The sequence below is a fragment of the Terrapene carolina genome, unplaced genomic scaffold (assembly GCF_002925995.2).
Source record: "Terrapene carolina triunguis isolate 2854851 unplaced genomic scaffold, T_m_triunguis-2.0 Scaffold66, whole genome shotgun sequence".
Classification (NCBI taxonomy): Eukaryota; Metazoa; Chordata; order Testudines; family Emydidae; genus Terrapene; species Terrapene triunguis.
The window spans coordinates 53,230,340-53,302,428 of record NW_020664417.1 but is presented as its reverse complement, the minus strand read 5'-3'; the positions used below and the strand labels follow the sequence as shown (position 1 = coordinate 53,302,428).

Below are 72,089 nucleotides of genomic sequence, written 5' to 3'. Positions count from 1 at the left end.
CTGTCCCAGGGCCGTCCTTGGGATTTATGGGGCCCTAGGCAGTACTATTAAACTGGTGCCCCTGTGCCCGGCTTGCTGTTAGCAACACAAACATAAGCTTACAGTATTGGAAAACTTGCCATATGCACTTTATTAAAACAAGTTTAAACAAATTAAGCACAAATTAAGTATTATTATGATACAGAGAATAATCAATAATAAAAGGAATAAATAATAAGTCAAAAGAATCCTTGGAATCCCCATTAGTGCAGCATTCCAGCTGCTTTGCACTGCCTCAGACCTAGGATCCTGATTTCTCATTGGCTTGAACTTTGTCTAGTCATTTACACAAGTGCAAAATGGATGTGAAATATTATTCTGATTTGGTAGTGTTTTCTATCCAAGTTGGACAGGTGCAAACAAACCTTGTCACGTGTTGGAGAATCAGACCAAAATCCTTCTCAATAGACAGCTTTTAGATTTCAGAGTACTCTGCTAGCAGCACAACTGCTTGACGATCCACTCTTTTCCATCACAAGCGCTTATTCAGGAAAAAATATTCTTTGAGATATTTCTGTGTTGCACCCACACCTCTAAGCTCTGCCTGTTCATACGTCTGACCTTAAAATTGTCCAGTCCTTAAATTGTGCCTTTCTTCGTTAGCAGCACATTTTGGGCACTGCCAGAAATACATGATAAATCATTGCCTCTAAAGTTCCATCGAAAACTGACATTTTCACAGCTCTAGCAGGATCTGCTGCACAGATTCTTCACAAAGAAGTGTCCCTGGCCTTTTTAACTCATGTTAACCATGTATTTACTTTATGAAAGTTGGACAAAACATTGTGAAAACTTAAGACATTGGCTGCCCAACCTCTGGGCTGGCAAAAATGATACTGACTCACAGAAAAGCAAGAGAATCTTAGTACGACCTATGGTCACTCTATACACTAGTAAGGAGATAAGCATATTACAGTTGTTGGAGGGCTCTATTTAGCAGTAACAGGGTTATAGGAAAGCCTGTCAACATTTTTTGTTTCTCTGATGAAAACTGGCCCACTCCCTCCCCCAAACCAACCTTGTCACAAATAATTGTCAACAACTTAATTTTCTATTTTTGGTTAAGATAATGATTTTTTTTTAAAAAAAAAATATTGAAATTAGATTCAGGATTGTTAGCAAGCAATATTTGGCAAACAAAGTTGTTAAATGACGATCTAACATGATTCTGATAAAGGTATTTAAAATGTCACTAAGACTCTGGCAAAAAAGGGAAAACTGGTCCATTTTGAACCCTGCGCAAAACATAAGGTTGAAAAACAAATGTAAAGAGAAAATAATCTGTAATAAAAAAATAGCCCTGATTATAATAAGTCAAAAGAATCCTTGGAATCCCCATTAGGGCAGCATTCCAGCTGCTTTACACTGCACTCTGGGGAGGGATAGCTCAGTGGTTTGAGCATTGGCCTGCTAAACTCAGGGTTGTGAGTTCAATCCTTGAGGTGGCCATTTAGGGAACTGGGGTAAAAAACTGTCTGGGGATTGGTTCTGCTTTGAGCAGGGGGGTTGGACTAGATGACCTCCTGAGGTCCCTTCCAACCCTGATATTCTATGATCTGATAATAATGTAATGGTCTATTGCTAACAACATCATGCTCAAAGCTTCATCAATGGCAACACTCACTGCTTTCATGCTTGGCTCACCTCCAGCCTGCTGGTCCAACAGCTGCAGTAGGTAGATAGGTAGGAAAGCTGTGGAACCCCAAAATCTACCTCTTGGAGTGCAGAGTGGCAAGAGCAGCATTGAAACCCTCAGGTTGTGCCACTGCCGTTGGCACCATGGTGAAGTGCCAAGTGCAGTATCTCGGGGACCCGTGGCGGCGCAGCAGCTCCTGCTCCGCATGGCTCCCCCCGGATCGGATCACTGCCAGCCACCGGGCAAGATGTGCTCCCCAGTTAGCTGCGCATTCCAGCCCCAGGCGGTCATTTGGGTGGAGGCGCTCAGACAGCCCAAGCACCTGCACCCCACCCAGCCCCGGGGGGACTGCGGTCAGTGCTGGGGATGGGGGCTTCAGGCATTGTTCAATGGGGGCTGGGCTCCACTTTGCATGGTGGGGAGAAGAACGCAAAGGAAGGATACTCTACCGCTGAGGAGCCAGTGACACCAGGCCTGCCTCACCTCACCTCACGGCAGCGGGGAGAGAGTCACACGGGTGAGTTCCACTGCTCCTTCCCAGAGACCCCAGCAGTACCCTCCCTCAGAATGGCTGGCACATTTGGCTCAATGACCCCTAAGGTAAGGAGACAGCGCAGCACACGTTCTTATCTGCTTGCTGTCCAGGTGATGGTGCCCCAAATTTTCTGGTGTGCTGCATATACCTAAGAATGGTCCTGCGTTGCCCCTTTTTTCCTCCAGTGGGACAGACCAAGTCCCGTTTGTGATGCAATGGCTACTCATTTAAAAATATATACTTTATTTTTCCCCAAAAAACATTCTCGTTTTCTCTCTCCTTTTTCTTCCAGGCACTTTTCAGATGCTACCTGTCTTCATCTAATTTTTCCTCCCTCTCTTTTATTCACTGTGCTCTCCCTCCCTCTTGCTAATGTATTATTTTTGTCTGTACATTAGGGAGCTCTCACTCATAACAAATGAATTGGCAATATATAATTTAAAATGAGCCTGGACAAAAAACTAGCTAACATACAACAAGGAACAATCATGCATTGGCATGGAAATGGACTAGATGACCTATTAGATATTTTCTAAGTAAAATTCTTTGATTCTATGTGATGTCTCTCCCTCAGAGCCCTAAGGAACTTAAGCTTCAGAAATTATTCAGATGCATCTCATGAATGTAGACTGGCTCTGGTGTGACCTTTTTACCATATGAGCACTATGATACCTCTTTAGAGCACTATCCACCTGGTCCTACTCTGGTTAAATGGAAAAACTCCCATTGACTTAGCATTATAGAATCTGGGGACTGGAAGGGATCTCGAGAAGTCATCTAGTCCAGTCTCTTGCACTCATGGCAGGATTAAGTATTATTTAGACCATCCCTGACAGGGGTTTATCTAACCCTCTCTTAAAAATCTCCAATGATGGAGATTCCACAACCTCCCTAGGCACTTTATTCCAGTGCTTAACCACCCTGGCAGTTGGGAAGTTTTTCCTAATGTCCAACCTAAACTTCCCTTGCTGCAATTTAAGCCCATTGCTTCTTGTCCTATCCTCAGAGGTTAAGAAGAATAATTTTTTCTCCCTCCTCCTTGTAACAACCCTTTATGTACTTGAAAACTGTCAGTTGTCTCTTTTCCAGAATAAACAAACCCAATTTTTTCAATCTTCTCTCATAGGTCATGTTTTCTAGACTTTTAATAATTTTTGTTGCTCTTCTCGGGACTTTCTCCAATTTGTCCACATCTTTCCTGAAATGTGGCGCCCAGAACTGGACACAATACTCTAGTTGAGGTCTAATCAGCACGGAGTAGAGCAGAAGAATTACTTCTCATGTCTTGCTTACAACACACCTGCTAATACACCCAGAAGGATGTTTGCTTTTTTTGCAACAGTATTACACTGTTGACGCATATTTAGCTTGTGGTCCACTATGACTCCCAGATCCCTTTCCGCAATACTCTTTCCTAGGCAGTCATTTTCCATTTTGTATGTGTGCAACTAATTGTTCCTTTCTAAGTGGAGTACTTTGCATTTGTCCTTATTGAATTTCATCCTATTTACTTCAGACCATTTCTCCAGTTTGTCCAGAACATTTTGAATGATAATCTTATCCTCCAAACACTTGCAATCCCTCCCAGTTTGGTATCGTCTGCAAACTTTATAAGTATACTCTCTATGTCATTATCTAAATCATTGATGAAGATATTGAACAGAACCGGACCCAGAACTGATCCCTGCAGGACCCCACTCATATGCCTTTCCAGCATGACTGAACCACTGGTAACTACTGTCTGGGAATGGTTTTCCAACGAGTTTTGCACCCACCTTATAGTAGCTCCATCTAGGTTGAGTTTCTCTAATTTGTTTATGAGAAGGTCATGCGAGACAGTATCAAAAGCTTTACTAAAGTCAAGATATACCATGTCTACTGCTTCCCCCCATCCCAAGGCTTGTTCTCCTGTCAAAGAAAGCTCTCAGGTTGGTTTGACATGATTTGTTCTTGACAAATCCATGCTGACTGTTACTTATCACCTTATTATCTTCTAGATGTTTGCAAATTGATTGCTTAATTTTTTGCTCCATTATCTTTCCAGAGCAGAAGTTAAGCTGAGTGGTCTGTAATTCCCCGGGTTGTCCTTATTTCCCTTTTTATTTGGCACTATATTTGGACTTTTCCAGTCTTCTAGAATCACTCCCATCTTCCATGACTTTTCAAACATAATTGCTAATGGCTCAGATATCTCCTCAGTCAGCTCCTTGAATATTCTAGGGTGCATTTCATCAGGCCCTGGTGACTTTAAGACATCTAACTTGTCTAAGTAATTTTTAACTTGTTCTTTCCCTAGTTTAGCCTCTGATCCTACCTCATTTTCACTGGTTTTCACTATGTTGGACGTCCAATCCTCAGAGGTTAAACTGAAACAAAGAAGTCATTAAGCACCTCTGCCATTTCCACATTTTCAGTTATTGTTTTCCCCCCCTCATTGACTAACGGGCCTAGCCTGTCCTTGGTCTTCCTCTTGCTTCTAATGTATTTGTAGCATGCTTTCTTGTTACCCTTTATGTCCCTAGCTAGTTTGATCTAGTTTTGTGCCTTGGCCTTTCTAATTTTGTCCCTACATACTTGTCATTTGTTTATATTCATCCGTTGAGAGAGCAAGAGCAGGTCCTCTCTTTTCTCTCTTTCACTCCCTGTTTACCATAATGGGAAGGAACCCACTTAATGGACTTAGACCGAAGGAGGTTATAGAAAGGTAACCAGTAGTAATAATGGGTGTAATAGTAGCAATCAGAAACCAATAAAACACGTCTGAAGCTGACCTCAATTAACACTGACATGCACACTCATTTTAGTTGTAATATCAGGTAACTGCTACAACGTAATTAAAGCACAGGGCTCTGTTTTCTAGGGACATCAGTGACAGTTTTGTTTTTAAAGCAAACACCCAGAGGCCACGGATCAGGATAGCAAGTTGAAATTTAGTCTCTTGAGAATCTCATGATCTACAGCTTGAGCCTTGCAAATAAACATAGTGCTGTTGCAAAGAGGTTCATGCATCTTTTCTTATTTCAGATAATAAACAGGTGTAACTAGCAATCTGAAAAATCCTGCTTAGAATGGAGCATGTCCTTAGAGCTGGAATGACACCAGTGAGATAATGTAGATAGTTACTGAGAAGCAGATTTAACCTCTACTTAGAAAGTTCAAAGTAATTTGCGGGGGAAAATGAAGGGCTTATATTAACCAGGCTTAAGAAGGACTCTGAAAAGGAAAGGGGGTTGGCTAGTTTCATGAGAACTGGTTTAGCAACTGTGTTATAGGTACTTGTGCAATCAAGAATAACCTATGTGCTGGGGGTAATTAATAAACAATTTGTATCAATCCACAAGCCCCAAAAAATATAACAATAATAAAAAGTACTTTAATGCAAAGCTATGGATTAGAATTGAAGTATAAAAAAGTTAGGAAATTCTCTACATAATGGCCAAGCACTTACTCGCCCTTTAACTCACCAAACTTTCATTTGCCCTCCTGCATTTATGCATGACCACCCTAAATTTATTTATATGATCTACCACACATTTAAATCAAAACAGCTTGAATGCCTACACTAATTGTAACTATGGGAGCATAGCACAGGGAAAGAGGTGAGATATCTGGTAACCTAGACCCAAACTGTTTAGGACTTTAAGGTCATGTCTGCACTACAGCCGCTACAGCAGCACAGCTACAGTGCTGCATTTGTGTCACTGTAGAATTGTAGTGTAGACGCTTCCTTCGTCAAAGGAAAGGTTTTTTACATTGATTGTAGTTAATCCACCTCTCCGAGAGGTAGTAGCTACCAACCTAGCTTCAGCTATATTGGGACTTAAGTTGACCTAACCGTGGCGCCCAGAGCATTGATTTTTTTATAGCGCTGGGGTAAGTAACTTGGTCACTCTAATTTTTAAGTCTAGACCAGGCCTAAATGTCAAAACATGGGCCTTGAACACTGCCCAGAAACTGAAAGACAGCTATTACCATTCATTTAGCACTGGTGTGGTGGTCTGCTCGGTAGGTAGATTGCTGCATTCTGCACTAGCTTCAGTTTCTGAGAGGTCTAAAGATGTGGAACTATGTAGAGCACATTACAGTCTAACCTCGAGTTCACAAATACATGGATAATCAGAAATGTAGGGCTAGAAGGGACCTTGAGAAGTCATCAAATCCAGCCCGCTGTACTGAGGTAGGACCAAGTAAACCTAGACCATCCCTGATAGGTGTTTGTCCAGCCTGTTCTCAAAAACCGCCAGTGATGGGGATTCCACAATTCCCTTGAAGCCTGTGCCAGAAGTTAACTACCCATATAGTTAGAAAGGTTTCCTAATATCTAACCTAAATCTCCCTTGCTGCAGATTAAGACCATTACTACTTGTCCTGTGTGCAGTGGACATGGACAATTGATCACTGTCCTCTTTATAACAGCCCTTAACATATTTGAAGACTGTTATCAGGTCTCCCCTGTCTTCTTTTATCAAAACTATACAAGCCCAGTGTTTTTAACCTTTCTTCGTAGATCTGGTTTTCTAAACCTTTTATCAGTTTTGTTGCTCTCCTCTGGACTATCCCAATTTGTCTACATCTTTCCTAAACCATGGTGCCCAGAATTAGGCAGAGTATTCCAGCTGAGTACCAGTGCCAAGTAGAGCAGGACAGTTACCTCCTGTGTCTTACACACAATACTCTTGTTAATACAACCCAGAATAATATTAGCCTTTTTTCTCAACTGCATCAAATTGTTGACTAGTATTCAATATTTGATCCACTCTAATCCCCAGATCCTTTTCAGAAGTACTACCACCTAGCCAGTTATTCCCCATTTTGTAGTTGTGTATTTGATTTTTCCTTCCTAAGTGAAGTATTTTGCACTTATCTTTACTGAATTTCATCTTGTTGAATTTACACCAATTCACCAATTTGTCAAGGTTATTTTGATTTCATCTTGTTGAATTTAGACCAATTTGTCAAGGTTGTTTTGAATTCTAATCCTGTCCTCCAAAGTGCTTGCAACCCCTCTCAGATTGGTGTCATCCATAGATTTTATAAACTTACTCTCCACTCTGTTGTCCAAGTCAATGAAAATACTGAATAGTACTGGGTCCAGGACTGACCCCTCTGGGACCCCACTAGATATGCCCTCTCAGCGGATCCCTGAGAACTACTGTTTGAGTAAGGTCTTTCAATCAGTTGTAGATCCATTTTACAGTAATTTCATCTACATCACATTTCCCTAGTTTGCTTATGAGAATATCATGTGTCAATACCCTTATTAAAATCAAGATCTAGCACATCTACTTCTTCCCCCTATCCACTAGCCGAGTAACCCTGTCAGACACGAGGTTGGTCTGACATGATTTGTTCCTGACAAATCCATACTTGCTATTCCTTATAACCCTATATCTTCCAGGTGCTTACAAACTGATTGTTTAATAATTTGTTCCATTCTCTTCCCAGGTATCTAAGTTAGGCTGACTGATCTTAAATTCCTTGGGTCCTCTTTGTTCCTCTTCTTAAAGCTAGGTACTATGTTTGCTCTTCTTCAGTCCTCTGGGACCTCATCTCTCTTCCAGGAATTCTCAAAGATTATTCTAACAGTTCTAAGATTGCTTCAGCTAGTTCCCTAAATACACTAGGCTGAATTTAATCAGGGCCTGCCAACTTAATACATCTAACTTATTTAAATATTTTAACCTGTTGTTTCCCTATTTTGGCTTATATTCCTTCCCCCTTGTTGTTAATATTATATATTGAGTATCTGGTCACCATTAAGCTTTTTGGTGAAGATAGAAGCAAAACAGGCACTGAACACTTTAGCCTTCTTGAAGTCATCAGTCGTTAGCTCTCCTTCCCCACTAAGTAGAGGACCTACATTTTGCTTCATCTTTCTCTTGCTCCTAAAGTATTTAAAGAATCTCTTCTTACTGCCTTTTATGTCACTTGCTAAGTGTAACTAATTTTGTGCCTCAGATTTTGTCTCTGCATGCTTGTTCTATTCTTCCACTTTTGTAGGGTTCCTTTGGGATTTTCAGGTCATTAAAGAGCTGCTGATGGAACCATATTAGCCTTTTACTATTCTTCCTGTCTTTCCTTTGCCTCGGGATGGTTTGCCATTGTGCCTTTAATATAATGGTAGCAAGGTTGTGCATTTAAAAATGGCAACAAGGTTGCATCCAAAAGAAATAGCGGCAATCATTTCACCAGGTAGATGGGGGGGAGGGGGGGTAGCACTTTTGTCCATGGCTGTCACCTGAGCCATCCAGTCTAACAGGACGTCTAAACTTCAAACTTGCTGATGGATTTACTGTTGATTTAAACCAGTGTGAGCTCAATGGAGTGACCAAATTTAGATTCTGACAGTAATCACTTGCTGGTTGGTCTTGGCTCTAATGATTGGGTATGGGATGCTATATGGAGTTTCACATAAATAAGTCCAAAGACATTCAGAGCTTTAGGTGGTAGCTAGTGCAAGGAAGTGGCTAAAAAACAATGTACTACTATTAACTACCCTACTAACAGCCTAGGTTGTATAAGTGATATTACTTCCCACCTTGTTCAGGATAAAATGGTCAAAATCACGTGAGAATAATTTTTGATTATTAGGCATCAGCTAGTTAGGGGGCCAATATTCAAAACATTCAGAAGTTAAAATTACAGGATGATGAGATTACATCCTTGATTCTAATAGCCACAAAAACAGAACTAAAGCAAAGAGCAATCATTTATTGCCACAGTGAAAATCTGTTTATATGTCTCTTGGCATTATGCCCCATGTTCTTCATAGTAATATTATTATGATACGAGTATGGTGTAATTATGATGTATTTTGTGTAAGATAAGGCATGTGGGATATCATTGGAAGGGTTTTGATTTATTGAATATGATTATCCTACTTGTATGCAGGTATCATTTTGGTATCTGATATTAGGAATATTGTCTATGCATCTATTACAAATGTGTTTACACCTGGGCAATGCCCACTAGAAAGAATGCAGTCAGTCTAGATGGCTGGCTGGGAAGGGCCATTAGGGAGAACTATAGGTCTTAGAAGATGCTAATCTCCCACCAGGGAGCCTTCCTGGGAAGCCTTCCAGAGGCTGCTGCAAACAGCCTCTGAGTCATGGCTGCGGTGGCCATACAAGGACATGTGACCAAGTCACCTCGTATTGGATTCCATGATAATACTAGTGTTTTTCCACTGACTGGGCATGGGAATCAAACTGGGAGACAAAGGGTTCCCGCCATGTGTAAAAGATACCTAAGGCAGGTGAGTGATATCATCGTGCTTCATTCTTCACTGACTCCCCACCCGAGAAAGAAGACTGTTGGAAACACCTGAGAAACAAATAGACTGAACTAGGGGAGAAGGGCTGAACCCAGCCTAGAGGGTTGTCTAGCCTGTGAAAGGAATAACTGGAATTTTAAGTTGCAAGCAGTGCAGCTTGCCTTCAAGAATCTCTGAAATCTGCCTAAAACAACATTTAGGGTGAGAATTTGCTACACAATCCAATTTCTTTAGTATATTAAGCTTAAATTGCATGTTTGTTTTATTTTCTAGGTAATCTGCTTTGATCTGTTTGCTTTCCCTTATAATCACTTAAATCTATCCTTTATTGTTAATAAACCTGTTTTGTTTTGTCTAAGACCAGTGTGTGTGTGAAAATCATAACTTGGGGCAGAAAGCTGTGTATATTCCTCTCCACATTGAGGGAGGAGGTGAATTTCATGAGCTTATGCTGTACAGATCTGTGTGCTGTGCAATACAGTATAATTTTGGATTTACTCTCTAGATGGGGGTGTGCACTTGAGTACTGGGCAGTTCCTTAGCTGAGCCTTCCCATGCAGAGCTGATTTCAGCATGTGCGTGTTTCTGCAGCTGGGTATCCCTCTACCTATATGTGTGCTGGTAAAGTGCAGTCTGAAGCCTGGGAGAGGGCTTGGCAGGCTGCACTGTAGTACAGGGTGTAAAGGGAACCCAGGCTGGTGAGTCAGGGAGCTCAGTGGTACCCCAGGTTCAGGTGGCACTCTGGGGACCCGTCACAGTCTCATTTTAATTCTAGCATCCTGTTTGCCAATCTTTTAGCACTGTTATGGCCAAGAAACTCCAGGTTGCTAGTACTAACAATCAATAAAAACAAAAGCAAACAAAACTACTCAAATATCTGCTTGATAAAAATATGCTAATACCACAGGGAAGGTGACTGAATGAAGCCCAGGCAAAACTACCATTCAATTCAGTGGACTTTCAGGATTTGCCTCTTTGATTCTATAAGTTTATTATCTATGGCTATTGAGTACTACTAAATGACTGTGAGGATTTCAACATTAAGAGTGATGAAACCAAGAGACGTTCCAAAATTAAACAGGAAGAAACCTGTATGTGCAAGGCAACAAGATGCTGTGCATCCCGAAATAGACTTGGGAGGAGTAGTGTTGTAATCAAATTTCCGTGTGAACTTCTCATTTTTATAAATACCAGAAATCCTTTCCTCTTGGATTCCAAGTTTACCTTCCTTGTATGGCTTGTTGCTTCCTTTAGTTGGAAAAGGAGTGTAGAGAGAAGCCTGGGTAATTGTCTAATTTGCATTGTTGTTTTTTCCACAGAGAATGTCCCATGGGCTTCAAATACTGTGAGACCAGTGAAAGGTGATTTTTCTCTGTGGAGTTTGTGAGATCCGGCAGAGAAATCAAAGCAATGAGTGAAATCCTGGCTCCATTTAAGTCAACAGCAAAACTCCCATTGATTTAAATAGGGCCAGAATTTCATCCAATATCCAATACAAGACATTATTCCCTGCAGAGATAACATTTGTAGATATTGCAAAAATCTGATGTACTGAACAGAAAACACAAAACTTTTCATTGGTCATAAGATTCAATGAAAATAATAAAATATAGAAGTATGAAATTATGTCAAGTTACGTATTGAAATGCTGTTCACTTTATGCACAATACTTGCTGCCCCATGCATCCCCATGACTGCTTTCCATTCATTTGAGCTTATTTCACCTTGTTGCCTTGCGTTACATTTTCAGAAGTATGGCCGATGTTTGTCTAAAGACAGCACAATGAGCTTGCAATTCAATATGTAGCTATGACCACCGACCCATCTTTATTAATGAAGCTAACGATGATGATGCACAGTAAGGGAGAGTAGCATTGTCCAGACACATAAAAGACATGGTTCCAGCTTCAATGAGCTATCAGTCAAACAAACCGATCTAAAGTCTTTTGAAGTTAATTGAAGCCTTTCCATTGACTTTAATGGGCTTTGGATCAAGCTCTAGAGCTGTGCTCTAGCCCTGCCCCCAGTGGGGGCCAAGACTCCTGGGGGGGGGAGGCTGCAGAGAGCAGTAAGGAGGCCGAGGCCGGTGCTGCAACTGGGGGCGGGTCTGGGGCCAGGAGCGGGACCGCGGCCGGGGGCTGAGGCTGGGGCCAGGACAGAGCTGTGGCCAGGCCACAGTCAGGGGCTGATATGGGGGGGTGAGGCCGGGCACGTAGCCAGGAGTCGGGGCCCCGACTGGGCGCAGGGCTGGAGCACAGTTGGGGGCAGAACAGTGCTGGGTGGTACTCCGTCCCCACCCCTTGTGGGGGCTGGCCCAGGCCCCACCATGCTCCCCCTGAATGGTCCACCATGCCCCCACAGTTTGGGAACCACTGCCCTAGAGAATGATCCTGCTTCCACTAAAAAATTGAAATCTCCTTAGGAGAGGGATTTCGTCTTCTCTCAGTCTCTCTCTCATGGAGATTTTTATATATGTTCTTTTTATTATTATTTTCTTTAATCTAAAATTAAAATGTATGGAAAACATAATACTTGCGGCGGCAGTGAGCACTGATCAGAGCTGCTGAATGCAGGAAAGGTGACTTCTATGGCCCACTGCCACATAGAGAGTGGCTGAGTCTCAGCAGGAGGCAGGCAGGAACTGTCTTCAGGCTCTGGGTTGCAGGGGGCAATAGAGGATTGTTGCTGGGAGGGGTGTTGGGATCGTTCATTGCCCTCCAGACAGTTGCCCAGTTGTCTTAGAGCTGACTGAAAAATGGGGAAAATATAATTTGAAAATGATGCCATTCTTCACTAAATATTTTACAAATTTCCAGCCAGCAGGGCATGCCATTTTTAATTGGAAACCATTTAGGAATGGTCATGGATTCATGGGGTCTAGTCTATGCTCTGGCCTTTAACCCGACTCTTGGGAGCACCTTGTTAGTGTGCTGGTCTTCAAGGATCCCACTGGTTCTGCAGGGGCAGACCCATAGCCTCCACGACTCCAAAACTGGGCCTTTGGGCACCAACAATCCCCTTCTTGCTCCGTGGCTCCCTGTAGTGAGTCCAGCCGTGCCAGACTCCCGCAGGAGACTTTTTCTACCCCTTCAGGCTGCAGTGCTACCAATAAGTATCTGCAGTGATACCAGACAGCCTTTTCCAAAACAAGGTAACAATTTATTAGTCCCCTGGACTACAGAATCTGAAAGTTCTTGTGTTAGCATGAGAGAGGCAGAAGCTAGGTGGAAGTCAGGAGTTTGCCATGGCCTGCTTCTCTGAGTCCCATCTCTGTTCTCTCTGTCCTCTTTATCTCACAATCCCCAGAGAGCTTCCCCCACCCCCATGTCTGTATACCCTGCTTTTCTTAACCCTGACTCTTGTTGTCCAGACACAGCCATGTTGTGGTCTCATGCTCAGCTGCCTCTTCAGCTAGGTGCTAATTTTCAAAAAAAGAACAGGAGTACTTGTGGCACCTTAGAGACTAACAAATTTATTAGAGCATAAGCTTTCGTGGGCTACAACCCACTTCTTCGGATGCATATAGAGTGAAACATACATTGAGGAGATATATATACACACATACAGAGAGCATGAACAGGTGGGAGTTGTCTTACCAACTCTGAGAGGCCAATTAAGTAAGAGAAAAAAAACTTTTGAAGTGATAATCAAGATAGCTCAGTACAGACAGGTTTCACTCTATATGCATCCGAAGAAGTGGGTTGTAGCCCACGAAAGCTTATGCTCTAATAAATTTGTTAGTCTCTAAGGTGCCACAAGTACTCCTGTTCTTTTTGCGGATACAGACTAACACGGCTGCTACTCTGAAACCTGCTAATTTTCAGTCACTGGGGTTCCCATTGTTTCTGTAGGATCTTCCAGTCAAATGTGTTGATTCCAGGCCAGACAATCCTAGTGGCTGTATGTCTCAAATAACTAGCCTACTCACCCAGGTCCCATGGAGAAAATAAATTCTTCCCCCCCATGAGGTAGCAATGTCAAGGGGATAAGTACAAAGTCACACAGACAGTTCATAAAAAGATTACAGAAAATTCCCACATTCATCACATGAGTCACAAGTTTTGAGGCATATTTGAAATGAATGAGCTATCTGGGAGCCTTTGCATAGTGCACTGAAAATATACTTTATAAATGGTTTTAATAACACTAACAATAATAATTAACAATTTATTTATATTGCAATAGCATCTAAGGGTGCCATCAGGATTGGGACCCCATTGTTCGAAGCACCATATAGTAAAAACACTTATTTAAAAGACAGTCTCTGCCCCAATGAGCTTACAGTCAAGGCTACAGTCTGTAGACAAAACAGACTGAAGGTGGAGATGGAGGAAGTGGAGGAAAAGGTTAATTGATTAATTAATTTGTCATTTGATTAATGACAAATTTTAAACTGTTCAGACAACCCTCTTCCTATCATTTTTCCATTTTGATTGCCTACACTCTTCAAGCTGTGCCCAGGGTCAGAAGCAGAAAGTTGCAGAAACCTCATGAGATATTGGTTTTGCAAGATTTCTAGCTGAGATTTGTGCAGCCAATAGGATCCGTTAGTTCTGGTATGCATCCAAGGTTTTTTGTGCTTCCTGGGAAAACTTGCAAACCACTTGATATTTGCCCATCACCCAGGGATAACAGTTTTTAAATTGATTGGATGTCATTCCTGACAAGGGTCTATATCCTCTATTACTGAACTGATATTTGTGGATAGCTTCCTGAATTGGGTTCAGCATGGTACCAACAGGCAGAATGACCATGATAAATACAAGGAAGGCAATAAGCAGAAATAGTGCTCTAAATCAAAACAAAGAACTGACCTCTATTGAGTGCAATTTTATAAGGAGATCTGGTCAGCTCCTTCAACACTATTAAAAAAAACATGCAAGAGATCAGACAATGGCTACCTGCTGCCATATAACACTGTGGAAATCTACTACAAATGTGCACAGCGCATGGATTATAAAATCATGGGGTCAAATTCTGTCCAGTTACACTCTTGCAGCTTCACTAAAGTTAACATATTTTGCATAGATGTCACTTAAAGTCACTGAGCCACATTCTGTTTTTATCTACAAGTGTCAAATCAACAAGTCCTTGTTCAGGATCAGATTCAGTGACTTGTTGATTTGCATGGAAGTTGAGGGTGCACAGATCTTGCAACTCACAGGATTGAGCTTTTAGCCTTGCTTGTTTATTTACTTATGGGCTTTTCTAGGACCATCATATCTGAGCATCTTTCTAATATTAATATGGTCTGGAGATTTTTAAAGGTACAAAAGTGAATTAGGTGCTCAACTCCCATTTACTTCCAATGGGTGTTAGGCACCAACCAGCCCTTTTGAAAATGTCCCTTATAAAGTCCATGCCAGTGTAAAATTCTTAGTGGCATCAGTAAGTTTTCCCAGAGTAGGCACTGCCTGGTTTTTCCTGATTTAGTATTTACTAAAGTCAACAGTTTGGAAATACAAATGCAGAATGGAAAATGAAAAAAATGCATGTTTATTTTTTCGCTTTAGCCATTTTACATGAAAGGAATTTTCTTATTTTTCTCTCAGTAAAAAAAAAAAAAGAGTAAACAGGTTTCCTTGTCTTGTTTGGCAAGCCAGTAGAAATTTGCAGGATATCTATATATAGCACTCTCCAATGTGTTCAGAATGTGTAGGAAATACCTCAGTTCCTGATACTGTAGAAGATTTCCTTTGTATCACTTGTCGTAAGCATGGTATAGCTAGTGATGTCCTTACTGCATACTTGAAATGTTAGGAATGCATTGTTCATTTGCAGCCAAAAGACTGAAAATCGAGGCCTAAATTCTCCCATCAGATCTCCTGGGTGACTGTCAAATAAGCACCTGAAGTACTGTACAAGCAGTCCAAATACTGTCTTGTATGCAGTATATTTGTGGTGCTGAAGAACTATTCACATCAGCGCATAATCGTGTTTTATGCAATATCTGCACCTTCTCCATGGTGGGGCACAGTGATCTCCAAAAATCTTTTGCCAAAATGGAGCAATTTTAGTAGATCTCACTATTAACTTTCACTATGCAGTTCAGGTGAAAGTTATTTCCACTTTTAGCACATGTTTTAAAATGCTGTCCCCTAGGCTTTTATCATTCTTCACATACGCTCTGAGACTCAGCTAGTAAAGAACTGCTTTGCTTAGACAATAATGTTCAAATTAACTTAGTGTTTTGCTTGTGTGAAGAATTAGCCAACTTCTCCCACCATTTTTCTTCATTAACACCATGCAGTATAATGAATAAATCAAGCCTGATATCCCTTCCTGCAGAGAACCCCCACTCTTGAGGTTTTCAATATCTACAAGGTATATCTTGGAGTTTACAAAAAATCCTTCCTTGGGTTGCAGAGTGGAAAGGGGGGAATGCCTTTCTAGCATGCAGCTTCCAAGCTTCTGCAGGAAAAGGCAATGGATGGCCTTCCTTCTGTGCAGCTGTACTGTCCACTACATTTACCCGCACAGACGTACTGTGCTGCCATAGCTTGAGTCCTCTTGCAGCTGAGTTGGCCTGCCAGTAGTAGTCACAGAGTTAATGCTGGTTCAAGCAACATTGTTATCCATCTGGATTCACTCTCTGGCCCTACCCCTAAAACACTATAGAGGAAAGACTCCAACAGGGAGTCCAGTGGGAGAGGAGAGGAAGCCATGTATAGTGGCGAAGTCATGAGTGAGTTATGCAGGTCATTCCAAACAAGTGCCAGTCAAGTCTTTATACCATGTACAACTTGTGGGCCACATATGTTAAAGCAACACTTTTAGGGCTTGTCTACACTACAACGTTAAATTGACTTAAGTTACGTCAACGTACAGCCACCACTGTAATTAAACCACTGCTGCATGTCCACACTATGCTCCTTGTGTCAGCAGAGCGCATCCACAGAAGCAGCTGTTGCATCAACATAGAGAGCAGTGCACTGTGGGTAGCTATCCCACCATCCCATTGGCCGCAGGGTGTTTTGGAAAGGATTTGCAGTGGCTCATGTGGGCAAGTTCAGCATCGCATGATGCAGTTTTCTCAATCCCATTATTCCATGGGCATCCTACTACATTTTGTGCAGCTTTTCAACTGCCCTAGTAAACCTGCGTGTCAGCCATCTCTGTTAGAAAGCATGGATCCTGCACTGCTCTTCAGTATTGTGCTGTGTGTTATGAACTCAATGCTCCAGATTCTGCAGTATTTCAGGGTGAGGGAGGCCTGGAAGGAGCATTTTAACAATGAGCCACAGGAATGCGTGTTGCTGTAGTGTGCTGAGCCTGGCATTGTTTGTTGGCAGGATGCTATAAATCTTGTAATGATTGCTGTGCGTGCGCGACTCTAACAATGCACATGCACCTATTGCTATTGTCTGTGAATGTTAGCAGCAGCCACCATGTGATGGCGAATAATAAAGATAAATTATCTTTCTTTTAGTTTCTCTTTTCTTTTAAATTTATCTGAAAATTCAGTAGATTTTTATTCTAAGCCCATGCAAATATACCTATGTTTACCTTTGTATCTGCAGTTTACATCAATATGAAAAAGTGAATGCCAGTTGTATCTGTTTTTACCACTGGTGCAAGTAGAATTCATTTCTTATCGGTACGCTGCACCAGCTAGAGGGGAGTGGGGGTCACGTGACCTCCCCACGTGACTCCACATGTGACCCCCGCCCCCAGCCTGGAGCCCCACGCTCTCCCCCTCCCCTTCCCTCCCCTCCCTTGCCTTCTGGTATGCCTGCTGCAGCTTTTTGATTTTTGCATAACACTGCTGCATGTCCCTATTGTAGCCCTTCTCCTCTATGCCCCGAGTGATCGGGCCATAGGTGCCAAAGTTCCTGCAGCTGGAGCAGAGCTGTGACTGCACAGCCTCTTCTCCCCACAGGCCCAGGAGATCCACCACCTTCCATGTACGCCAGGCAGGAGCGTGGTTGCTGCGTGGAGCGGACATGGTCAGCTGGGCAGCAAACAAGAAGAGCAAGTTCAAAACTTCCCGAGGCTATATGAGGGAAGGGGTGCATACCTGTGTACCTGGCGGCAGGGCAGTGGAGTTCAAAACGGTGACCAGAGCGGTAACGGTGGGCATTGTGGCACACCTCTTGGAGGTCACTTAGGTCAACACATGGACGGTGGGTGACTTCGGGGAGACTAGCCCCCGGCTCCACCCCTTCCGCCCACGCTCCCCCTGGGCTAGAGCGCCAAGCCTCCCTGTCCCTTCCCGGCCAGAGCAATGAGCGCCCCAACCTCGGCCAGAGGAGCCCTGGGCTAGCGAAAGCCCTGAGGCCTCCCCATCTGTCCAGAGGAGCCCCAAGCCAGCCACAGCCATGCCTCCCCTCCCCAGACCCCAAGTCACCTGGGAAAAGCCGCAGCATGATAGCGTTTCTTTCAAACGAACCTGAGCTTTTGCTATGCCTCATGCAGGTTCCGGGGTGGCTGAGGAGGCAGTATGTGTTACTCAGCTTCCTGGGTTCATCAGTAATCTCTCTGGAATCCAGGGAGATTATTGATGAACCCAGGAATCTGAATAGCACATACCAGCTCCTCAGACGCCCCGGAACCTGCATGTGGTATAATAAAGGGAAAACTTTCCCTGAAACCTGCAACCAGGCGTCCGGAGGCAGCGGCAAGCACCAGGGGAGGCTCTGCCTCCCCTGGCTTATTATACCCACCACCCATGAGCCAACATAAGCAACACGCTGTTTACACTGCCACTGTATCGACCTAACTATATCAACTTAAGCGCTACGTCTCTCGCTGAGCTGGAGTTATAAAGTTGATGTAGCAGGTGAGTTGCATTGGTGGGAGGGGCCTTGTAGTGTAGATGCTGACCTTATTAGGTCAGCGTAAGCTGCCTTATGTGGACCTAACTCTGTAGTGTAAACCAGGCCTCAGAAATGTTTTAAGAGAGGGTTTCAAAAAATTTTATTGATACTATTTTGTATGTATCTCTGCCTGTAAAGCCAGGCTGCGTTAGCCTCGTGAGTCCAACTATACTGGCCTTGAAGGAAGATACTGTATACAGTAGAAGTGCTATAATATCTTACAATAACTAATACCATTATTGCCCAGTGGTGGTCCCTCTGGATTTTGTTTACCTTCTACCGATGGGCTATTTGCTTCAATTCCCTCTTCCCCCCACCCACCTCACAGCCTCTTAAATCTTTCCATGTGTCCTACTTGCTCCTCTTATTCTCCCTCCCTTCAGTGTCCCCACTCCCTCCTTTTGTCTGTATGTTTAGCTAATCCTCTCCCAGCACAATCACACGCCCCCAAAACAAAAAGTTTAATGCAGAAACCAGAAACAACAAAAAATGGTGGACCTGAGATAACATTTGCAGAGCATCGCATTGTTCACTCTGCTTGTATGTTCTAGTCCTTCTCTACCCCCATCCCCTATCCTTAGTCCTGAAGAGCCTACCATCTAATAGATAAGACAGACGATCTCTTAACTTATGTCTGTACTATGCCTAGCACAACAGATATGGGTAAATGTGCAAAATGAATGCAATTCATCACATTATTCTGCAATTTAACATGTCATATACCTCAAATTATCACTGTGAAGTTGGGATGCAAGGTTAGGGCCAGATTTTACAATCCCTCTCAAAATCTGAGGGGTTTGGATGATGTCGCCATTTCATGATGAACAGTTCTGCATAAATCGACTTTTAAACTGGCCTCATCTAACAGACCCAGCCTAATCATGAAAATCTACATTATACAATATTGATTTCTCTAATATAATTATACTGAGGTGCAAATTGATAATAAAACTGAATTAGCCTCATAAACAAATAGCAGCATTAGTATGATAACGTGGTTTGAACTGTCTAGCGCAATTGTTTTTATAACATTACCAATCTGTACGTTTATAATTATACTGCTTTATCTACACACTCCCTGCTGCTTTAGTACTTAGCTAAACTGTAATGCTAAATAGTTGTTGCCAGATTAAGACCTTTATCAGAAAATATAAAGATGTCTTTGTGATTGTAATTGAAAATGACACATAAGTGCACCCAAAAAGTTCCTATTGTGAAGTTATCTCCTGAGGGCTGTGTTCATAAGTAATACCCAGAGTTTAAATAGATTTTGTTATACCCCTGAGTCTTAGCTTACTAAGTAACTGATAAGATAGGGTATGTTTTCACTCAGTTCTGCTGGTCTGCCCTAGTAAATGGTGCTGCTGTATTCCAGCAATGTAGTTTCACATCTTATCCCGCCATGCAGCCAGGCAGGAGCCACCTCAAACTGTCAGGAAACATGGCTATTATGAACACATAGGGAGCAACCTCAGCTCAAGCCTGGAAATATTTCTTCAACCAGAAGCATCAGTGCTGAGGTGAAACCAGTGAGTCAGGTACGAAGGCCATGCTAACACTGACTAGTATTTGCAAACTTTGGGGGTATATCTGGCTAGTGTGTTATTTTACCTCTTCAAACAATGGCACAGTCCTTCTCCCATGAAGTCAATGGGAGTTTTGGCACTGACATGAATGGAAACAGAATCAAATACATCCTGGCATGGTGGCCAAATGGAAGTGCTGACTAGACCTCAACCCCCATTGAAGTCAGCCGGCAGTGGGTACCTTTCCATCAACTTCAGTGGACTTTGGAGCAGGCTCTTAACTCTAAGCAGAGGAGTAAAGTAAGCATTGTGTCAATCAACAGCAAAACCTGCTGGCCAGTCAGAAACATTAGTGCCAACCTGAAGTATATAATATTGCCAAGTGCACATGGTTCCAGCAACCTTTGGTATTTTTTTTAATTAGTCATATTTTTAAAAGTCACCTGATTAGACTGGAAGACAAAAAAAGAAGCAGGCACAGGTTTGACCTGAACTCCTTGTGGCCCATACAGACCCCAGATGCTTCAGCCTTTGGTAATGCCAAAAAAATGCATCACAGAGGGGACTGCTGGATAGCGACTGGGGAATGGTGGGTTCAGACAATCTCCTGGTGCAGAACGGTAACAGCTGTATAATCTTTGTTTAACACTCTCATATTCTTTTGTTGTCTGGCTTCTGTCATATCAAACCTATTCAAAAGCATAACAGGAATACACTCTCTAAAACAACTGTTCTGGCAATAACAAAATGCAACAAGGGACTTTATCCTGCTATCCACCATATGCAAAACTCCCATTGACTTCAGTACAAATTTTGCATGACTAAGAACTGAAGGGATATAAACTCCCAAAAAATTCTAGGCTGTATCTAACAAAGAAATGAAATTTATACCAAACTATTACTAAGGGCAGTGAAGCAAGAATAAAACAATGCATTTCACTATGGTTTAACAGTCCGTCAACTATCTTCATAGACAAGATTATTTCTCAGCGGCATGTCAGAAGGCATTACTGACTTAATATAGAAATTAGTGCATTTAAAATGGGTAGAGCTAGGTAAAATTGTTGAAAACTAGCCCATGAAATGTCTCAAGAAAACTTTCACCATGTTGCTTTGGGTGTGCCCCTGCTGCTTATGTTTCATTTTAAAAAGAAAATTGAAAATAAGGTTATTTTTGCATCAAAAACATGCAAATTTGAGTTTCAATTATGAAAACATTTTTCATTCTTGAAATGTGGTAAATTTTCTGATGAAATTGACTGACTTTTGAAGTTCATATCAAATTGTTCAAAACTCATTTTGAGTCATTTCACCCAGGGTGAATTTTGCTTGTGATGTTTGTGATAATATGTATTTGAAAACCTAGATGTCAATTAGAAGCTTTGGGTGCCATCCTGGCCCTAGTGAAATCTATGAGAGTTTTGCCATTGACCTCAATAAAACCAGGATTTTACCCACTGAGTTTATTAAGTAGCTTAATTCACTAGCTCTTAATTGAAAATTACACAAGGAAGCTAGAAAGCACTAATTCCATTCCATCCCAACATCATTCCTCAGCAGGATGTAATGGCACATATTCAGCCAATGGAACACAATTCAGAAGCACTATATCATCAAAATAAATCATCAGTGGTTCATCAGTGATCCTGAGAGCAGGACACTATTGCCTAGCAACTTTTGAGAGCTGATGAGAGAGTTATATGCACCCCAAGTAGGAAGGAGTGTCAGTTAATTCTCCTTTTTGTTGTCTTGTCTTTCTCAGTGTAGTATGCCCTGAAGTTCTGATTCTCCAGTAAACATCCACATGGAGGTAACTTGCATCACGGCACAATTTGTTCCTAAGAAAATAAAACTAAAGGTGCACAGATTTCCAATTCATCTTGCACAGTGGTGGGGCAGCAGCTGAGTTTCAAAGCTCAATGAAAAATTCATGTTTTTAATTTTCCTCAAAACGTCCTCAGAGCTGGAGAGCACTATACAAACTAGGGAGCCAGCCATGTGAGATGTTGAGTAGCCTCAACTCCCACTGAACAGTAAAATTAGGCCCATAAAATCTAACCAAAATAGTTCACAGAAAGAAAATTTTAATAGCTTTATTCGTTCTAGTTTTAAAAAATCAAATGGTGCTGATACTTTTCTGTGATCACTGTTATGACACCAGAGCTTCTGTTTCACTTTAGACAGAGTGGCAGGTACATATGTTTGATTTTTCAAGCTTAGTAAAACTGCTACCAAAGCAAACCTCATCATTCATCATAATATGTCATCCTAACAAGATGCAAGTCTGAGATACTTCACGTTTTAACCCACCGGTGGCAATCAGTGAATAATTTATGGGCTACCAGAACACCTCTCATCATGAATCTGATATGCTTAACAGCTAATTACATCTGTGTAGGGATTATGGTTTACGTTGTAGTTTTATAGTAACAAAACCCAAGCTTCCTAAGATTCCATTAAACAGCTCCTTATCTCAGCTGTTGCAATGCTTATCAGCACCATATGTTAAGAACTCCTGCTATGTTTCCAGATGACCCCAGGGAAGCCTTCTAGGATTTAATTAGGCTGAAATGTCAGGAGGGCAGGAGTTGAGGACATAGCTTGTGACTTACAACACATCATTCAGCCAAGCAGAATTTAAACCCAGGTCTGAAATCCAAAGAAAAGGTCTTTATAATCTAGCTTTTATACCTAATAAATTTATCAGATAGTTTCGCAATTGTTAACTTTGTTTTCTCTGTTATTGCTATACACAATGCTGTGATGTAATATAGTGCATGTAGTCATCCTTTATATTAGTGATGGGTGAATCTCAAATGAATCATGGTTTGGGTTTCAGTCATAGGAAAATGCCAAAGTCCATCATCTTCTCTTCAGGTTATCCACATTTTCTGAACACACTATACATAGAACCACTGATCTAAGAGCTGGAAATGACCTGTTAGGTTTGCCAATCCATCCCCCTGCCATTGCAGGATTGTCCCAAGAGTACATTTCTAATGTTTTCTCCATACTTGTTTTAAATGACCCAAGTAATGGACTTCTGCCACCTCCATAGGGAGCCTTCCACAGCTTAATCCATCTGAATGCTAAAGCTTTTGGACCTACATTTGCTGGTTTTGCTCAGCCAAAGCACCCATTGTAGCTTTTACACCACTGGGAGCTTTGTCTGAGTAAGTACTGTAGGATGATACCTCCAGGGACAAAACCCCATGCACCCGAAGAAGGTCCCAAATGCCGTGGAAATGTTATGTTTCTGAAGTATAGGAGGCAGACCAGTAGAGAGACTTCTGTGTGGTAGCATACAGTTGCACTCAGACAGGAGGAATTGTGGGAAGTCTGACAGCACAGACGTGTACTGCACAAAGCCATTGGGATGTAAGCCCAAACTAAGGAGACAACAGGCCATGCCTGCCCTTTACGCCCCCAGCCCTGTGGTGGTGGGCACGGCCCTTGCTTTCAGGTCGCATTGCTATTCCTCAGCTGCCTGGGTTTTTCTTCGGGAACAGAGCAGTTTTGCACAGGCTTTTCTTTGTGCCATAGTGTGCAGTTGCATAGGTGACAGGTAGGTCGCTGAAGTGTGATCGATCACTTGTGGGTGTGACTGTTTGGGAGCCTAGAAAGAAAACTAAGAATGTGTTTATCCTGCTTTATTACCAGTTTAGCTGTTATGAAGCATTCTGACAAATTCATTAATTAATTCTGAGACACGAAGCTGCAAAGTTTTCCCATTGTTAGACTGGTCTTACAGCAGGATTAAGCCGGATTTAAGCCCCTGACAATAGCCTCCCACTGGAGCAGCAGCACCCAGGGAAAAACTATCACTTGCAGTACAGCTTCTTGCCTTTTTTGGGGGGAGAGGGGTGGACAAAGGAATAAATGACTATATGGTATTAGCTAAATCAGTGGCCTGCTCTTTCCAGTACCCAATCCCTGTAGGCCTCAACATGGTGCTGTACACTTCAGAAGAATGGAGCGGAGTGCATGATAGTCAGCCTTAGTTGGCCAACTGAGCTGCCCATCACTTCATGAAGTGTAGTTGCTTTTGAGGGAGGAAAAGTTCATAGGTAAAACTTATGCATGGACTGTGTTTCATAGAGATTGCCCCCAAAATTAGAAATCTTTTGACGAGAGCTGGACCCAGACCCTGTGTTTGAAGATTCCTGACTTCTGGGATCATTCAAAACCCAAACCTTGCAACTGGCCCTGTATTTACAATGGGGCTGAATCAAAACTCCATAATGGAAACACTCCTGAACTTCAGGAGTTCCAATTGCAGATCCAATTTTGAGGCTTCATCCCATTTCTCCTTTGGGGGCAGATGAGCATAGGGAGGGGGTTGTGTCTCTGGGGTATCATAGCTTTGCCAGGGCTGTTTGAGATGTGAGTCTCTTAAAAACATGTATTTTAGAATGTAAACCATCTACCAAGGCAGATGTGACCTGACTGTGTCTAGCCAAGTATGCTGCATTCAGAATATAATAAAAAGCCCAGGTGTCTTTAAGGATGTAATTGCTATGGCTGCAGAAAAGAATTATGGAACTAAGTGCCAAATATGTGAACATATTTATAACAGCTTTTCTTGTTCCTGAAACTGAATATAGGTAAAAATAAAGAAAGAGACTGATTTCCTGTCCTAAAGCAGGTGGGGGCTTGGGCCTGCATTTCTTAGTCATTCATAAAATGATTTGGACCCATGGAACAATCTGATTGGCTGACAAGGAGCTGTGTCAATACTGGTAAAAAGTCCTTAGCCAAAATATTTAAGTTGCCATTTTTAAAGGGTATTGATACATTTAATGCTCTGTTTGTTATATGTGCACCTCAGATGCTGGAAGAGTACCACTGACACACCACTGTGGTTCATATATATTAGACCAGAACTGGGGATGTACCGAGATTGCAACATTTAGATCCAGATTTCAAAACTCCCCCTGCCTGGAGCATTTTAAATCTGGAGGAGATGGTGCTGCAGTGACGGTACACCCTCATTTCCCCTCGGGCATTAGGAGGTTAGTTTCTGCAGGGACTCCTCCATGCACAGATCAGCAACGTACATTCTAGGCACCTGTCAGATACAATGTTGTACGACTGGGTCTATAACACAACACTTGCTGTCTTCACTTGACTTTGTAAAAATTGTCATTCAGGAATGTGATGTTGATAGATGTATTTATGTCAGAATATGACACGGAACATAGTCAAAACAAAATGCTACATTATATAAATCCTACATTATATAAAAGTGAAATCCTACATTATATAAAAAATAACAAATATACATTACAACAATATAATTCAAAGGAAAGCCATCATAGGATTTAAGTGACAAACCACTTTGGCTCCATTGGCATGGTCTCAGGGAGGGATTATTTAACTGTATTTATCTATTATTCTCTCTGGTGTTGTTACTATTAACAAACATTTATAGAACTCCAGAAATATGTATGGTGCTTTCCTGAGGTTAAAAGGATGATGATCCTTGCCCCAAAGAGTTTGCAATCTAAGAGCCAGATTGCAGTAGCCTTAGTCAGACTGAATAATACCTTAAACCACAAGCAGTCCCACTGAATTTAGTAAGATTTCTTGTGGTGTAAGGTTCTACTCTGCGTGCATAAAGGTATCAGGATCTGGTCTTAAATTAAGCAGTGATAGAATATGAAGAGAACAGACGAAGGAGCATGGATCTGAGAGACTAGTGTTAAAGCAAATAATGTGTCTTTTATGTGAAGGACTACTATAGTTTTATATTTTTAAACAGATTTAAAATGGAACATAAGAATTGCCATTCTGGATCAGACCTGTGATCCATCAACTCCAGGATCCGGCAGTGGCTAGCACCAAATGCTTTGGAGGAAGGTATAAGAACCCACGGTAGGTAGAAGTGGGTTAATTTGCTCCCCTGAAGGATTCCTCCTAAACTCTAATAATTAGTGACCGTCTTAAAACCTGAATCATGAGGCTTTCTATCCCCTACACTTTTTTCAGCATTAACCATTAAAACTCTGGATATTCCTGATATCCCTATAAATGCCCAATCTTTGAATCTTGCTAATGAGCAAGAGAGGAGCAGATAGATCAGAAGAGGTGGTCAGCAGTGTAAAGGAAGATTTAAAAAAAGAGATTCTGAGGCTGGATTTGAAGGAAGAGCATAGAGATGGGGACAACATTTTAGATGTAGAAAGCAACATGGAAAAAACAGGAATACGACACCATGAGAGAAGATGGGCTACATTAAAGAACATATCCGCTCCTCAGAGTAAAATTAGACCAACCATACAAGCTCTGCTTTGGTTTGAGTGGGCACAGCCCCCTCCACACCCAGTCCTTCCTCTGTGCCTGATTCTTCCATTTTGTGAGCACACAGGTAAAAGAAAATATGAGAACGCTACTGACTCCATTTGTGGGAAAAATTTGTGGAAAGCTTCAAACACCTTGCATGAAAATGCAGTTTATTACAAACAGCATTTATATGGGACATTAATTTGTCTGCTTAGACTTCTATTTCTCCTCCCAACTGCAAGGAAAGACTTTTCCAGAAGACTCAGTAGGTGCTAATATTCTGTTCCACTGACAATTCCATTGAACGCTATTGTTTTTCCAGTTATTAGCAAAGCCAATGTTTTACTATCAGCAGTATGCACTCAAACATTTATACACAATAGTGGTGTATAGATAAATGGCTAGACACATAGATAGTAGTAAAACACAAGTAAGCTTACTGTTTTTGTTTCCCCATGATTTGCTCTTCTGTAGTACAACTAACTAGCAGCATTCAGCTAGTGTGAGGGGCAGAGTATAAGAACACAAAGAGGAGAAAAGAGATCTACTCAAAGTCCCCTTGTCTTTTATGTTTTCCAATCCCTTTTAATAAAGTGAGATACTTCAGCTATTATAAAAAACTTTGTGACCCTTGTAACGCTACAAAACACTGATACAAAATGTGAATAGTACAATGTTCATTATATATATATATATATATAAAATATATATTTATATTTTAATATATTATATTTATTTCTACATAAACAGGCTATAAATATTATATGTGCCATATTTGCCTTATACTCGTGGTTCCCAGCATTTGATGTTACAGTACAAAAAAAAACCTTAAAAAAAATAATACATAAAGAAACTCAGTAGAAATAGCTGTACATTTTAAAAATCTTGTACATATACAGTGTTATCATTACAGCTCTGGGCTACAAGAACACAGTTAAAAGCCTGTCCAGCAATTAATTAAGTTGAAAAATCACCACTCATAGAAATTTGAGCTGCCATGTAATAAGTCATTGATACTCAAGAGTTTATGGGTCAAATTCTCTACTGCTGTACATTGGAGCTGTGTCAGTTTATACCGGCACAGAATTTGGCCTTCTATGGGAGGAAAAAGAGTTTAAAAATAAGTTATAGATCCCTATGAGCCTTAGGTAACTTCTACTTTCATTTCTACCTGTTACAGGGCCTGATCCATTGTCTATTAAAGTCCATGAGAATTATTTGCATATACTTCAGGCAGCTGTTGGATCAGGCCCAAATTCACTGACTTCACTGGGAAACTCTTACCCAGAGAAATACAGCTCATCAGGTCTTACCAAGGCAAATGTGTTTTCTGTCAAGGAGAGCAACCGTCAACCTTGTCTTTGTTTAATTCAGTCTATATTTAGTCAGAAACCTTCAATTAGACACAGAGCTTAAATCGGAAGGTTCTTTTTTTTTTTTGTAGAGATCTGAGTAAAAAATAATTCTGAAACAAGAAACCAGCACAGTGATATTTCCTTCCTGGAGCCCAGCCGCAAGAAGAAACAAAAGGCATGGCTGGAGCTTTATTTCATATAATTGGAAGCACAAAGTGCCCTGCTGAATGCTATTCCATTGCCTGTAGTCTTTACACTATTGGATAGACACTTAGTGTCAACATGTGTTTCATTTGGGTCTCAAAGTCCACAACCCGACTTTGTAATCAGAGAAACAAAATACATATGTTCACGGCAGTGACAGCGCTCTGCAACTTATCATGAGCTACCGATGTCTCTTGAACAAGCGTCTTGTGGCTCATCACTGCTCAGTTTGCTACGTGATACTCGTGTCCTTCTTGTGAAAGCAGGTGTCCTGTGCATAAGCCCTGAATACACAGTCTAAGAAATACAGGAATGTTCCATATGATTTCCTGTTGTTTGTTTTGTTCTAAACAGTAGGTGAGCTGAGTGAAACACCAGTGTCGTAGGTAAGTGTCTGTGTGCAGCACGTTTGAGGTGTGTCTTCTCTGATGCTCAATAGTTCTGTCTCTTCACTAGAGTAAACTGTGGTGTCCATGTCATCAGAATGATATCCTGACTGGTAGCCACTCGTCTGGTTTGAGGCTTCGGACATCACAGATTCATTACTTTTACTGGGCACCAGCACACTGCAAGAGAAATACAAACAACATTGAAATAACTTCTGAGAGTTTCCTGTGGAGGCCATCATTAGGCACATCAACTTGTACAAACGAATCTTCTCCAATACCAGCATGAAGCGGAGAAGAGTTGTAGTTAGCAAGGGTGGCTTGTACACCGATATAAAAGCTTTTTTAAACGTGCACCGGATTATAGGAGAGATGGTTTTCCCCATTCACTCCCCTATGACATGTAATATGCATCCTGTACAGGGAGCATTCTTATGGCAGTACAGGCTGACTGTGGGATTTAAACTGTGGCCTCTGAGAGTGAAGTGGAATGAAAGCTTGGAAATGTGGCAGTGCATTGCAGTGTGAGGTTGCAATTGTAATTACAGTGAACCTTTGCTTGGAATGAAGTTGTCCTAGAAAAATAAGATCCTCAGAGGGGTTTTCACAGGAGTAGGTGAGGCTTTAGCTGTGTGAATCCCATTGACTTTTAGGTGAGTCTCACAACTAAAATCCCGTACAATGCACTGAAATTTACCCCTTATGTCCTTCCAGACCATTGAAAATCATGGGTCTGCTTTTAAATATAGAAACCCTTAAAACTGTTATGAACAGGCTAGAATCAGAACCACTCAAATGTGTGCCGTTGGCCCAGTAGTCTCTAGTTGGTAGGGTAAAGGTGGAGCAAAATAGCACAAGTTCTCTCTGTGCTGCTGCTTGAAGTTCTGAATAGCTGTGGTGTACAGCACAGTGACAGCTACAAAGTCCTAGGAGATCTTGGACTTCTTACAAGACACAGACAGCCAGGCGTGCAGTGGGTTATTTTCTGTACTTTATATGGCACACTAAGGCCATTCAGAGAAGAGTCTATCTTTTGAGACAACTCATAGCCTAAGCATCTTCTGTAAACTGGATAGTCTTATTCCATCATATTTGCTGGCTGACCCTTACCTAAAGGGAACTGTCACTTGCTGAGCTCTGTCTTCCAGTGTCTTCAGCTCTTCAGATGCAAGAACCATCCCACTGTCTGTCTGATTGTCCTTTAAAGAGCCAAAGAGAGGCCAGAAATTGATCAGATGGAAACACACACAAAAATGGAAAAGCAGCACAAGGAATATGAAGGGATGTAACAAAAGACAGACTTACATCTTGAACAACTTTTACAGCAGGTACTACGGGCACATCTTCAAATGTCTTCACACTCACAGGTCGGCTTTTTCGTTTACTACCTTGTCGGTACGGACTGTAAAGAGAAGAATGGATTTGTTTGCATGAGCCGTTTGGGTGAAAAAGATACAGATGATATCAGCCTCCTTTATCTTTCAACAACAAAGTTAATCATTTGTCAAAACATATTATGCAAACCTCAACTGAAAAGGGGAAACTGGCTAGAAAGTGGCATGTTTCTGACCTGCAGCTGCTAAAACCTTGATTTCCAACCAAATCCGAAGAAACACCTTTTAAAAAACAACCATCTCCTTTTCTGAGTGATGCTTCAAGTTTCATTTCCTGCAAACTCCACGTAAAAATCTAAAAAACAGAGACGCTTGGATCACAATCGTATGTCTCTTTCTTTGGACTGTACTTCTGAGACTCTTAGCTGGACCTGAGTCACCAACAGTAGACAATCTGTCTCCTGTTAAAATGTGGAAGTTGGGACTACATGTTCCACACCTCCCCTTTCTTGAAGGCTCTTCTCCAAAAGAGGCCCTCCAAGCAGGAGGAGTTCAGTAACCCAGTGACAAAGAAAACAGCAGTGGCCTATCACGAAGGCCACAGATGCCCAAATCAGCAGCAACCTCAGAGTTCCCTCTACATAAGTGTAATGAAATGTACTTTGTTTCCAAGCTAGTCTACCTAAAACTGATACAAGAGCTGCAGCAATACTGGCTGGGACCTAAGAAGGGACCACACCAACTTTACTTCTGGAAGAGGGGGAGTCAATGGGACAAAAGGCATCTCGGTATGCTACAGCGAGATCCTAGTCTGCTTTGTTGGCTGCAAAATGCTTCCAGCTCCAGGAACATAAAAATAAATCTATCCAAAGTCACGTTTCATATTCCCCACTCTGCGCCTTTTAGGGCAACGTTCCCACTGCTGTTTCATCAGAACAGATTAAAAAAATGTGGAAGGCCCCTTTAAAACATATATTACCAATCTTGTTTTTTTTCCTTTTAGTCGTTACAGAATAACAGGAAGAGTGGGTTGGGAAAGCCATATAGGAAGTGTTACAAATGGAAAATGAGAGCAACACTTTCAATGATATCAAATGTTTTCATCTTTTAAATGTAAATATTATCGACCATCACACTATTAAAACATGGTATTTAGGTGTTTAGTTATATTACCTTGATTTCAACTGAAGTCTTAAGTGCACTGTTCCTATCTATTATTTTCCATAGCCCTATACAAAAGCAGCGGAGGGCCTTGATCCTGCACCAACAAAGTCAATGGGAGCTTTGTCATTGACTTTGGTGGATGCAGAATTAGTACCCCTGCCGTAATTAAACTGGGGCACAGTGGTCTGAAGGGGGCTTTCTGGTTCTTATATGAAATTCTTCTGTGGATTCTATCTCTGCTCTTGTCTCTTGCAACAAATCCCTCCAAGTCACCCCTGCTTCTTCTGAGGCAGCAGAAAGACACTGGCAACCATCCCTGGCATCCTGAACTCTTGAGGCTGCAGTAGGAACCACAGAGACGCCTAGGTGAGAAAATTCCTTCCTCCCCCACAACCTAGGCAGATAAGCCCTTCCCTAAGCCCATATGCACAAGATAGGTGCAGGTTCTGGAGTTTGGTCTTAAGTAAGCCTCCACTGTACACTGTTGGATAAGATTGCACGTTCTCTGCAACAGGAATCATCTCTTTGGTACATGTTTTTACAGTGCCTACCACAACAGAACCCTGATCCGTGACTCAGGCCCCTAGGTAATACCGAACACAAGTAATACATAATAAATAAGTATGATCAGTAACAGTGCCATTTAACTAAACTTCCATTAGCCATCAGTTCCTGACCCACCTAACAATGTGCTCATTTTCTGGGTAGAAATATCAGTGGGCTGTGTAAAGATAGGCTTTTGTTAATGAATCCATCACTAGGTCTATCACCCTTACAACACCAGGGTGTGTTACAAGAATATGAACAGAACAGAAAAGAATGACTAGACATTTTCTAAAGGCTAGCTAACAATACTATCACAGCACTTTTGGACGAGAGACTGAACTCTTTAGAGGGTGGCGGGGCGAAATGTAGGTTATCACCAGTGTTTCAGAAGCTAAGAAACTAGTGTTTTGCAGATCCTCCTATAGAGACTCTATGGCTTTATTCTTATCCCTATGGACAAAGTTAAATATGGACCACGGCAGCTGAAATCTCTTCCTCTCATTTTTCCTCCCCCAACCTGAACACAACTGCCTAGAGGCTGCAATGGGATGTTCACCATATAAAATACCTAATTCCTGCTGTGTTGTCATAATGGAATTTAGGATCGCAGACTTCCTCTTCCGCCATACAGGAAACAGGTGAGGTTGGCAAAGAGAGTCCAGAATCCTCATCCATGTTCAGTGATACCGTTAGAGGAAGGACAATGTAATCTTTACCATCCTGTAGAATACAGTGAAAAAAGCCAGAGTAAAATATATATACACATTGTAAATAAGAATTCTTACAATAAAAATTAAAGCTATGGTGGGCTGCTTTATTTGACTATAAACCGTATATTATATTTGCTGGAGCATATATCAAAAGATTTGAACTTAAAGGGACAGTGTCGAAGAGTTTTAGACCAAAACGTAGACATTCTAATGGTTTTACATATCTGAGTAAGCAATCAAATGTTTACTTTTTAATTTTTTATTTCAGTTACAAATGTAAGTTTCCTATTGTGCTTTGGCTTTCTGCCCAGGCCCTACCAAGTCTAACGCTGGCCATGCTTGACAGATCCCCTGAAACCTGCCCGCAGCCCCCCAGGGGGCCTTGGACCCCTGGTTGAGAACCACTGTTCTAGGGCATGAGAACTGGAAAGGGAAACCGACCATAAACTGAAAGGGAAACTGACCAATCTACGTGAATTATCCAATCTGCGTGAAATGCAGAACGTGAACAATAAGCAGCAATAAAAAAAAATAAAAATATTTCAGTGTTAAATAGTCTAAAATAATATAAGTAACAATAAGGATTTTTTAAATGAATTTTATAGAGAGTGTACCCGTCAGATAATAATATAGTCACAGATAATTTCTAGTTGCTGAATTTCTAGTTGCTGAAGTCTCCTCACTGATGTATGGTGGCAAATTATTTTGACGAGGAATGTATAATTCATTAAAGTACAAAAGATAAACCAATTACATGCAGTGTGTTAAGAACAATTATAGTCTTTAAAGTAAATTGGCCTAGATGATTATAATATTTTCTTTCATGATTTCTCAGTTGAATTTATAAATAAATAAATATAAATATATATACATACACATGGCAAGTGGCAGGAAATCCACAGAAATGAGTGTCTGTCTATCTATATTAGTTACTTATATGGTCCCATTATCACAGTATCTGAACACCTCACAGACATTAATATATTTCTCCTCCCAACACCCCTGAGAGACAGGGAAGTGCTACTACCCTCATTTTACAAATGGGGAACTGAGTCACAGAGAAACTAACTGACTTGCCTACAGTCCCACAGGAAGTCTGCGGCAGAGGAGGAAACTGAACCCAGGTCCCCTGAATTCTAAACTAAAGCCCTTACCACTGGCATGTGTGTAGTTACCGAGCACCAAGTAGTCAGTGGGAAGTGGGACTTGAACCAATGAAGTGGCGTACAGAATACAGCTGGCTCCCTGGACTAACCCCAAAGCTATCCATATGGACAATCTGAGGGGGCAGTGGGAAGCCTTGCGGGGAGAGAGGGGTAGACATGGACCAGGTTTTGTTATTATCACAAATCTCTGTGACCCTAGGCCATCCTATTCAGCCATCTGCTTCAACTCCCCAAGGTGATGTGGTATAACGATGGCCCAACAAGGCACCACTTCAGAATACTGTAGTATTGGTACAATATCTATATTTCACGTACCTGACGAACATTGGCTTGCAGTAAGTTTCCCAGGTGCTCCACTAATTCAGAAAAAGAAGGTCTTTGCTTAGGTTCTCCATGCCAGCAGTCCAGCATTGTCTGATATCTAGTGGGATAAAACCATGACAATATCAGGGCAATGAGGAGGGCACATTCTACCTATTCAGATGATTGCTATTACCATAAAGCATATTTGTAAGTTCCTACATTTCTGGTGTTGTATAGTCTGGTGCTCTCATCCTTGTTCCTTCTTTCAGTCTTCTACAAAACTCCTCATCAATTTTTACACCAGGATATGGCGAAGCTCCTAAAATGATAATGGATGGACCTTTTTTTAAGAAGACATTTAAAATTCTGGGCCTAATTTTCCACCAAATGATTTGTACATGAAATAACTGCTATTATATGAACAAGTCAGGCAATTAGAGATGTTTGCATGCAAACTGGGTAATTGCACATGCAAAGTCAAAACTTGCAAAAATATTTCACTGTTTTTTCCACCCACTCTAGTGTTAAAATTAGAGGTTCAGTAGCAAATAAAAGTGACTTACCTAATGAAAATATCTCCCATAGCAGAATGCCAAAGGACCATACGTCACTCTGAATGGTATACACTCTATCAAAAATGGTTTCTGGTGCCATCCATTTTAGGGGTAATCTGGCCTGAAAGCATTTTAAAAAAAATAATTAAACTTTAGTACGAGACAGGAAAAAGAGAACACTGTTTCCAAAAACAATGTGTTAAAATAGAATAGTTAGTATCACTTCGAATTAAAGGTCTCCAACATTTATTCTCCAAAACTTACATCTCCTTTCCTGACATAATCTGGGTCTTTGTAGATGTCTCGCGCCAAGCCAAAATCACAGATTTTGACCACGTTATTCTGTGATAAGAGGATATTACGAGCAGCCAGGTCCCTATGGATGCACTGCAAAGGGAAGAAAACAAGTTTATAGGTTGGCTGTTGTTGCAACTCTGCTCAGAGAGTTGATCTATTTCACATCTGTGCTGACCTCACTCTCAGAGGCTAGATATTTCTTAAATCCTATTAAGTAAAATAAATCCCAATGTCAACAGAGTTACTGATTTTTAAGTGGCTTTTTTTATAATTGTAGCTGACCTAAAAACAAAAGTCTTTCTGAGCCAAGTCCAAACACACATCTGTTTAACCAATAAGCAGCCATGGCCCTTGAGGTTAGCCAATTAATTATCCCAGGAAGCTGATGCAAAACACATTAGGATCTGATTACCACAGATTTACTTTGGTTATATTCAAATCCACGTTCCCCATCACATCTATGACACTTCACCCTTTTTAATATTCTTAGGTGAAAAATGTCATACGACACGCCCAATGTTGAGATTATTCTCTGCTGGAAACAATTAAAGATGGAAAAGTACATCTCTCTATCTCTGCCTGTATGACAGCCGCCATCTTGGTCAATGCACCAGGGACTTCCAGAGCTAAACTCACGGGCCTCTCTAAAGCTTGACCTACAGGCTCTGGAGCTGGGGTCTGTAACCAATGCTTATGCTCTGTAGATCAGGCACAGAGGGGGACATGACACACACCCTGCCTGACCAGTAGGTTACACATGCAGGATTGTTCTTTGCAGTATATTTTTCAGGCCTTGACAAATGAACTTTTAAATGACTAAAACAAAGGGACTCTCCAATCTTTCCTTGGGAGACTATTCTACATTCTAACAGATACCACCTAATTTTGCCTTTGCATATTACCTAGTATTCCTTGTTTTTATGCCCTGTGCCACCATTAATAATTCCTCTTTCTTTCTGATGTTTACAGCCTTCAGAATATTTGCGAATGATTGGCTATTGTTTGGCCCAGTTATACAAAGTTAGGATCAAATCCTGATGGGGCATCTGCTCAGGGCTGAAATGCAGGGGAAATGTGGTGTTTCTTTTGTGTTAGCAGGTCAAGTGGAGATCCATCAAGGAGAGATTCACAGTGTCCACACACATGCATCTCTTAGTCTACAATGTCTCTGTGCAATATTATGAACAGGGACTTCCATCCTTCCCACTGCCCTACAGAGCAATTTCTTCAGAGCAAAGCCTTTTTATTCCAACTTGGCTCCACTTATCAGGAATTGGCCCCTAGTTCCTTTTAACCTTTCCTTAAATGTCATTCCCTCCAGTCACTTTATCATTCTATTATGAATCAGTGAACAATGAACCTTATACAAATTGCTAACATTCATATCTATTAAAGCACCTCAGATGGGCTGTTTAACTGTCATATTAATGGCTCCGATGTTTTTTGGAGCAATCAGAAAATGCTGTGCATGGTTGCCAGTCCAATGACAAATACATCACTTCCTTCTATAAACCTGTAGCATCATTTTCTACAATGGTTAATCATATGAAAAATGCCATTTCCCTGAAAAGATTCTTACTTTGCGTGAAGCCAAGAACTCCATCCCTCTGGCCACCTGGAAGCTATAACAGATAAGGTCCTCCATGCTCAGAGGGTTCTTGCAAAGGTCTTCAGAAGCTGCTGCAAGAAGCAAGATGACAACAGTCAAACATGTTCTCTATTTCAGATTTCACCTACAGATGTTTCTTATTTAAAATACATTGTCAAATCCCGTGACCTGTAGTCAGCACTTTACATTATTGTACACAAGACCCAAGTTCAAATCTCAGGCTTGATTATTTGTTTCCAGAGTTTACAAGAGCTGGGAGAGCTGCAAAAATCAGCTCATGTAGTTCCTAGCGAAAGGAAAGTCTTGCAGCAATCCCAGTGGATGAGCTAAGAGTGGAACTGAAGGGAGTTCTGATTCCACCCCCATTAAGGAAGAAAGCGCAAAGGTAAAAATATTTGTGGATCATAGAAAAATTGTTACTTGAAGAAGAGAGACATTTAATCTCACCCTCTACCAAACTGGAGGGATAAGGTCCATAACCATACCTACTAATAGCCCAGTCCTTGCTCAGTCCTGACATCATTAGGATATTTGCTGAGTAAGAACTGCTATACTGGGTAGAATGATCTGATTATAACTCCAATCCCGCTCCTGTATAGTTAGGCTTGGAATGATTAGAACTTTATCAGTAAACATTGATTTTACCATACACACAAAACCCAACAAAACCATATTTCCATCAATAACAATAGAAATTTACAGCTAGGCAAAATAAGCAAATGCTGCCTGAGTACTTATTAGGGTTTGATTTAAGGATATTTACTTTGTATGTTTTGACAACTTTTTGAATCTCAACGTCTGTGATTAAATTGTCTGAATCCCCTCAAGATTGTGCAAAAAACTTAAATAAAAATAGAAAAAAAGTTTTAAAAGAAACCCTGATTCCCTTGAAATTATACATCAAATAAAGTTGAATTCTTCCAAGCCTACATATAGTTGAACTGTGGCCTCCCTCCAGATGAGCCTGATCAAAGTGCTGAGCCCTAAGGCAGCCCTTTCCAATGACAAATGACCCAAAACTAAGTAAGCACAAATCCTACCTTCTTCTTCCTCTACGTCACTAAGGGATCTCTCCTCCACAAAACCCGAGCTCGTCGAGCTCTGGCTGCTTGTGATGCTGTCTAAGCGTCGCTTCAAGTCCGCTGAGATTTCACTGACGTAGTTTTCTTTTCCCTGCCTAAATCTGGCATTTTTAGTCTAGAAAGGAAAAATAATCAGAGGTTTTCTAAGGCAGAAGTGATATTTCACAGTGTATAAGTCAGGGATGTCACTGAGCATCAGAGGGAGACAGAAGACAGGGAGGAGGCACTTAACCTGCTCGTGGCCCTCTTCACGGGGGTACAGCAGCCCTCCACCTTCATATGTCGGTCAGCAGCACTTATAAGCAGGTGCTACTACATTCTGTAGCTTGTTGAACTAGCATGTTGTCAGGTGACTTCCCCTTCACTCTGTTATCGAATCTCTCCACTCTACCATTCATTCCTTTGCCTCTTCTCCCACTGCAAAGTCCATCCTACCCCCACAAACCCATGCATCTCATTTACCTGCTTCTGCTCTTATGCCACCAAATACCTCTGGAGATAGTCCTAAACCTGCGCCGCTTCCCGCAGCTCCCATTGTCCGGGAACAGCAAACCGTGGCCACTGGGAGTTGCGAGCGGCCGTTCCTGTGGATGCTCAGGTAAACAAAGCATCTCGCAGCCCGCCAGGGGCTTATCCTGAACAAGCTGCAAACCAAGTTTGGGAACCCATGTACTAAACCCACACAGACTCCTGCCAACACAAATCCAGTCTCACCTGCTTCACTTTTGCTATATTCTTGCCAAACAACACTGCTTTCCCATCCTCACGGATTCCCATCCCTATAATCCTCATTGCTTATCTGCAATGTTCAACGCCCTCTTAAAACCCATCCCCTTTCTTCATCCTCCTCTCTCCCTGCACCGTAACCAGACACAACAGATTCCTGTTGATACCATTTAACCCTCCTAACTCCCAAGACAGTGAGCAGTAGATTGCACTCACCAATATAAAATGGTAAAACTCCCTTTCCCAGCCCCCAAAGATACAGGGGAAAAAACCCTCAGGAAAGTGATACTGTTAAAGGAGGCTCTGATGTAGGAAGAAAGACATATGACCTGCAAACTGCAAAGCACCTCTCCAGAGTTTCTAATCCCCTTAACATTGGCTCCCTCTGGGGCTCTGGGTAAGTCTCCTAGCCCAAAATGTTCTATAAGGAGAACCTAAAGCCATATATATTCATGTCCCCCAGAAGTGGCCTGATCCTCAAAGGTGATGAACACCACCAACTTCTTCTAAAAAATCAGGCCACTGACATAAGGGCCCAAATTTAGACACTAGTCTTCATTTCTCTTGCTCCATTTCCCCATCCTTAAAGCAGGGATCTCAAAAAGGCGCAGTGAAGATTAGTTAGATCTTTGGAGAAAGCTTTGAAGATGAAAAGCGTGACATAAATTGGCTGGAGAAATTGATTTACGAGGGAAGATTAAAAGCGCTGTATATGTATAGCCTGGCTAAACAATGAACAAGGCGGACATGATAGCAGTCTACAGAAGGGTATAAACACAAGCAGGGAGTGAAGTGATTTAAGGTGGTACAAGCTGGTTTGACTAAGAGTAAAGAGCTGAAATTAAGGAAAAAAATTGGGCTGATTATCAGGAAAAACTCCCTGTCAGATACAGCAGACTGTAGAATAGTCTGCCAAGAGAAATGGTAGATGCCTCCTCTTCGCACATTTAAAGCTTAGAATAAGAAACTAACTATATTGTATGGGCATGGGGATTGACTAAATGACCTGTAATGCCTTTTCTATATTGAATTTCTATGGTAAGTGTTAAAGATTATCATAATTAATATTAATACAAAGATACATCCCAAAGCTTTCCACTCAACGTAAAAAGAGTTTTAAAAATAAAGTTTCGTCACTCCTTAGCCTCTATTTTTAATTTTGAAGATGACAGCAGACTGTACCTTGTATGGAACAAATTCACTTCTCTTGCTCCTTAAGTAAGTTGACAAGTTTCCAAACTTGCAGTATTCCACAATCACCATAAGCGGGCCTGCATAAAACATGAACCAATGAATTAGAAAGGCTATCTATTTCCCAATTCAGCCCAGCTAAAAATATGTATTCTTTTAAAAATCATTCTACTATCTTTCCAAATAATTTTAAAGAGAATATCCACAATATAGACAGTAAAAATCTGTTCAAAGAAGGAAAGTGACACCTTTTCTGATTAACATGTTGGATGGGGGGAAATAACATTTCAGGCCAATTTTTTCAAAAAGCAGAGACCTTATTTTGCATGTGAAAATGTGTATGAAATTGTGTGCTTATATTTATATGTGCAAGTGGCTATGACAACACATACAAATTGGCTCACTGTGCATGCAAATATCCATCTACACTGATATTTGCATGCACAGTCATGCAATTAACCACCCAAATGCAGTAAACTACTTTCCTGTACACATAACTGTTCATGCATCTTTGTTCATGGAGCTGAGTCTCCATGTTTTAAAATATTTGGTCCTTAAAACCCAATTTGCAAACACAGGTACACTGATGAGCTGCCCAAATGTTGTATGCCGATGCTCAAATTGGGTTACTTGGACATTTGACATTTGGAAATGCTGATCTAAAGTCCAAGTATTGGATGTGGGCTTCTTATTATGGCATCTACAATTAATAATTGGCCCCTATATCTACCTTTAGAAAGATTTATGGAATTCTTCTTCTTCCCAGTACTGTACTATAGTTATGGAACTGCATGAAGGAAATTCTTAGCCTAACTGTGTTAATATTAAACTCACAACTGAATCAACTTCTTTGGCAAGTTATTACAAAGTTACTTGTTCTAAATATCTTCCAAACTAGTGAACGATGCTGGGCTTGTTAGACCAAAACTGTTGCAATTACAAGTAAAATAGATTTAATCATCCAAATTTGGATCCAGACTCATAATCACCTTTTATCCCAGAGCTGAGGAGCGTGTTACAATTTGTGGTTTTGCTTTAGCCCATTAGAGATATAGAGGCTACCTGTGGCATTTGGATATAGATTCTGATTCCAAACCCCATAAATGTGTTTTCTTTCAGAATTCTGTTTCAGGCCTATTTCTAATTATAAACTATGTTTATTCCTCCTTTGGACAACTACATAGCATTTGAGGTTTTCATGTGAGGAATATGAATGGTCCACACCATAAAGAAAAATAATATTGTACCTGCACTTAGCATGCTTTTTATCCAAGGATTGAAAAGGCTTTGCTAACAGTGTGCAAGCATTATTACCCCATTTTACAGATGGGGGAGCTGAACCGAGGTACAAAACATAAAGTGACTTCCTCAAGGTGACACAGCACATCAGTGACAGAGCTGACAGATTGGACTCCAGCCTTCCCATCCCCTATTCTAACCACTGGATCATGCTGACTCTTCTAATAAACAGCCCTGGAATAACTATAATGGAAAATCAAAGTCTTGCTAATGATGAAACTCAATTCTCCACTAATCGGAAATGGTCTTACTGAATTTGTGGTAGTGCCTCCAATCACTGAAAAGACATTCTATACCCGGAGAGCAAAAAGGACTCTCAGTCGGTCACTCACCTCCTGGTTTTGTGCAGGCACCAAGTAAATTGACAACATTTAGATGATGACCAATATGAATGAGGATCTTGAGCTCTGACATAAGTGCCCGGTGTTCACTATGTGTAGCACCCTCTGTAAAGATAAAAATTATATAACTGATCAGCATAACAGAAATAAAAGTTTTTCCCTTTGCTAACCACATCGATTAGTATTTTGGCATATTGAGTAAATGTTTTTGTAGGTTAACCTAGGCTAGGGTTCTCACGTGAGGGACAAAACATACATTCCTCCTAACTATGCTCCGGCACTGGTGAGCTGTAGAGTTACAGAGTTGGTTTTGCTTTATTTTGAAACAGTTCCCGAATGCTGCCAAAAGGTAAAATGTCAGACTGGAGAGACAATCAGTGTATTACTGCCTGGAATCTTCTTTGCTCTATGCAACATTTTAAGCAGAGTCTGTTGAGTTTTCAGTTACCAGAGATATAACCATTACCCCATGTAGTGTCTGAATGCCAGGGGCTACCACTTGTCCTGTGGCACTAGATTGGCCTGTGAAAGGGAAGACGCGGGACAGGGGTTGGGGGCTGCACAGCCTCTCACCCAATCAATGAGAACAGCCACTGGATGATTTGCCAGCATTCTGAACATGCAGAGGAGGCAGCAGCAGACAATATCTGAGGGGGAGGGGCAGAAGGCAGCATTCGGCAGATTTGGTGAACGCCAGGAACTTATGTAGGTGGTTGGGGTCTTCTCTTATTTTGCTTGGGGACCCATCTCATTAATGTTATGTCCTTTTACCAGGAGACTTGACAGCATGGCACATAAACAATGAGCTTTATTGGCAGTACCTGTATTGTGTGACTACTCATGCAGCACTGACAAAACTCCCAAAGTCCTTTCCCATTATTCACTGGTCTCAGTGTGAAACCTGGGACGGATTCTCTGGGTGCAGAGAACCTTGTTCAATTGTTCCAGGGTCCTGGGAAGGAGGAATGATTCTGGGATCTCAGCTTTGTATTTAATGTCAAAACATCCACATCACTGACAATAATATTGAAGAGCTCTTTAAAATCAGCCAAGGAGTAAGCTAGCTGAATCGTTTCTCCCCCCCAGATAACGTCTAAGTCATTGTTTAGGATTTGACAGAAAGCTCACATTGCAGGTACAGTATGTAGGTAAACACTGCAGAAATCAACACTTGTGTAGGATTACTTGTAGGAGCAAATTTAACCTCTGCATCTGGGTAGATCTATAAAGTGATGGTAAAGAAGCTCTAATGAGCAACCTCCTTATAGTTAGACATAAGTTACATTATTCTCACAGCAATTGTTAACTAAACCCTTCTAGGACATCGGTACAGAAATTCTGATTGTTCAACATGCTTTGTTGGCTTCTGGATACAAGACTGGCAATACAAATACATTATGTCTTTTCAGGAGGCTTTTAGTCTTCATTTTTACCTTTCAGCATTTTTACTGCAACAGTTTTGCAGGTAGCAGTTTTGTCAATTCCAAATGCATCTGCTTCTATGACTTGACCAAATGCTCCACGCCCAAGGGGTTTACCTAGTATGAGAAGATTAATAGATTTAGACTTATTGTCAAAGCAATGGACAAAAGGTAGGCCAATCGTTAACTAAATCAACCCCCATGTTGGGAATGATGGTTTGGCACACACTGGGGGTGGGCCTATGTAGGTGTGAAAGTGGGGTCAGGAAACACAATAACTAGACTAAGCTAAAAGCAACAGAGGGTCCTGTGGCACCTTTAAGACTAACAGAAAGGTGCCACAGGACCCTCTGTTGCTTTTTACAGATTCAGACTAACACGGCTACCCCTCTGATACTAGACTAAGCTAGCTTTTCCTGCAGGGTGGGGTTCGGAGAGGCCATGATCCAGCCATCTCCTGCACTGGCCCAAAGGACTGAGCCATCACAGAGGGAACACCCACTGCATCCTATCAGAGTGTGATGTAGTTCCAGGGGCAATTCTGTGTGTGCCAGTCAGAATTCCTCCACAGGCTCCCTGGGCAGTGTATTCTTTCCTCACCCCCATCCAAAATAGTGAAAGCACACCTAGCTTTAGCCGGTCTCTAGGAAACTCCCACTTGCTGGCATCATAGGGGAGACGTTCACACTGCTCATCCATAGGAACTTCATCAGGATCCATGATGATTGACAAGTAGCCAGTCTTTAGTTCCCCTCCACTGGCCTGGAAAACAAATCAGTTCTAGTCACATAAATGGTACGTGTTGGCTGGAATGAGGCAGTCACATGTACCAACTTCTCCCTCCTCAGGGTTTTAAAATTTCACAGAAATTCAAGTCTGTAGTTTCCTCCAACTACATCATTATGAATGTGAACACGGATCCTTGCACTTTTAATAATCAAAAGCAGTTCAAGCATTTTTTCCTCCAAATGCCTGGTCAATTAAAACCAAATTTCTGCGCCCTCAATTCCAGGCAGGAATGTTATGGTATTGAGAGGAAAAATGTGCCTGTTGGTTTAAGAACAATGGAAAGAAACAACACAAAAGAGCCGTAGTCAGTTTTCATTTGTCATGCAAGACCAATGCTGGTGGGACAGTAGAAGAATGGTTTCGTTACCCGTTTAACGGTCCGGAGAATGATTACAAGAAGCAACCAGAAGAACATGGCAATCACTGCAGTCCCAACCAGGATAATGAGCTCCAGGTTCATTTTCTCTTCGGCGCCTGGGGAGAAACAAATGAATATCTCATTGATAGCTGAAAGCTTATTGGTTTAGGTCATCAGTTAAAGGACTGCATAGAGTTCCTTGTTCCGAAGGTTCATTTTAAAAGTGTCCCATGTAGCAAGCCAACTAAGGCAATGCTTATTTCTTATAGGTTGGAATATTGGGCCAAGTTCCATACGAATTACACACTGTAAAACCCCACTCAAGACAATGAGGAAAGAAATTTTGCAGGAGATAGGTCAGCACAGGATTTGATCCATTGTTTTCTCAGAAGCTTTCTGATTCCTACAAATTAGTGCACAATGAAATGGCAGCAAGGATTAGTCAGACTCTTATGGCCAAATTTTGCCCTTAGTTACACACCTTGTTTTGGTGAGGCTGAATGTGCATAATTGAGGGAAGAATTTGGCCCTTTGCAATTAAGAAATAAAAGGTGAAATCTTATATTTTAAAGGAAATTGCTATTTTTGAAAACACAAAATCTAGATGAATGTTGAGCACCCAGAAATGAATAACTTTTTCTCATGCAAAGAAAAAAGTGATTACGCTATGTAGGAAATAAGATGTTGCGAGAATGATCCCCTGTATTATGAAACAACATTTCTAACATTTCTTTAACTTCTTAAACTGGGATATTTGATAACAAGCATCAGAGGAATTCCTTTCTGTCCCACCCCCATTTCTCAAAGTATGTTCCTGTACATTTCAGCCCTGGCGTCACATAGGTTCTCCCACACAACAGCACACTGGGTTTTTCCATTATATGGCCCATGATGCCTTGACAGCAGTGAAATAATTTAACTGTCAGCATTGTTAAGTATCCTCATTAATACCCACTGAGGTGTGCTAGGCTCTCTGCAGACTCAGATGCAGGTATTATCGCCTTGATTTGCACTCACTCTACGTTTTCAGGTTTTTTTCTACCACCATAATGGCCAGCTGTGATTTCATAATGAAAGCTGTGATTCTGGAGACCAAGGTATCAGCCTCAAAAACCAAAATCACTGGGTTGCCAGCTTGGTGTGACCTCACCCATTTCGAGCTTGATTAGGAGCCTTATCAATAAATGAATCTGATCCACTTTGGCATAAGGAAACTTTCAGCAAAGGCACTGCTAGTACATTTTCTAAACTGTGACAAAGACATGATGCATAGGCTTCCTTTTTAGCAGTTATCATTTCAAGCACAAATAAATAAGAGAAGCAAATCTGTACTGACCTTCTACTGCAAAAAAAGTTACTGCTTTTTTGCATCCGAGGACATTGCAGGCAAGGCAGGTGTAGAGACCTCCATCTTCTTTCCTTATCCTGCGTATGGTTAGAGTTTTGTTCCCATCTTTCACAACAATACCTGAAAAAAGGAATTGTTCTTAATTCTGCTATTTGCGTTGGCTCTGGTTGTTGTTAAGAATTCAATGGTTGCAATTATTTTAGCTATACTTTTGCATACACAACCCTCACAGTGTATAAAATACACAGGGCCACATTCTGCCCCCACTCCGCACTTGAACTCTGCAGTGAAATCAATAGGGAGCCCTGCGTAAAACACATGACAAGTGAAATAAGTCATACTGAAGGAGCAGTTCCCCACCTGAGTCTTCAACAAGGGTTTCATTGTTTTTAAACCATGTGATGTGTGGAGGAGGAATTCCATTTGCTGGGCATGATACTTCTATGGTTTCACCAATGTTTGCTGTTTGATTCTCCAGGCTCTCTATCAATGTGGGGGCCACAGGCTCTGTTTGCATGAAAATAAAGTTATTGAGAGTTTCCAAGTATAATCATTTTTGTGATGCCTTAGCACTCGCTGCCACTTTACAAGTTTGAGTCACTAATGTAGTCCCATGGCCTTACTGCAATAGCACCAATCATGGTGTTCCTGGAGAGATCATATTTAATCTTCCATGATACACAAGACAAGGACAATAGCTAAGAAAACATTATAAGGAGAAGTCCTTTGTCTTTTACATGAGTCTGGTTTTATGATTTAGAGACCCCCCAGGCTGATGGAGAAGAGGGAACTGGCCAGGAATTGCCTCCCCTCATGTCTCCATCTCCAACCCCACTACAAGAAAGGTGATATTGATAGTGCTTGAGGCTCTGATTCAGGAAAGCATTTGTATTCAGGACTGCCCATAAACATGTGCTAAAGTACTTTCCTGAATCAGGGCCTAAGTTGCCATGCCAGGATTGCAAGACCTCTATGCAAGATCACTTATGTTTGCATCCAAAGCCAGTCACCGGCATTGTTTGTGCTGAAATGCTGCCCTGCTTTTATAACAATTTTAAAGCATGACCACAGTTTCAAACCCAAAGGTTCAGTCAAACGTTAAGTCACAAGTATAAAGAAATCATGGATGTGGAGCTATCAATTTGTGCCACTGTTTGTGCCCATCAATAAAGAGACTTCATTTGCTTGCACAGCACAATTCCCTGCTTTTACACACCAGGCCTATTAACCCTTCCATTTCTGTTCCATAATAATGGAATACTAAGTGTGACTGGCCAGTTCATCAGCACAGCAGATACATTCTGCCTAGACTTGACCTCATGCACTTGACACGTTAAAGGCAGTCTCATTATTAGCAACTGCTTAAATCCCTTCTACAAGTGAGCACACCTTTAAATTGGTAACGCGCTAGGTCCTACAGAACTTGAGGATTCCTGCGACTGCAGTATCTTTGTTTCCGGCTATACACAGTCTGTGCATATAACCATCTACTTTGGTATATGTAAGTGGGTTCATACCTTGAACAGTGAGGTGCTTGACGAGACAGTGTTGCGTTTTAGTCTTTTTGTCCTGGGCTATGCAAACGTAATCCCCTCGATCTCGAAGAGAAATGTTACGGAGAATGAGCTCTAAGGTAACATTTTCACCATTGCTATTGGAAACTGTGGCATTCAGCTTCAGAAGATCATCCGGGTTCCTGCACACAGGCATTGGCAACCCCCCAAGGGGCCTCTGTGAGGTGCGAGGACTCAGTTTATACCAGGTAAGGTTTTCAAAGGTGAATTTGTCCGCAGTGCACTGCAAGGACATGTTATCCTTTTCAGTGGGTTGGTTTCTAGGTTGAAGGTTAATTTCAAGACCCCCTGCAAATTAAAAATAGCTCATTAAATAGTGCATTTGTTATATTAATAAAGTTCTTTCCTTTTATATTGATTAGAAAAAGCCATTTTGAAAATCAGCATTCACAGACTTATTGGGTTTGACTCTCCAGTGTTTTGCGCCTTGTTTTACACTCACTTTGCCCAGGCATTAAAGACTTCACAAGGCACAGGAGAATCAGGCCCATCATTCACATTAACAACAACAACAACAACATCACACACAAGCAAAGTCCAAGGAAGATCTATGTAATTAATAGAATAGTCCTATGCAACCTTGCACTATCCTCAGCATTAACTGTCAGTTTTTGTGACTGGATTAAAAATATCATTTAGACCAAGATTTTCAAAAATGAATGCCTAAAGCTAGGTTCCTAAATCCATATTTAGGCACATAAATATGTGATCTGATTTTCCAGGGTCCTGAGAAGCTAGAAGCTCTCACTGAAGTCACCCAGTTTTGAAAATCTGGGTCTTAGTTTTTATAGAATCATAGACCTGGAAGGGACCTCGAGAGGTCATCTAGTCCAATCCCCTGCACTCAAGGCAGGACTAAGCATTATCTAGACCATTCCTGACAGGTGTTTGTTCAACCTGCTCTTAAAAATCCCCAATGATGGAGATTCCACAACCTCCCTAGGCAATTTATTCCAGTGCTTAACCACCCTGACAGTTAGGAAGTTTTTCCTAATGTCCAACCTAAACCGCCCTTGCTGCAATTTAAACCCATTGCTTCTTGTCCTATCCTCAAAGGCTAAGAAGAACAATTTTTCTCCCTCCTCCTTTTAACAACCTTTTATGTACTTGAAAACTGTTATCATGTCTCCTCAGTCTTCTCTTCTCCAGACTAAAAAAACCCAGTTTTTTTCAATCTTCCCTCATAGGTCACGTTTTCTAGACCTTTAATCATTTTTGTTGCTCTTCTCTGGACTTTCTCCAATTTGTCCACATTTTTCCTGAAATGTGATGCCCAGAACTGGACACAATACTCCAGTTGAGGCCTAATCAGCGTGGAGTAGAGCAGAAGAATTACTTCTCGTGTCTTGCTTACAATACTCCTGCTAATACATCCCAGAATGATGTTCGCTTTTTTTGCAATACTGTTACACTGTTGACTCATATTTAGCTTGTGATCCACTATGACCCCCAGATCCCTTTCCGCAGTACACCTTCCTAGGCAGTCATTTTTCATTTTGTATGTGTGCAACTGATTGTATGGATTCTGTTCATTTAATAACACTATTTAATTTTTCTCTTGTTTATAGGTCTTTATAGCTGTAAATGCCTAACCAATGTTGCAACCAAAGATCCTGATTTAGATCTCACTTTATACCAGTGTTCACACTACTGTAACTCCATTGACTTTAATGGAACTGCTCATATACTTACAGTTATTTGCAGTGTTGTTGTAGCCATGTTGGTCCCAGTATATTAGAGAGATGAGTTGTGTGAGGTAATATATTTTATGGGATCAACTTCTGTTGGTGAAAGAGACACGCTTTTGAGCTCTGTGTAAGCGCAAAAGCTTGTCTCTCTCTCACCAACAGAAGTTGAGCCAACAAAAGATATTACCTCACCCACCTTGTCATGCTTAAAGTTAGAAATTTGTTTCAATGCTGAATAAGGACCATATTTAATAGGCATAACAGAGATGGGTCATCATGAGGGTTTGAATCAGACAAATGATGTGTTGAAGCTGAGGGAATGAGATTAATTTAACGCTGCTATGCAATCAACAAGCTATACTTACTGGTAACATGAAAGGAGATAACCCTCTCACCCACTCCAGCTTTGTTGGTAGCCACACATCTGTACAAAGCTGACACATTTGCTGCTTGAATCACAAGGGTGCTTACAGTCTACAAGAGAACAAACCAAGCAATTTCATACCACATTAGTGCCAAAGGGCTTAAATGAGTCAAACCATAAAAGAGCTGGGTGCATTGCCATGTAGCTATCCACACAACTGTAAATTCCTGCACAATACAAATCAATGGTGTTTCTGGTACCCAGGTCATCCTGGAGGTTGATGTGATATTAAAGTTTTTCCTAATGTCCAACCTAAACCTCCCTTGCTGCAATTTAAGTCCATTGCTTCTTGTCCTATCCTCAGAGATTAAGAAGAAATTTTTTTCTCCCTCCCTCCTTTTAACAGCCATCTATATGTAGATTTCTATATATGTATTTTTAAACTGTGTTATACTAAAATTAGCAATAGGTTCCCACATTTTTTCTGCTCATTAATCTCCAGGCCTTTCTCTATCACAGTTAAACACAGTTGATATAATGTTCACAAATACATGAAATGCTGAACAGAACTCTCAAAAACTGGTCATTCCTAACTAAGACAAACGAACATTAGCTCACCTTCATTTTCCCAGCAATAGCAACAAACTGATTTTTAATTCTTTCAATCCGATTTCCGCCCTTTCTGTCCGTGATGTCTTTCCATTTCTTACATGCATAAGGATTGATTCCCAAACCAACTTGACTGAGAAATAGACAGAGAGATACATTTTAGGTAAGGAAAATCTCAACCTTCAAGAGACCATTTTTGTTCAGTTTAGAAAAAATATCAAAGATGGAACAATGGCCATGTTATAAAACTGGGAAATGTTCCTGAAAACTTTTCTATGTAATTGTACATACAACCTTCCAAGACCTTTGTCCTTTATAAAACTAAGAATTCCCAGGCCTAGAGGTAAATAGCCTAATTAATCTGCGCAAGCCATCCCAATAAGGATACTTGGAGGGAAGAAGCTATTTTGGGAACAAACCTCCAGTCATAAATTGACAATTCAAGTTAATTTCATTCAAAAGAAGACAGAGAGACATAGAAATCACTGGACTCCTTAAAAGAATTTCTTTAGGACAGTGGCTTTTGTGTAGGAAGTGACCAGGCACCAAAAGAAGCTAGTGGAAGTCATTTTATAAACAGGAAAGCAGAATGCCTTTTTTTTTTTTTTTTTTTTTTTTTTAAAGGAAGTCTGGCCTTGTGCTAGGCCCAGATAAGGGAAGCTGCATGTATCTTGGTCAGGAGCTCTCTCTATCATTGGCTACCATCAATCAGTGCAGTTCCTTTGAGATACGCTTTTACATAGATAACAAGCAGCATCGTATTCAGCAGCTGATGGGTGTAAAAAAAAAACCCACAAAGAACTGCAAGTCTCATAAACAGCAAATTTCCCGTGTGTGGTGTTGTGTTTTTGTACTTGCTGCTGCCCAACAAGGTTTGACTGACGGGGCCCACAGACGTGTTTGGAATCCAACAAGGCAAGATGCCAGCCAAAAAAGCATCAAACACAAGAAACAACAGTGGTAGAGTTTCATCCGTGGTTAGCCCTGGCCTGGGGAATTCACTCCGTGCAACAGCCCACCAGATCCCAAGTCTGGCAGTCTCCATGTAAGGCTACCTACATCTAGCTCATTTTGACTATGTTTGACAACCTGAGGGCAGTTTGGGCCTATTTGCTGTAATAAGTAAGAGCTTGACTTAAATGGAAGCAAAATGGGAACTTTGTCTGCAAACATTGTCCAGCAGCAACAGTTACTGAGCGTGGTTCTGTGGCTGACACCTCATTTAGTCATTTACACCTGACAAAAATCAGGGTACAAAATGCCCCTCATTCTCCAGTCTAGCTGAGCTGCGTCAGTGCAAGGAAAGGTGGCTTTATACCACGTCTGTGGCTCGCCAATCCCAGAGATGACCCTAGCAGAAATTAGCAACTCTAAGGCTGCTCTCTAACCAATGCCCAGCTGCCAATGGCCCAGAGGGGCTGTTTCAGTGCAGTGGGAGAGGGGGAGATAATCGAAGCACTGAAATGGCTCCAGCCATTCCCCCTTTCCCTTGATCACACCACCTGTGCAGGGCTGCAAGAGGGGTGGTATAAAGCCACTAAACTGTCTCGATACTACCCAGGGAGTCCCCTTACATTGAGGAATCTCCAAGTTAAATTGGATTTATAACCCTTTTGCACTATCAAAGTGCTACCCAGGGGGTTGGCTGCTTAGTGTTTGATTTTGTGCATTTTTATATGTTTGTAAAGAGCCTACAGCACTTTAAAAAAATCTCTGATTAGTTACAGAAATGAAGTGGTGCAGATTAACTGGCAAATCATGTTGTACTTACTTAGGGCGGAATGTACACTGTTCCTCTAACTGCCAGTACCACTGGATATTGACTGGGGCCGGAATGGCATAGACTGTGCAGGTTAGGACTTGAGTAGTTGCATACTTGTAGGAATCAACAGGAGCCAACAAAGCATTCTCCCCAATCTGAGGTGGAACTGTAGGAAAAACCTGCATGTTACATGCACAGACCATCATAAAGGAGCGACATTCTTTGCCTTGTGCCATTGTCTCTTGCTAACAAGAACACAGTTTGTTCTGAAATGTATAAAGTCTCTTTCACGGGGGTTTCTCTCTCACCGTGACTCCCATACGCCTTCCAGGGTCTGAGCCTGTGTGATTCTGAGAGCCTCCCGCATGGTGCTGAGTGTCCACAACTCCCACTGACCTCAGCAGGGAGCAAAAGAATCATGGAAGAAGTGCGCCGACTTCACAGAGTAGCTTCAATACAAGCCAAACGTTCAGCAATCCTTCCGTTGCTTACTTACAGCTACCCCTTACAAATTACCCTTCAGACAGCCCTTTCCTTCCATCACCGTCCCCAGCCAAGGAATTTATATTACTTCCAGCATTAGGTGACTGGCTTCCATTTCCCACTGTGCCCCCACCTAAACCGCACTGTACTTAGCAGAGCTGCTCTTTTGAAGACCTACTATTTTGGAAGCATCTAGACAAGTATGTTTCCTGAGGAGCAGTGTGGAGGAGGGGTGCCGGGGAGAGGGGAATGGTGGGGGATAGTGGGGGGGGGGAGGAAGGGAAGGCCAAAACAGAGCTGACAGTGGCAGGAAGGATGGACAAGGCAGATGACGATGGCGGGGAAGACTCGTGATTCAAAAGCAGCAGGAGAGAGCACAGAGGACAGGAAAAGAGCAAGACACAGAGACAAAGAAATAATACACAGAAAATAAAAAACAAAAATCCTTTTATCCAACAACAAGGAAAACCTGAAGCCTCCTGAGTTGTAAAATACAGCATGAGGATCCAGCTGGAGACAGATTCAGTGGATGGTTGAAGCAATGTCCGGGCAAGGTTTGAGATGGGACTTCTTTCCTGCATTCCCCTGACTTGGTGGTTTTGAATCACCTCCTTATTTTTTTTTTTTGCCAAATTTAAATCTGGATAATACACAGATCAAGGGGGGCACAGGGCTCTAAGAGACAGGACTCCTACCAGCTCTTTCTGTCAAGGAAGGGTTAGTACTGTATACACACACATATACAACCAAAGAGGAAAAGGCACTGTTTATATCTCACTTACCATTCACAGCCAGGTTAAATGTGTGTCTCTGTTGCTCCTTGTTAATGGGGTTTGTAAGTACAATGGTGTAATTCCCAGCATCCTTTTCACTTGCCTCAGTAATTGTTAACGTGTAACCAAGTTTAATGGTATGATTTGTGCTGATGGCTTTTCCATTTTTATACCTAAAGAAAATACATGGTAACTTAAATACTTTAGAGAGTCAGCTTGACATATAATACCACAATCTGTTTTAAAGGCATCACATTCTGACTCTTACCATTTTGCTTCTGGTGGAGGATAGCCTGTAAATCTCACAGGGATTTTGACTTGGTCTCCTACCCTTGTCTCCACCACAGACCCCATTCTGTCCAAACGGATAAAAGGTTTTTCTGCAAGAAATTAATTGATGGGCTTGAAACAAAACATTGCCTTTCCATATTGCCAGAAATGTAAACTGTCTCCCATTTGGTTGTGTGTAATTGGAGATGAAAGGCAGCAGATGTAAATGACAAAGTGGTCCATGTACCAGCACAGGCACTTGCAGTATTACAATCCATGAGGTAAATCCTCAGCCCAGGGCCCAGCATAACTACTGGGGTTGAGCACTAGGGAGATCCATTAGGAAAAGGGGAAGAGGGAATCCTCCACAGGCTTCAGAGGGGTTCTGAGGCAGTGAAGCAATGGAGCACTCATGTGTGGGAAGGACAGGACAGGACAACATACATAGCAGTGGATCCTCCAGCCCCAACCTGCCTCTGGCCCATGTCACATCCCTAGGGATGCTCTGTGCCACACAGGGGTATGCAGCCCCTCTCCCCCAGCCATGCCTTCTCCTTCACCCCTTGCACAGAAAAGTGGACTAATTCAGCTACCAGAGGACTCTCGACAGCCATAGAGGCAAGAGTCTGCTCTCAGCTCCACACAGCAACTCTCAGTCCCAATCCTCTGTCCTCCCTAGCCGCTGTTGCCGTGTAACAAAACAAGCAATGCAAACCAAGTGCTGTAAAGTATGTGTTGGTAACACAATATCGCATTTAAACCTCTCCAAGGTTTCCACTTACACAGTCAGACAAAAAGGGCTCAATTTTTCCATTTCAGCACATAACAGTACTCAAAACTTCACGTGATACAATTACATAATTGAGCAGAGATTGAAGCTATCTATCTGAAGTTCTGCAACCCAAAAAATCCCACAACTCTGAAAGGATTTACACTACTTTTCTGCAACCACAGAAAGCAAAATTGTAATCAGCCCAACAGCATAATTGGCCTTTTGGCGAAGATCAAATAGAGTATCCGTTTAATATCTGATACAGCTGTGACAGAGAAGGGGGAACTGTTTCTGGTCCTGGCAGAAGAATGGACTATGGTCAGTGTGAACTGAAAAAATCAAAATGCTGATGCTGAAAATCAGACTTAGTCACAACTTCAAGTCAGCCTTAGTGCTCCTGTGTAAGACATACAGTACATCCATAACTAGCAGTGCTGCTGCACTAGTTAATATTGGATCAAATCCTGCAATTCTTTCTCACTCATTCAAAAAAATCAGCTTTTTGTAGCCAATGGAGTTTTGCCTGATTGAGGACTGAGGAAGGATAGGATTTGGCCAGAGTCATTTCCTCTGAGTCATTTCCTTATGACCAAAAGTAAAGCTGAATCCAATTTTCAGAATGCAAAAAGCCGCGGGCTGGATTCTGCCACTCTTATTCACGCAAGTAACACCTTTCTCTGCAGGTAGCCACAATGGAATCAGTGGAACTACCTGGGGAGTCAGGTACTATTCAGTAGGAGGAAGAGTGGCAGAATCTGACCCGAAATATACAGTTTCAACTTTACAGTACCACATAGGGAGAGATTAAATAGAGGGACCGCCAGCCATTCTGAGTTTTAGTGTCACTTTTTCTAGACTACGTAACAGCTTTCAGTGATAATCACATACAAGGTCCTAAGAGAAAACCCTTTAACATTAAAATAGAAAAACCTTGAGCTATACAATGCTACTAAAAACAACTAGAAGCACTGGAAACACTGTGGCTGACAGTTCAGAACAGACGGCTTATACGACAAACGTTTTGATTGACATACTGTGCAGCTAACTGCTTTCAACTTATACATTTTCCATCCCAACAATCCCCACCTATAAATATCCAGAATTAAATCAGAGAATTCCATACCATGGACAATGACATATGTGCTGTTTTTCTTTGTCATAAGGCCACTGAATGCTGTGCAGTTGTATCGGCCTCTATCATTTAAGGTCACATGGTCTATGGTAAGAGTGCTTACGAACTTCTTCGGCTCATTCCCTGATGATGTTTTTAAGTCTCTGACTGTAGCACGTTTTCCCTGTAACAGAGTAAAAGCTCTGAGAAGCAGTTCATTCCAACTCTTCCCCCGATCCTCCACACCGGTGGCGGATTAGCCACTGGGCCAATGGGGACCGTGCCCAGGGGCCCCGGACAATTGGGGGCCCCCAGGAAAATGGACACCCCTACACCCTGACCCACTCCACCCGGAACTCCTTCCGGGGAGCAGAGAAGCCCTCACACTCCAACCCCACTCCCCGGCAGTAGCGCTGGGCAGGCAGAGCGGGGCAAGCCCTCATGCCCCAACCCTGCTCCCCGGCGGGAGTGGTGGGGGGGTGAGGGAGGAACTGCAGGTGGAAGGGGTGGGGAGGGTCCCCCACTTGCTCAGCCCCAGGTCCTCACAAAACCGTAATCCAGGCTATATATTATATAGGCTGGTGATTCCTTCTCTTCATATATCAACTGGTTTGTTAATATTTACAGAGGAGCGGGTAAGTGGTTAACCCAAATTTTTATTGTATCTGTGGAAGCTAAAATAACCATGGAAGCTAAAACACAGGAGCATCCTTTTGTATTTCTAGCAAGAGGTTGCTTCTTTCAGGGCTCTAGGGCATGGTATTAGGAAATGATTGTTTTACCTTAACGGAAGGGTAATCCCATTTGAAATCAATTCCAACATTTGGCTCCGTCCTCACAGTACAATTTAGAACTAGTTTCTCCCCTGCTGCCAGCTCTATTTGGTGATGAGGGTTCATAGTTAAGTCATAAATTCTGTATCCTGGAAGAAGCAAAAGGAACAGAGTTTGAAAAAACATTCTGCTAAATGATGTAAGGATGCCGCTTTCCCAATGGCATTTACTCTCTCCCTTAGGAGTTACACCCACACAGCAGAAATCCCAGAAGCTTGAGTGCAGTGGGGAGATGGGCATACACCCAATTTCAAAAAGTGGAGATGAAAAGGGTAAGGGTGTCCAAAAGCTGTACTGACACACAATGGGTCTCGGGCAAGTACAGTCTACTTTCAGATTTTAGCACATGCAGAGTGAGTGGGCTACTGTGAGGCCATTTGCCAGAAGCTCCCTCCTGGTCAGACACAGTAAGATAAAAGAAGCTGACATGGTGAGACATCAGTTCTTCTAAGCTGGAGTCAGAGAGAGATGTTTGGAACAGATCCTGGGAGCTGCTAAGCATCCTCAACTCTTATGGAAGGGTTTCTTGGCCCCTTGCAATGTTAGAGAGCACTCAGAGGAGAATCTCAATGGTGAACCACAAAATTCACAATAGCATGGAAACAAACCCCACTCCCCAAATATTATGATAGACCAAAAGTGGGCATCAGGTGATGTGCTTGGAACTTTACCACCACCAACAATTTGGCATTAGCAAAACTGTCCAAGGCATAAAACCTGTAATAAAAAATGTGAAATATGACCAAACATATCCAAAAATCCCAAATGACTCAAAACCAGGCAGAGGATGATGAATTGTGGGGAAACTGCTGCCCCTAAAGGGAGATGGGGTGGTGAGATACTCCCTATTTTTCTCTTCCTCTCTTTAGGAATCTCCGAGTCTAGAGGAGAATGTGCTGATCCTACCTCACCAAGCCTCAGTGTCACAATGAGGCTTGGGAGGTGGGGGATTGGCCTCTTCCAACCCTGGAGGTGGGAGTGTGCTCAACAGTCCAGGAGGAGGTCATTGCAGTTTCAGCATGGGTGGGGGCCTAAGAGGAGTCCTCATGTTGCCCTGGAGGAGCAGGTAACTTCAATGTGTCAGAGCCATATTCATCCAGTTAGGCCCAGGACATTAGCATGCAGGGAAACAAGAATTTCTTGGGGTCAGGCCAGGTTTTGCATTTCTAGTGTGACATGCTCCCCTGTTTCTCCTCACAGCAAGCTAGAACCCTGTCTTCTTTCCTGAGCTGCTAGTGATACTTTGGGGTGCCTGTTCTCAAGGTCCTTCACTCTATGCTGACATTCATTACAAAAGAGCGGAAGTTTAGGAAAAATAAAACCCTGCATGATTGAAAAAAGCAGCATCAAGGAAGAGCAGGTAAAATCCCAAGCACAGATGCCGGCAATCCACCCGAAACAGAATACAATAATATTTTCCCTTTAAATTCAGGTGTTGTTTTTTTTTCCTAAAGCAATACATATTAAAACATGCATTTTATGTTAATTGTATTTTCAGTATTCCTGATCTACAGTCCAATCAAATGTAACTGCTCAATATGTTGCATCAAGCAAAATAGCACTGCCTAAAACAATGACCCTGGAGAGTAATCTTTGACTTACCTACAACCACAACTATGTACATCACAGACTGGTAACTTTCATCATCTATTTTAGCTTCGCAGAAGACCATGCCCGCATAGCTGATCAGGTTACTGGGAATAGTGAAGCCTTTTTTATTATCCCATGAGATTGATTTACCATCAGGAACAAATAACTTTTCTGGATACCTCTGTTAAAAGATCAATAAAACATTCAGTATAATTCCAAAACTAAATAAATTCATATTGTAAGTCTAATATTTACTACAACATTATGGATCCAGACTTGGCATCCTGACTCAGGCCACATTCTCATTGCAGTCAACAGATCTTTACACAAGAAGTATCATTTGTTAGTATAGTTATAGCATTCCCATTCTGTTCGTAAGTTTCGTAATGTCCAAAGATGAGAAGCTCTTTTTAAGATATCTATTTTAATCCACCGTATTTATGTAAATTGACATTTAGCTAATTCTAGAGATAAGTACTGAAATATTTGACTTTTTTCTTACCGCATAAAGTGATACATTGAGATTTGATATGGATCCAAGACATGGAATCAGCACTGTTTTGTTCCCAGTAATGTATATAACATGAAGTTGGTCACTAACTGAAGTCACAAATGGAGATCTGTAATCTAAAAGAATATTTGATTTGCATTTGTTATAATCTCTTCGTTTGAAAGGACACAACATGCTATTTTTTCCCTCTTATTTTTCTTTCCTTTCCTGTCTATGTAGTCCTTTTCTATTTGGCAAACATTTGTATTTTCTTGTATGTGAATGGAGATGAAATTGACATCACTATTAAGTTTAACTCCTCCTCTTTTTACAGTACCATCATGCCCAAATACACATTAATGGTGTCAACATAATTCTGGGTGCCTGACCCTGAAGTCTTTACTCAGTCAAAACTCCAATTTAAGTCAATGTGACTTCTGCCGGTGTAAGAACTATAGGAATGGATCCCAATATTAGTTATAAGTAGCTAAGTGCTTCATAACCCCTAAAATAATGGCTATTCTTTTTTAAATTCTCAACAATAAATAAGTGGCTTTATAAACAAACCTATATATTATCGACCAACTTTTCAAAATTCTGACCATAAATTGTAGTAACAAACCTGTGCATGCAGGCGTGCACAGATAATTGATGCTAGATAATCAACAGTGAAAATAGTCAGGGGCTTAGTCTAATGCCGTTCTGTGTGTGCAGCTATCTAAATTGCATGCATAACTGAAGGCTTTGCAGTTGCTTCCACATGCATTTTATATGGGTGCAACTGAAAGCATGAGTTTTGAAAACTTAGTTCTTGAAATCTATCTGGATTTCCTCATCAGAGTTCAACAGCTGTAAGGTAGACCAAATTTCAGACTTGATCTGAACATTGTCCTGTTAGATAATACAAATGTGAGTGCTATATACAAATACCCTATAATCCTTGCATGTGTGAAACTCCTACTGAAGTCTACAGTAGTTCTGCATGCAAACAGATCAGATCCCAGTATTGATGTGTGGGCTAGGGTCTGGAGAAGTAAATTAGGCTAATTGCTGCACATATAGATTTTATTAATTATGGGAACAAGGACTTTTCTATTTATGGTAACTAGCATATTGACATGTAGTTATTCCACACAAAAATTTGCATACAGAATGTCAATTTCACAAGGCCAAGAATTCCAATATCAGGAAATTGGTCCCAATTTTAATTGTAAAGTCAGCCTGGTCAGCAGGACAGGAGGAAGGGCTGCAGGCACATAAACATTTGGAAGCTGAAAGACAGGAGGCCAAGCTCAGCATGAAGTAATCTTTTATGTGATGCAAATGCCTCACTTACAACTTAAGGTGGTCATTTGTACCATCCATGAAAAATATCTCCAAAAGCTGCCACCGAGAAGAAAAGCTGTGATCAAAGATCTCACAGTTTACTATAGAAAAATGTTCCTACCATCACAGCTAAAATATATGCTAAGTTTCTGCTGTTGCATTGTTCCGTTTATTATTCTACCCACACGAATGTATATGGCGTAGGCAAATGTATCTCTGTGATACGATCTGCATAGAACTAATAAGGATAATGTAAAATACAAACTGAGAAAAAGTTGTTTTTTGAGAGTCAAATACATTTGGCTGGCTTTTTGTATATATTTTTGCGCACACATTGTGTTTCCACATTTTGGCTGGAAATGGACGTATTGAAAAACCATGCGATGCCATTCTGCTATGTAAACTTTGTAGCTTGATCAAATGGGAAATGCTAGAAGTCTCATGAAAGAAGCCTGATCTCCCCCACTTCCTTGACTGTTATGATGAGAGTTCCCTCTCCTGTTTCAATCTACTTTAACCACTTATCGGCACTTTAAGGGACAGTTTCTGCAGTTATTTACTACATAGAATGGCCATAAACTTCAGTTGGAGTTCAATGAAAGGAGAAACTGCAGGATCTGGCACCTATAGAATAGATGTATATTTATATTCTTGTTTTCCTTAAAACCTGGAGGACAAGTGGACTGGTAACTGCTTTCTTCTTAAGCTGACAGTCTCCAGCTTACAACTGTTGATCTTGAGGCATATGCTTTGCCAAATAGGTTTTTCTGTGGGTAATCCAATGAACATTACTTCAGAACAAAGCTTTTTGAAATGCCTGTTACACCATTGTTTCTTTTTAATCTTATTGATAGGTAGGAATCACGTAAGAATCTTGTAACCACCTACCTTGAACATAGACATAAATGCTTGTAGTTGCCTGGGTGTCTCTGTAAAAGCACTTGTAGTCCCCAGTGTCATTCCCTATTACTTTTGTAAGAGTGAGCATCTTACAATAGGGGCCGTCCCTGCAGTCAGTCACTGCAACATGTTTCTCAGAACTGCTCTGATTGTTAGGCAACAGCCACTCCAAAGCTCTTTGACCACTAGCAAAACAAAGGAGGGAGCTGTATTAGGGCAAATGGGGCTTGCTATCATCATGCCAGGAAAACTCAGTCCTACTCATTCTTGAATGGTCCATTTTAACTTCAGGACAAATAGCTATTAGACAAACTTAATTATTTAACATTAAGAAACATGCTAAATCCGATAAATGAGTGTGAGATGCTCAATTCCACACAGCTACAAGAAAGTTTCTTCATTTGAATATTAAGAGATGATGAATCTAAGCCATACAAGGACTCAACAAAGGGGGTAAACGAGGTGACAAGGGCTCTGCTTAATCCCTAGCAAACTCCACTATGTTCCAGAGTACTCTCCCCAATCCCTGCTGCTTGCACCCCATCTTTCCCACACAGGGGAGTGGCTAGGGCTACCCAGGGACTACCTTAACACACCTGACACACTAAACTCTTGAGAACATCCCCTGATTAGCCAATAGCTTTCATTTTGTTTTTTAATCCCCTCATGATGTAACCCTCTAATACTCAGCCCAAGGCCTGCAGTGGAGAAGGAGATGGGGGGGACAAGGAAAGAGGGAGTAGAAGGAAGGGTCCACCTCTATATCAAAATTAAATTAATAAATCATTCTCATCATCATAACACAGGCCAAAGTTGCCCTTACCTGCAAGTAATATTTAGAGTATCATTTGCAGTTATTGTAAGGATATCTTTTTGGATGCTAAGACTTGGTTGATCCGGAGAAATGAACAAGCCTGCAAAAATAAAATCAACAAATTAATGGGCCAAAAACATATCAGATTCAATTAGAAAAGCACTGTATGAATGTATATGTAGCATGTTTTAAGTTGACCTATTTGCTTAATGTGTTAAACTGTTCTACTGCTTTCCACACATCCCAGTAGAAGTTCAAGAGCTCTGTCATAACAGGAAGAATGGGCAGATGGTCATGAGCTAGCAGAATAGCTCTGCAATTCATAAAGCTCGGGTGGAGTTCCTGTTGTTTTGCATTACCAACTTCAAGGTCTAACAAGAGGATATGGGACATTGAAATAAAGTGAACCTTCATCTGATGATCTCACTCCCTTGGGAAAGGTCTTATAATAAATTGAATAATAAATTTGCCAAGGCTGCTGATTAACGAATTCTGCTAAGAGTTATTTTACATAGTGCATCATAAACTCAGGGTCATCTGACCCAGTCTTTTTTTCCTTTATCATGTTTTCTAATGTGTTTCCTTCGTTGCCTGAAACCCTAAGAAAACCTGTTCCTATCAAACTTTACTTGGGTGATTGGTTCCATTGCATTCAGTGAGAATACTCGTATCAGTTAAAGCTTGCAAGATCATTTCCAATATTTGTTCTGACGTAACTGTTCAGTAAGGCAGTCTGCGCAATCTTTCAAAGAACACAAAGAGATGTTTTCGGCATTTATTACTATACTCACTCCCTTTGGGAGTTCTGTGTCAGTAAAGGATGAGTACAGAGATCTGAGTAAGTTCTGAAACATTACCTTGGCCAGACAACGCGGAGCACTTGTACAACAGAAGAATTGATGCAAATACGGATGTACAAGGAGTCAGTGGGTGAACTTACACAAGAAAATGAACAGCGATGGTACTAGCATACCGGGACACATCTCATTAATCTTTTAACTGTCTGGAAGAAACAGACTAGTCTTCATATCTAAATGTAGCTAATACAGTAATTGTAAAGTCTGAGGATGTGATACTGAGTCTGATTCTTCATTGTGTTACACCAGTTTTATGCCAGTGTAAGTGCAATATCTTTAGTGAAGTTACATTGATGTAGTAAAGAATTAGGCCTGTTACGTTTGCCAGCCATCACAACAGCTATGAATAGTGCAATCTCTCTGTACTAAAATTAAACAAATGTTTCTATACCTAGCAGACAAGCCCATCTATCAAGAGGAACATGTTTTAAAATGCAAGAATTATTTCTTCATTATGAACAGGAATTTCTTCTACAGCCTTCTTTTCTCATTTCAATGCTTCTGATACCATTCAAGTCCATGATTATAAAGCAGCAAGATGCCAGGTATGGGAAGGACCCAAGTCAGTTATATTGAGAGACAGATCTGATGAATGGTAATAGAGTTGGTATCAATGACAGTAAAGTCATCCTAGAGCTAGGGGCTTCAATATTTTTTCAGGATTTCATTATATTTTTATCAAACCCTTCCTAAGGAGATTCTTTATTGACAGTAGGTTTCAGATAATTGATTTCTGTTGCACTTTACTCTAGAAAGCCACCACTAATGTAAAAACTTTAATTAGGATGGAAAATCAAATCAAAATCAAGATATGCATCTTACTCCCTATCATAGGCATTGCAAATCATGATTTATCTAATCTAACTATCAAGTAAACAGGATTAAATCTTCCTGGACCAAATCCTGCTCCCATCTGCATGCCTATAGCTCCCATGCCTTCAACGAGACTAGTGTACAGATAAATAAGAGCAGAATATGGTCTGTACTAAAATTGAGATTTTTTCCCCTCATTAAGTGTTGCTTAGTTAGACCTAAAAACCAAGCTAAAGATAAGCTCTATTTAGTCAAGGATGTGTTCAGTCTCAATCAAACTGTGACCAACCTCTGTCTAGATTATTTTCTTCAAGGTGTAACATTATGCTATTAAATACAATTGCTCGTATGCATCTCTCTAAGGAGACTATTCCAAAAGAAAATGCATTGATAACTTACGTATGCAATTTAAAAACCCATGATGTACTAACACTAGGGTCAATAAAATAGCATTATTTATTGGATAAACATCCAAGTGTCTGACATTAAATTAATATCCATATTATAATAGTCAAAATGTTTATTTTTGCTCCAAACACAGGCATTATTTTAATTAAAGTAAAAAGTCATCTCTATATATTTAAGATGCAATTTCTGCTAAGATATTAACCTCAGTATGATTGTTTTCACTTGGCTTATTCTCAGTTTCTGAAACCTCCACTGATAGGACAGAGAATAGAACTAATCTATCATGCTGAATTTAAACGATTTTGAACCACTTATTCCCCATCCAGTGGTATAATGAACAGGGGATGTTTCCAGCAACTGGAATTAGTCTTGTTGAGGTTGTAAAGGCAGGGGTTGGTTGCGTTGTGTCTTGCACAGCATATTGTTAACTCTCCGCAGATAGAAGGAAACTCCTTTTTTTCTCTCTTGTTTCTTTCCTTTCATTAAGATTTGCTTTGGGCATGGGAAAGTTTGGCAGAACTGTCCCTCGCTTCCTGTGTTTTCTAGAAAAGATTCAGGGGTGAAATTACGGCTCCAACGCCCGACATGCTAATCAGACTTCGTGGTCTCTCCAAATTCTCCTTGTAAAGCCATAGCCTGTGCACCTGCCTACTCTCTCGTGCGCGGAGTGACCAGTCAGGATGTCCTGCCCTTTGCAGCACCTGAACTGTGATAAGGAACAGCTTTCCTCTGGAGACCTCAGGGGAAGGAGGAGGGCATGGCCAAGGCTAACACCTTTAACAACAAAAATAGCTCTGGGGCAGCTCCTCAACTGGAGCTGTAAATGGTGATAGCTTCCTTGACTTCCCTATCACAATTCACCCCAGCTGAGGATCGTCCCCAGGTCACCAGCAAACACAATCCATGGACACAGGGTGAAATCCTTGCCTTACTGAAGTCAAGAGCAAAACTCCCATTGACTTCAATAGGGGCAGGATTTCGCCGTGGGTTTATTCTCCCCTGCCCCCGCCCCTATGTCCGGAGTATGGCTCCTCCGAGCCTGCTCGCTTTGGGGGCAGGAACAAACCTCCCATCGTATCCCGGGGGGCTCCGGGGATGGCCCTTGCCCTGCCCCCATCAGAGTAGCTGCCCCGAGGCTCAGGTATTTCCAGTCGCGGCTGCTCGGCCTCGTGTCCCAACATCTGCGCTCCACTGGCCCCTCGCCCCAGGGGGAGGTGCCCCGAGCCGCTACGCGAGCTCCCCGCGCACCGCCTGCTCCAGCCCAGCGCCCCTTACCTGGAGCCGGCCGGGTCCCCAGCCACAGCAGCAGCGCCAGCACCACCCTGCGCTCCATCGCAGCTCTGGGACCGGGGGTCCCCACGCCCGGACACGGGCTCCGGCTGCTGCCCGGGCTGCAAGCGGGTGCCTTCTCCGCCAAGCGGCGGGCGTGCGGTAATCCTGGCCCCGCAGGCAGGGCTGCTACTGGGGCGAGCTCTGCTGCGCCCGGGGTGCGGGAACGATCGCTCCGTGCGACCTGGGGGCTTTGCCAAGCATCGCAACCGCCAGCCCGCAGCGCCTCTACTTTGTGCAGGGGGAGGAGTCAGACTCCTGCGGACCCGCCCCTCCCTTCCCCTGGCTCCGCCCCCCCAGGGGACCTGGGGGGCACGTGTCCGCTCAGTCCCATGTAGTCCGTTCTGCTGGTGACAAGCCCAAGGCAGCACCCCAGTCCTGCCCTTCGCTCACCGCTTGTAACACTCAGCTGAGCTCACCTCCGACTCTCACCTCCTCTGCCTTCAAACTGGGAGTGGTGCATTGGTCTCTTAAAGCACTTGGCTGATCCTGCAGATTCTTTAAATCAAAAACTTCACAAAGGAGCTCCAGCACATTTAGCTGGTGGCCCCTATATATATATAGTTAGATATATGTGTATTTTTATGGTTCAGGTGTCCCGCTATTCACTACTGACTGTATATGGCAATATATATGTTCTTAGATCTGGTATAATTTCAGTATTTCCTCAATGTGTCTAGTACATCCCTGATGTTTTAATTAATTGTACCACGATTGTGATATTTCCAGCCAGATTAAACTATTCCCCATTCTCACTAATGACCAAATCAAGTTCTTTTTACTCAGACAGCAATATCATTGACACTAATGGGATGGTTATCTTTAATAAGCCTTGCAGGTTTTTGGTCCACTCCTGACTATGGATATAGTGATATTCAGGTGGTGAAAAGCATCTCCAAGCTGTTAAAATATGTTTTTCTGCATAAATAAAATATAAAATGGGTGTGATAGCAAAAGCATTTTTTAGAGATTATTGATACACTTGCATTAAAGTAAATGTTGGCAATTCTTTTACGAAAGGTCCTCTTTTGGGGAAACAAATGCATGTTTATGAAAATTTTTAGCCATATACCTTTTGCATTAGTCTACTTACCAACAAATCTGCATGTGATACTCAGAGCAAATGAATTAGTGAATGAGCCAGTAATTCTAGCTGTTTTACTGTATTTTACTGTTTTTGGAGATCAATACAATTTCCATTGAGATTGCTCCTCTGCAGCTCACTGAAAGACAGAGTGAGAGCAGCTAAATTTCTATATTGATTTCTGCACACAGATCCAATGAAACACATTACAAGTAAAAGAAGAAACACATAAATCAAAAAGAGTGAAGTGAGCAACACTCGAACAAAATGTACTGTTGTTATTCTCCTGATAGCACATTATGTTAGACCAGGAAATCTGCAGCCTTTTTTTAAGACATCTTCATTATCCCATAGATGGGGTTAGAGGCACTTCTAAGTGATTGTGAGATCTCTGGGTGTGACTGCTAAATATCAGGCCACTGCTGTGGTTGGTTGTCAAATGAGGTGTATATTTATATATTAGTGATGAATACCTCGAGGGAACCATAGATATCTGTCTAATGAAGACTCAACTGTGGTGACTTTGGGCTAGATTGTGACTTGTACTGCACACCTACACAGAAGACAACAAAAAAACCAACCCTTAACTCCTGCCTGGGCTAACATGGACATTGAGGCCAGGCATACAGGAGTAAAAAGGCACATTCTCAGTCAGAGAAGACGGATGGGGAAGGGAACAGCCATGACTTCTGCTGAGCTGCACAGCTGAACCCGCGTAAGGAGTGGGGGACATAATTTGCTACAAACCAGTGACAATTCCTACCAATCTCTCCCTGGAGCAAACAGGAGCAAAAAATTGTGCCTGAGAGTTGTCTCTAAAAGCACAATGACTCCCATGTCTACACCAGGGATGCTGCAACTCACACACCACCCCTTGCTCAGAGCTGCCCCTTCAGATGCAATCTAGCCTTTAAAGATTTGAATTCTGATACAAGTCACATGCAGAAGTTCATATTTATCAGAAATAATATTTTCTGCATAAATAATAGAGCAATGATACAGGGGTGATTCTTAAGTGCTTAAGTGACTTAGGAGCACATGTCTCATTGGCTTTCAATTCCATTTAAATTCTCAAGGAAACTGTAAATAGATCAGCCATGGCATATTGCTAATTGAGCTTCATCCAAATGACAATTCTGAAAGTGAAAATTAATTTTATTAGAACTAACCAATGCTGTAAGTAAACATTGCATTTTCTTTCTTGTTTCTGGTTTCAGAGTGGTAGCCGTGTTAGTCTGTATCAGCAAAAAGAACGAGGAGTACTTGTGTCACTCGATTACAGACCTCAAAGTCGCAATACTCCAACAAAAAAACTTCAAAAACAGACTCCAACGAGAAACTGCAGAATTGGAATTAATTTGCAAACTTGACACTATTAAATTAGGCTTGAATAAAGACTGGGAGTGGCTGGGTCATTACACAAAGTAAAACCTATTTCCCCATGCTAATTTTTTCCCCTACTGTTACTCACACCTTCTTGTTAACTGTTGGAAATGGGCCATCCTGATTATCACTACAAAGGTTTTTTTTCTCCTGCTGATAATAGCCCACCTTAACTGATTACCCTCGTTATAGTTAATACGGCAACACCCATTTTTTCATGTCCCCTGTGTATATATATCTTCCTACTGTATTTTCCACTGCATGCATCCGATGAAGTGAGTTTTAGCCCATGAAAGCTTATGCTCAAATACATTTGTTGGTCTCTAAGGTACCACAAGTACTCCTCGTTCTTTTTTCTTGTTTCTGTTACTGAAGTGACACCTAAAATAAAATTGGCTAAGATTATGGGAGATGATAATCCATAAAAAGTGTTTGCCCTAAAAACAGCTTAGCCAGTTAACAAAGCAAGTCAAAATAAAGGGAGAAAATGAGAATCACTAGCATGAAAATATTACAAGGTCCAATAATTGTATTTCATTGTAATCACTTGTAACTCACTTTACTGCTCCTATATGCAAGCAAATACATTAGAACAAGCTTCCTAAAATATTGTTTGTACAAAATATAGCGCTACACTGAATTATTTAATTCAATGAGATGATGTGCAGTTATAATTGTTTGTGACTGTCAGTCTATGCAGAATATGATTTTTGAATCATAATACTTGGTATTATGTCAAGGTTGTGGGTTTAGGTTTGTTTGTTTGTTTGTTTGTTTGTTTGAATGATTTTGGTGCCTGAGAATGGTAGGGACCAAATTACCACTGTTTCGGCCTAGGCATGTCTGAGAAAGCATTCTTGCAAGCCGCCCTACACTGCCATGCCCAAGCATCTCAACTCTGCCCTACAATACATTCATTATTCCAGTACTGGCATCTCTTAAGCAAAGACTGCAGATTGTGCGGTGCTTTTGTAAAGTGCACAAATGGGGACCGGGAGGAGACTAAAAAAGTCGCTCTAGACCATGGGCCAGATCCTGCCATCCTTACATAGACTAGTATCTTACTCCTTAAATAGACCCATTGAATTCTCACTGTAAGTAATGGTTTGGCTTTTGGTTTCTCAAGGTAAAAGGCTAGAGGAATAATCCTCTGGTCTACCCCAAATGTATTTAACAGAGGCCCAACCTTGCAGTCCTTACTCAGGCAATTGAGCAACAATCAATGATGTTGATATAACTTGTTAAACAGAATTATTCAATAGGAACTGACAAATCATCATATTATTTATTATTATTGCTACAGTGCCAAGGATGTTCATAGCACTAAAAGGTAAATAAGCAAAACTCCCTACTATGGAGTTTAGAATACAAGGCCCCAATTGTGCAAATACTTATGTACATGAGTAACTCATGTGAGTAGTCCCATTCGATAGGGCTATTTATATGTATAAATGTTTGCAGGATTCGGCCCTTAGTAAGACTGTCATTTTTCTTGTATTGTTTTTTACTCAATGGACCACAGGCATTGGTTTGGTGAAAAGGTACAGAAAAAGGCAACAAAAATTAATAGGGGTATGGAATAGGTTCCATATGAGGAGAGATTAATAAAACTGGGACTTTTCAGCTTGGAAAAGAGTCGACTAAGGGGTGATATGATCGAGGTCTATAAAATCATGATGGGTGTGGAGAAAGTGAATAAGTGTTATTTACTCCTTCTCATAACACAAGAACTAGGGGTCATGAAATAGGCAGAAGGTTTAAAACAAACAAAAGGAAGTATTTCTTCACACAACGCACAGTCAACCTGTGGAACTCCTTGGCAGAGGATGTTGTGAAGGCCAAGACTATAACAGGGTTCAAAAAAGAACTAGCTAAGTTCATAGAAAATAGGTCCCTCAATGGCTATTAGCCAGGAAGGGAAGGGATGTAAATTCATGCTCTGAAGTGGCCCAAGCTTCTGTTTGCCAGGAGCTGGGAGTGGGCGACAGGGGATGGATCACTTGATGATTACCTGTTCTGTTCATTCCCTCTGGGGCACCTGGCATTGGAAGACAGGATACTGGACTAGATGGACTATTGGTCTGGTCCAGTATGGCCGCTCTTATGTTCTTATGAGTGTGTGTGTAGTGACAATTCAAAATAATGTAAGACGTGTAATTTTTTCACACAGAGCAGATTGTATCAATTTTGCTGTTTCAGATATTTCCTGCTAGCTAGCTTTTCTTATTTTAAACTTTTCTTTAGTTTAACATGTCTTTATTTGGTGGGCTATCACTGTTAAATTATTGCTGCTGCTTTGTGCCCAAATACACCAAATCTCTAGAGTGCCAGTAGCATGCCAGGTGTACCACAACTCAGAGGCAAGCACTGTAGGGGTTTCAGGAGCAAGGCCTTGTACGCACTAGCCCTGGTGGGTCCCAAAAACCACTCAGCCACACGGCTAATGGAAAGGGTATTTTACTTGGGCTGGAAGGAAAGGGTAAGCTTGCAAATATTGTAGGCACAGAGCCTAGGCTTAAAAAGTTACAATTCTAAGTGAGCAATAATGTTAAGTGTTTGGGCCCTGGAGGCAATTCAGTCAAGAGTCAGGGACCTTTAGACCTAGCCCCTGGGGTGCTCTCTCCAGTCCAGTTTCTATTCAAAGCAAATAGGATTTTGTGGGTTTCCAGGGCAGGTTCAGTTAGTGTCGCTCATTGGGCCCCTCTGCACTGACTCCCTGCCCAGCCACTGCTGCTCCCCCATAAGTCCCACATAGACCTGTAATGTCTGGCAGCCACAGCCTGTTCCACACATGGTTCTGCATATGATTCCGGTCTCCACCTTCTCGCCAGCTCCTTCTTGCTGGACAAGGTTGAGAGGCAACTGGAGACAGAGTATATGTTTGTAAAACAAAAAAAGCCAAGCAACTCAAGACACGGCCAATTATCACCTTGGGCACTTTGTTTGTGTGTCGTTCCCCTTTCCCTTAGCCTTTGTCTGTCTGGCTCTCTTTTTAGATTGCAAAATCTTTGTAGTGGGGGGCAGCAACTGTGCCTTCCTTTATGTCTGTACAGTGTTTAGCGCACTGTGGCCGTCACCAGAAACAAATAATAACAAGAAGCCAATGATAAGAATGTAGAAGCCAGTGAAGTATCAGGAGGTAGCCGTGTTAGTCTGTATCCACAAAAACAGCGGGGAGTCTGGTGGCACCTAAAAGAGTAACAGATTTATTTGGGCATAAACTTTCGTGGGTAAAAAACCCACTTCTTCAGATGCAAGTGAAGGGATCCAAGCAGGGTAGTGATGTGGGCTGAATAGCGGGAGAGAAAGGTGACTTTTGCCACAGCTTTTTGGATGTTCTGGAAGGGAACAAATTAAGGAGGTATTATCTACCCCTTCACATAACACAAGGACTAGGGGGTTACTTAATGAAATTAATAGGCAGTAAGTTTAATACAAACATAAGGAAATACTTCTTCACATAGCACAGTCAACCTGTGGAACTCGTTGCCAGGGGATGTTCTGAAGGCCAAAAGTATAACGGGGTTCAAAAACGAATTATAAATTCATGGAGGATAGGTCCCTCATCGGCTATTAGCCAACATGGTCAGGGATGCAACCCCATGCTCTGGGTGTCCATAAACCTCTGACTGACAGAAGCTGTGACTGGATGACAGGGGAGGGATCACTCAAAAAATTTCCCTGTTCATTCCCTCTGAAGCATCTGGCACCGGCCACTGTCAGAAGACAGGACACTAGGCTAGATGGGCCTTTGGTCTGACCCAGTAGGGCCATTCTTATGTTCTTATGAGAAATGAGGCGGAAGTTGCAGTAGTCATGGCCAAGGATGACCAAGGCCTGGATATGGTCTTAGCAGGAAGAATGGAGATGAAAAGAATAATTTTAGAGATGTTGTAAAGGCAGAACTGAGATCTGACAGCAGCCTGACATATGGGGAAGAGAAGGGAGGGGGGAATTAAAATGAAATTAAAACAACATACAGAATCAAATCCCAAATCTAAATTTGCATAGATTTGGTTTATATGGCCAGGACACATTTTGGATTCACTTGCTTAAAATTATACTGTGCATATTGCTCTAACCCCTAATGAAGCCACTCAAGTGATGCAAAGGGAGTGGGATTTCCCCCAGTTGGGGAATATTATTTCAATATGAGAAGAGTCCTAGCGATCATAGAGCCAGCATAGACAACTCCTAAAGCCCTCTCCCTGCATTCCCAGCTGTGCTCAACTGGTGGACAGTCCCTTGGGGACTCAACACTTGGCATAGTCCAGAGCAGCCTGCCATGGCTTTGTCTCAGGCAAAACTGCCAGAGAATCCGGGGCTATAACTGGCTCCCTGAGTGCCCTCCCCACTGCTACACTAATGGATCTTGGACACAGCAGAGGATCTGGCCCTTCATGTGAGAGCTCATAACTGAGGGATCCTATAGATGCAGATTGCCTGATTCCTGATTCGCCTTCCCTTGAGCAGAGGAGCTAGAATGCCCTTTAGAGAATGGCACAGATGAGATCTGAGCTTTAAACTCATTGTCCACACCTTGACAGGAAGCACCAGAGGCTCCCAACAAATTACCTCTGTTTTGTTTTTATTCCCAGAAGAATCATCCTGTTTCCCTGCAGTAGTTTATCTAATAAAACTACTTTTCTCTCCCTCAGCCTCTGAACTAGGAAAATCCTGTTTTCTGAAATCAATCAATGGGCAAGATCTGTATAAAGTGAGGGGAGGGAAGCTGAACGTCTCCCCTTAGCTAAACAGGAGGCCAACATGCTTTTGTTTATACATCTGCTACTTTGGTGGCCAAAAGCTCATTAAATACAAGACCCAAAAAACAGCGAAGCCTCTTGGAAAGGGATTGGGCAAGAGGCTGGCAGCTTCCAGTCTCTCCCCCTTCCCTCTCCTCTCTGACTCAGTCACGACTCCTCTCCCCAGAGCTGCCATCAGCACCTCCCAGGCAGCCAGGACCCCGGCTTTAGGAGCCTAGCCAGGACAACTAGCAGCAGCAGGGCAGACAGGCAGACTTTTGTTTCCTTAATTATTCCAAATAACATCCTGGGGGAGATATGGGCTGGCGCTGAGGTTCGTAGTCTTTGCTGCTTTAGCCTAGGAGCTTTATAAATGGTCTCTGTGTATATCTTCCCAAATGGCCACTTCAATCCAGCAGCACCTTGCTCAGCAGGGACTGTAAGGTTAAAACATTGTAGCACAAACACAGACTGCGCATGAACACAAGTATGGCTAAAGCACTGGGGCCCAGATCCTCAGAGGTATTTAGACACCTAACGCCCATTGATTTCACCTTTGAGGATCTGGGCCTATTTATTTTCAAATTAGGGTGCCAAAGGTTAGGCACCTAAATGCACATTTTACCTAATTAAAACTGGTCTGATTTTCAGAGGTACTAAGCATCAAAAATTCCCATTGACTTGACTGGGATGTGTGAGTGCTCAACATCTCTGCCAATCAGGTCACTTTCATTTAGTTGACAAGTATGGATTTAGGCGCTTCTAACGTTAGGCAACCAAATTTGAAAAGTTTGGCTTCTGGTCTTGAGCTGTTAAACCCATTCCCTTCATGTCCTAAACACTTGCCTAGAGGCTGTGAGCCCTGGTAGTACATTTAGCCTTAGGTTTTTCAAGGCCCTGTGCCAAGCAACACATGCAGAGCTCCAACCAGTGTCCTTCCCTCCTGGACTGTTGCTTCCGTCCCATTCTTCCCCCATCCACCACTGCAGTTTTAACAACAGGCCCTTCATCCAGCCAGATCCTGCAGTATGTGTCTGCAATCCCTTTCAGGCTGTGGCAACAACAACAAAAAAAAGCCCTCACTTGTTTATCTAGTTCTACTTGATGATGCTGTGACCTCCGGTCATCTCCTTCCTGTTTGGAACAGGAAGTCAAGAGGTGGAGCTGAAGCACAACTTTCAGGGCAGTAAACAAAGGGAAGGCAATTCAGTCTCTGTTGTGGCTCACTGGAACTGGAGTCAGACAGCAAGGTGGATGAGGAATCTGGGATAGCACTGTGGCTTCTGTGTCCTATACATATGTATGGTGCCCCTAGCATAGTAGGATGCCATGTGACTGCCTACAGCCCATAGGCCTAAGGCCTCCAGAGACTTGAAATGTGTTAAGCGCCCTGTTAGTACTACACTTCAAAATGATATAAAATGTCATTTGCAAACAGCACAACTCTGTTCTGTCAGCAAATATCTCAGCCTGTTGATTGGTTGTGAGTAGCACTTGTATTCTTTTCAGTCGACCTTTGCCACTAGGGGAAAATATTCTATTTACATAACTCTTCGGGAAATGTTCAAACAATTTTCTTTACAATGATTTCTACAGCCAAGTAATCAGTGGTGCTAGGAGACCCTGATAGAACTCCTGTCCAGTCTTCCTCAATCACCAGGGTTATATGACATGACCCTGAAATGTGTAGAGCAAGAAGAAGTTGGGTAACTTTAAGGTCCAGTAATACCAATCATTCTCTTAAAGTCTGAACCCCCTGAATTTTCTTGGATACTAGACCTGATCTGACTGAATGTCACAGGTCATCCCAATGGTGAATAT

The 72,089-nt window shown here is 41.7% G+C and overlaps 1 protein-coding gene across 1 annotated transcript; it reads right to left on the bottom strand.

The window, feature by feature from the left end:
* Positions 1-27,638: 27,638 nt before the first annotated feature.
* On the bottom strand, positions 27,639-63,240 carry KDR (kinase insert domain receptor). Its single transcript, XM_024216089.2, has 30 exons — positions 63,003-63,240; positions 59,659-59,749; positions 58,824-59,020; positions 56,622-56,746; positions 56,132-56,300; positions 54,479-54,618; positions 53,709-53,880; positions 51,812-51,923; positions 51,553-51,716; positions 50,297-50,453; positions 48,535-48,658; positions 47,918-48,026; positions 45,808-46,152; positions 44,651-44,797; positions 44,279-44,410; positions 42,952-43,058; positions 42,422-42,557; positions 41,808-41,912; positions 40,366-40,479; positions 38,726-38,814; positions 36,776-36,932; positions 35,706-35,803; positions 34,094-34,216; positions 33,839-33,950; positions 33,495-33,594; positions 33,288-33,393; positions 31,665-31,816; positions 29,358-29,454; positions 29,163-29,251; positions 27,639-28,232 (listed from the first exon to the last, which is right to left on the bottom strand). The coding sequence occupies exons 1-30, from the start codon at positions 63,058-63,060 to the stop codon at positions 28,013-28,015; spliced, it is 4,047 nt and encodes a 1,348-aa protein (XP_024071857.2). The 5' UTR covers positions 63,061-63,240; the 3' UTR covers positions 27,639-28,012.
* Positions 63,241-72,089: the final 8,849 nt, after the last annotated feature.

Bases quoted from the DNA above. Each gene is read 5' to 3' on its own strand.
- KDR (XM_024216089.2), bottom strand. From the start codon at position 63,060: ATGGAGCGCAGGGTGGTGCTGGCGCTGCTGCTGTGGCTGGGGACCCGG. The intron at 53,881-54,478 runs GTAAAACAATCA...ACTCTGTTACAG, and splicing joins GGGATTACCCTTCCGTTAAG to GGAAAACGTGCTACAGTCAG. The intron at 46,153-47,917 runs GTAAGTATAGCT...TTTAATTTGCAG, and splicing joins TATCTCCTTTCATGTTACCA to GGGGTCTTGAAATTAACCTT.